Genomic DNA, 72,089 nt, shown 5'->3' with positions numbered 1-72,089 from the left:
GTCCTGAATACCCAATTTTCTGGCAATGGTTTCATAGGGGATCTTTGGTAGGCATACTTTACTGCAGAGCATCCAATCAATGGGGGTGCTTTGGATTGGTGCTGGTAGACAAGGACACACACACACACAAACACTCAAACTCCAAGTCTATCATCTCTGTTCAGCTGTACACTGTACTCCCTGTCTGATTACAACTCTGCCAGTCTGATGATACCAATTCACTTTGGCCTGTTGACATCTACTGTGTACAGCAGTGGTATGATAGCTGGCTGGCTCCATCTGGACACAGACACACCCTCACGGACGGTGTGTGGTATCACATGAAAATATAGAACTTGTGAAAGAAGGAGCCCCACGACGGGACAACATCCTGGACAGGATACTCCACAGTGTACACACACACACACACAGTCCGGCCACTGTGCCGACGCAGCTGTCTGGGACGTGCAGGCTCCATATGTCCCGGACAGTAGGGAAGCGATAGTCCTCCAAGGCCAGCTAATCAATCACAGAGCCCCCTGTCCTGCAGGGGTCAGCCCAGCACCACAGGCCACAGTGCCGAGCCCAGAGCAACGCGCCAAACACTGCCACCATTTCAGCTGAGGCCGGGAGAATTCTCCCACATCACACCTTCATAGGTCAAAGTAGAAGGATTGTGCTTGGCACTGGCTTTAGTTCATCAACTTTGCCTTTAAATCATACTGGACTTGTGATGTATCAAGTGTCATGTTGAATTGGTCTTTCTTGTAGAGGGGCTGTCTTTATGGTCTTTATCGTGTTCTCCGGACTCGAAGCATCCCAGGTGTTTTCACCTTAGATTACACACACACACACACACACACACACACAGTTATTTGCTGAGCATCCACCACTGTCATTGATCAGTACACTGTCCGCTCCCTGGCCTGGGTGGCGTAATAGGATCCTAATGTCCTCATTATGGGTCAAAGATGAGGGACGTGTCACCAGAGGGAGTCGTTGTCCCAAGACCCCCCCCCACCCCCCCCCTCCACCCACCCAGATCATACCGCTCTGCTCCTCTGGGGACCTGCGCACCCTGGGGGAGGGGACGTCAATACTGTCGATTGGGTTTTAAAGAGCAGTCCGTCAGGCTCGCTGTCACTATCTGGGGTCCGGGGTGGTCTGAACAGTCTGTATATGTATGTGTGTGTGGGTGTGAGAGCTGAAGGGGGCTTTGTTGCTGGGGTTCCACGGGGACTTTGTAACCCCTAGTGTGTATTAACCCCCCCCCCCCCCCCCCCCCCCCGCCCCCCACCTCCGAACCTTGGGGAGGTGTTCAGGGTGACAGGCCATCTCTCCCGATTATCGACAGGTCAGGTGACAAAGAGCCCTTCGCCGCACCTCCGTGACGTCCGCCCGCGGGGAAGACGGGAGAGATGCTGGAGCCTTGCCGCAGCAGACTGTCTGCTTCTCTCTCTCGCCCTCCACCTACGTCTTGCTCTCACTCCTTTTCGCTCTTCTTTTCTTCCTGCCTGTCCTCTCTCACGCTCTGTTTCGTTTTCCTCTCTCTAGCTTTCATAATCCTCTGGCTCTCTCCGCACACATCAGTGGACAGTACTGTATTGTCTCAGACATGACACGCAGTTCAATATTCTAGTTTGTATCTTGTACAGTCAACATACAGAATGTTTGTATGGTGAATGTTTTTTGTTGTTCTGTTTTTTTGTACTGATTTAGTATCCAAATTGGTGTAAAAAAATGTCCCATCCTCAGCCCTTTGTCTGTTCTCACCCCCCAAGGCTAAGCCATGCCCTCTGCTTGGGATGCCCGCTGCCACTATGCCTGGACGCCCCCTGCATGGACACCACCATCTGCTCCCTGGCTCTGCCCTCTGCTCTCCTGTAGGGCACTACCCATAGTGCTGACACCCTTGCACCATGATGCCCCCAAGCCGGGCAGGAAGCATGTACTCTAAACACACACACACACCAGTCTCCAGAATCCTGAGAGTAGTGGCATATTCAATTCATATTATATACCTAAGGATTGTGTTTTTTTTTGAGAAGTAAGGATCCCTACATTGTATGTGTGTGTGTGTATTAGTTACAATTCCTGTCACAGAGAACCCTGTGCAGCCAAGCATACAAAGGTTGTCAAGTGTATGTGTGTGTTCGTGTATGTCTCGGTGTGTGTACACGCGCAAGGACGTGTCCATGTGCATGTAAGTGCATCTGTGTCCAGAGGCGAGTGGCCACATGAAGGATAGAGCCGGGGCCAGTGAACTCATTTTCCCTTCTCCCACTCTTCCCCTGAACTCTGACCCCTAGGTCTCATTTAACCCCTCCTTCTCTCCCCCCCCCTCCCCATCATGCCCTGTGGGGGGAGGCAGGAGGAGGATGGGGGGAGGGTGGAGAGGAGGCTCTTTGGCTGAGGCCAAGGCTAGCTGGCCTCGGCTCGCTGCCGTCATTCACCTTGCTTTTGTTTTAACCTTTTTACCCATCATCTCAGAGTTTTATGGGGGTTTGTGGGTTAGAGGCGCTGGGGATACAAATCTCAGGCGCACCCCTAAAGCTGTCATCCCTGCCCTGGGACTGGGACGGTCTACGCAGTCACCTTGGATTGGGAGCAGCACAGCACGGGGACAATATGTATGCACACACAGACTCTTTCTCAGGGACACATTCGTGCTGCCAAAAATGGAAAAATATGTATATAATAAATTACAAACTACAGTTTCTGTCTGAACATGATTCCCTAGGCACCGGTTATGGCAACATAAGGTCCAGGGATATCTTTGTTAGGGTGAAAAAAAGATGTGAGGAGGAATGGTTATGTTTTTTTTTTCCCCTCTGTTTATTTCCTAACATTGGATCAAGATGACTGCCTTGCCACTAATGAACTGGATGCTTCCATGGTCTGTTAATGGTGGCCCGCTCACTGGGAGCACCCCTGTGAGGTGTCTTTAGTGCTGTGCTTGAGGGTGCAGGTTGGGGGTAGTGGACAGAGGGAGGGTTGGACCCCCTGCTCGCTGGCAGCTGTTTGTTGGTGATGCCCCCTTCATGGGCCTAGCAGTGTGTGTGTGTGTATGCATCTGTGTGTGTGGGTGTGTATGTGTGATCAAGGCAGCACTGAGTGCCATTGGAAAAAAATTACTACAGTGAAGGGCATTGTATCTCCTATACAGGAGAAGGTGAACGTATTTTCCTCACCTTAAAATAACAGACAGAAGGGTGTAAGTCAATATATGAAGTCTCCAATCCAGGCTGGGTGGTCATGCTCACACATGGTACTTCATGGCCAGGTCTTTGTCAGACACAATGCATTGCACTAAAGTCGCTGATGGAATATTGATTTGGTTCCCATTGTTGGCAACTTTGCTTCTCTTGACCTTGGAAGGAAATGCTTCTCTGCACACGTACAGTTGTTATTGTGTTGCTTTCAAGGGAGTGCCTGAGTGTAACTGTATCAGTCCGGTGGAGAGCTGAGGCCGAGAGCGCGGGTTTGTCTGGGAGGAATTCTCACCTTGTCCTTTCTCCCTCTTCCGCCCTGACCTCACTGCCTCTCTCTCTCGCTCGCGCTCTCACTCTCTCTCTCTACAGTCTCTGCCTCCCACTGTCTCTCTCTCTTGCTCGCTCGCGCTCTCACTCTCTCTCTCTACAGTCTCTGCCTCCCACTGTCTCTCTCTCTCCCTCTCTCTCCCACTCTCCTCCCCCTCATTGTTTTTCTGGTATCTCCCTCTGCCCTTTCTCTCCCTCACGCTGTGCTGGTCGGCGGGGGGGGGGGGGGGGGGCACGGGCTAGATGGCAGCAGTGGGCACTGTCTGTGCCAGCAGGTCAGAGGTAGAGCTGGCACGCTCCCTGGTGCCACGCTGCACGCCCTGTCCCAACCACATCACCGGGAGCGGGCGCTCAAAGCACCAGCCTGGAGCCCGTGCCAGCCTGGCGCCAACCGAATGCCACGTCGCTGCATCGTGCCACGCAGTGCCACGCCAGGCAACCACAGCGGCAAAAGTCACACCCACTCAGCCAAGGGCAGTGGAGGAGGGAGGAGGGGGAGTTGAAAGAGGGGGAGGAGGACAGGAGAGGGAGAGAGGGAGGGGGGGAGAGGGAAGGGGGGGGGGGGTGAGGGAGGGAGGTAGTGCTGCAATGCGTTTCTGCATACTTGTGAATACGCATGCACACATGGAAGTTAACATCCCAGCAGACACACACACACATATACACACACATACACACACACACACACACACTAGTATGCAGATCACTCAGGCATCAGCAAATAGAGATTGGCATACACCGGCACACACACAGACTGTTACTCTCTCACACATCCATCCACCGACAGACACCCACCCACAAATACACGTCTCCTCATGTCTTCCCTTTTTGGAAAACTTGGTGAGAATGTGTCAGGACAGTCCTAGCATTGTCACACAGCGTGTTTGTAAATGTGCATGTGTGTGCACATGCATTTGTGCAATCCTCGATGTCACAAAGCACTGTTGGATACTTGTCTTTCAGATGAACAATAATACACTATTCTTGTTCATGGTTTTTAAGCAGGCTTCCCAACAGAACAGCAACCGCAATTCATCCTTTGAAACAAATAGTATTTAGTGAATATGAAATGGAGCATATTTATTTTATGAAACATATTATGCCTATGACCCTATCTACAGGACTTGTTTCTATATACTATCCTATCATTCAAAAGCCTGTTTGATTCTGCAGATTCTTTATTTATTTTTTTTTACATGTCGACACATAGAGCACCACAGTCACAATTTGCGGCATGTCATTTAATTTCCAAATGCCTTGCACTAATCCACAGAGAGAGAGAGAAAGGGGGAGAGAAAGAGAAATCTGAGAAAAATTGAATGAGTCGTGGGTGAAGAGAGGAAGCAGGGTGAGGGGGGGCAGGGGGGGTGCTAAGAAGAAGGCAGGGGGGTGGAAGGGGGGAGGGGGGTGACGGGGTTCGAAATCTCTGTCTCAGCAAAAGTTTTCATTAAAATTTTGAGACAAATGATCTCTGTGTCCTTCTCCCATGTTGCCTGGGGCGTCGTGCTATTTCTATGCAAATAACAAACCTCACGCCTTCCTCTCTGTTATTTCTACTGGAGCTACTGCAACATGACCCGGGAGAGAGGAAGGGAAGGAGGGAGAGAGGAGGAGAAGGAGGCAGGGAGAGACAGATGAGGGGAGAGAAAAAGGGGAGTGACAGAGAGAGAGAGAGAGAGAGAGAGAGAGAGAGAGAGAGAGAGAGAGAGAGAGAGAGAGAGAGAGAGAGAGAGAGAGAGAGAGAGAGAGAGAGAAATAAAGACAGACAGACAGACAGATTGGGGGAAAGAGAGAGAAAAGTAAAATAAAGGAAATATGACAGCAAAAGAGGGTGGAGAAAGAACGAGAGGAACAAATGTAGAAAAGTAAAAAATACTCAGATGGCGGCGAACATGTTTCAGTAAGCTAGAGAGGGAAAGAGAGAGAGAGAGAGAGAGACAGAGAGAGAGAGAGAGGAGAGAGAGAGAGAGAGAGAGAGGGAGAGAGGAGAGAAATGACAAGAGAGTGTGTGTGGGGTGGGGTGTGCTCAGTGAGGTGTGAAAATATATAACGCGGAGTGTGTGTGAGACAGAGAGAGAGACGGAGGGAGAGAGAGAGAGAGAGAGAGAGAGAGAGAGAGAGAGAGAGAGAGAGAGAGAGAGAGAGAGAGAGAGAGAGAGAGAGAGAGAGAGAGAGAGAGAGAGAGAGGCAAGAACAACACAAAGACACCGCCATAATTTGTTTCTAGGCTGCCTCCCAGTTAATATATGACACCTCCTCCAGTCATGTGCTGGTTCACGGGCTGCTGCTGTTCAAGTCTATAGCACTTACAACCCCATCAAAGCCACAGCATCTCTTTCTGTTTCTCCCTCTCTTTCTCCCTCTCTCTCTCACACACAAACATACACACACAAACATATACACACCTTGAACAGTGTGTGTATTACAGGCGTGCAGGCCACTAGATTACTTTTCTGGAATCTATCTGTATGTTCTGTATATTCCCCCCTAAACAAGTGACATTTGTTGTGGGTTGTTGTCAGCTACCCAGCAGCACCATATTCAGACTGCAAATAGATATTTGAATATTCGTATTTGTATGCAAAATCTAGAGTAAACATTTAACCAAAACTCAAACACGCCACTATTTACCTAATATGTGTCGTCAAACACAGTCATACACTGAATATTAATAAATGGCACCACAGCAGTAAAACATAAAACTGTGACAAATAAAAGCCCCTGGTTCCAAATGTGATGGGGAGGGGGGGCTGCTTTGTGAAAATACATACCTCAACCTTTTCAAAGTAAACTGTTTTAATGTACATGTAAATGTAATGTGTGGGGTTGACCAGTAGACAAGGTGTGTGTGTCGTGGCATTTAGAAGCACGGGGAGTTTCTGGTTTGGAGTGGAAAGCATTTCTCTGTTCCCTGCAGAGAGATACCGAGTTGCTAGATGACTCCTCTAGCCCATAAACCATACAGAATTAATGCAACCGAGTACAACGCTGAAGAGAATCGCTTTTTATAGCTTTTCCCTCTCTTTCTCTCTCTTTCCCTCTCTCCCTACCCCTGTCTCTTTCACTCGCTCTATTTTCCTTTCTACAGTGCATCTCTGTCGTTCCCTTCGCTGTCTGTATTTCTCTCCCTCTTTCATTCCTTCGCTCTATCTTCACTTTCTTCTCTCTCTCTTCCCATCCCTGTCTCTCTCCCTCTCTCTCCCTCTCCCTCTCTCTGTCTCTCTCTTTCTCTCTCTGTCTCTTTCTCTCTTTTAGTATTCACCCACAGCAGCAGAGCTCTGAATGACAGCCACATATCCACTCAGTCAGCTGAACCGATCGATTTGCTCCTGTGTCGTTATCGGGCGAGCGAGGGGACAGGAGGCAGACTGTGTGGGTGTGTGTGCTTGCATGTGAGTGTCTGGGTCTATCAGTGTGTGTGTGTGTGTGTCTGTGTGTGCATGTGTGTGTGTCAGGGTCTGTTAGTGTGTGTGTGTGTGTGTGTGGAGCCTTTACCTCTCCACCTTCACAGAGCCCTGTGGACAGAACTCACCTGCTGCACAGAGGGGAAGGGAAGGAGGAAAGGGAGGGGGATAGCTTGAGGCAGCGGTGGCGCTTACCCAAACAGGTAGTGAACTGTACAACAACTGCAGTCAAAACACAGAGCCGATTAGTCGCTAATTGCATCTAGCACCATATGGTGGAGCCTGACCCTGAAACGCCAAAATATCTGTGTGTGTCTGTGGGCAGTGTGCGAATTTGGTGGTTGACTTGTCTTATGTGTGTGTGTCGCTGTGTGTGTGCACCTGGGTGTGTGACAGTGAGTCCAGAGTTGGCAAAACAAATCTGAGCCATACATGAGCGAAGATAAATCTCAGCCATTATTAACAGTGAAACAGGAGTCCGCTGAGACAACCTGCGAATTACTCTTCGCGCCTCTCCAGCCCTCCCAACCTCTCTCCCTCCATCTCCACCTCCCGAAGCACCAAACCCACAGCCTACCTCGTTCGGCGCAACGCAGTTGTACAGCTGCAGATGTGTACCCCCCACCCCCTCATCTCATCAGCCCAAACATTGCCCCTTCTGCCCCTTTTGCCCCCGTACACACAAGCGCACACACACACACACACACACACACCCTTTAAGATTCAGCCGGTGTGTGAGGGGAAGGAGAGGGACGAGGGAAGGCTCTCAATCCATCTGCTCCACATTGTCGTTTGCATTTCATGCCTCCCGGCTTTTTTTTGAAGTGGCAATACTTTGATGCAGTCAGTGGGACACATTATCATTATTTCAATTTCCATGCTAAGGTGTTGTGGAAGGAAAAGGGAGAGACGGAGAGGTAGAACGAGGGGGAGGGGTATAAAGATGTAGAGAGAGGGAGAGAGAGACACAGAGAGAGAGAGAGAAAAAGAGAGAAAAAGAGAGGAACAGAGACTCAATAGGTTTTGCCGGTTGGATATTCTGTGTGTTGCAGCCTGCTGTATTTGGAGGCAGAAACAGAAAAGAAGAGAGCAGAAGAGAAAGTTGAATTCAGAGAGCGGGGACGTAGAGGAGTAGGCCAGAGTGCAGATAAGAGCAAAACAGGATGAGGAAAGAGGAGAAGAAAGATGAAAATTCCGAATTCCGAGACAGGCGTCTATAAGCCTCTCCTACAGCTATATGCTTTGTGCTCCTTTAGAACCTTTCCTCCTTTCTGTCGCTCTCCCTTTCTCTCTTTCTCTCTCTCTCTCCCTTTCTCTCTATTCCTGAACAGTACCTCTGCCAAGCTAACACTGCAGTGACACGCCTCCGGCACAACATCCTATCCTACATCTCTCTTTTTCTCGCTATCTCTCTCTTTTGCTCTCTCTCTCTTCCCCCTCCCCAGGACTAAAAACCTTGTTAAACAGAGATATTAGACTCCTTGCTTTTAACACAGGAATCATGATCCGGTTTCATCCTCAGTGGCCGCCAGCCACAGAACTTCCAAAGCAGTGCAGAGAGACAGACTGAAATGTTCTATATTCATAGACGGTCATAATACATGCAGAACTCCCAGATTCAGTCCGAAGAGTTTGTTCAATTGGTTGATGTCTTGTTGAGTTGGTGGGCTGGCTGCCTGGCTGCCTGGCTGGCTGGCTGGCTGATTGTCTGGCTGGCTGATTGTCTGGTTGGTTGAATTGTTGGTTGGTTTAATTTATACGGTTGAATAGATGGTTGTTGTAATGTAAATGTTGGTTTATTTATTGGCTGTAGGATTAGACCACTTATCCAGTAAATGTCCACTATATTAAATTAATACGTTAGTAGTAATGTTTGTCAATGAATGACAATAGGTAACTAAAAGAAAAAGAAAACGAATACGTATAATCCCATTTCAATCCCATTTCAAAAGACAGAGGAGAGCTGGAGAATGAAGAACCAATAGAAAGACAGGAAAAGAATAGTAAAGCAGTCCAGCTAAAACTGCAGAAGAAGCAGGTCTCTGTTTAACACGACTCTCTATCTCACACACACACACACCCTTCTTCTTGGATTCATTATGGAGAGATGAGATCACCTCTGTTCTTTCCCAGTCCTGGTCACCCCCTCTCAGACAAGACAACGTTTGGGTGACACATGCACACGTGCGCACAGATACTTGAACTCACACATAATCACAATGTCACCATGTAATGTCACCATGTGCTAGCGCACATACTGTACACAGAAGTGTATAGCCACACACACAGACACACACAGACACACACAGACACACACAGACATACAGTACCCTGCCGGCCTTGTCTCTCGGCCTAATTTAAAATCTACCCAGTAGGGAGCCAGTGGAGAGAGGAGCAGCTGAGCAGAGATTCTCTCTCTCTCTCTCTCTCTCTCTCTCTCTCTCTCTCTCTCTCTCTCTCTCTCTCTCTCTCTGTCTCTCACACACATACCCTCACTATCTCTTTCTCACTCTTTTTCTTTTCGGTCTCTCTCAAACACATACACACTACCCACCACTGAGTGAGGATGCCCTTACTCATGTCCCAGTCTTTAATATAGACCCAAGAGGGAGTCGATCGAGCGAGCGAGAGAGACAGACAGAGAGACAGAGAGAGAACTCTTATCTGGATGGAGGAGTGGAGAAAAGAACGAGGAGTTGGAGAGTCAGTGAGATGAGTGGGCCCATGTGTGGGGTCTCTTTAGTCAGGTCAGTGTGCACCAGGGCCACACCAATGATGGAGTCACCATCCCCTTGATCCTGTGGACATGGCTTGGGCTATCTTCAAATCGGAATTGGCGAATATGCTGCAGTATTGTGAATAGGGTTTTACTCACTATGTGTATGATGAAGTGGATTCTGAAGAGGCCCTGGTTGAAGCAGCAGCACATTTGCTGTCTCTGAAATTTCAGTGTGCACATTTTCGATGATGCAGAGATGAAAATACCTTTTTTCATTTTTTGAGGGCTGAGCCGTAGCTTTAACATTGTGCAATATCTCCAGTAGGATCTACACCACAGCTTATCTTCATAGGACACGGTCTGAGCATTGCTCTCTCTCTCTCTCTCTCTCTCTTGCTCTATCTCACTCTTTCTCTCTTTTTCTCTTTGTCTCTTTTTCCTTTTGGGTCAGTGTCTAAAGTGAAGCAATAGTGTTACCTGTTGGTTTATATTCTATGCATTGACATGTTGTCAGGTTTTTGTAGTCCATTAAATACATGCAGAACTCTATTTCCTAAACAAATACCTGCAATCACAAGGTCACAAAGTCACAAGGACTCACACACTGTTCAGAATCAGAATCAGAATGGGATTTATTCGCCATGAAAGTTTGCACAGACAAGGAATTTGCTTTGGCAGGAAGGTGCATACAATAAACATATACCTAAAATTTAAATATGTGGACTATCTATACTAAGGGTACATAAACTAGCAGTACTAAGTGGGAATGTCTCATCACATAGTTAAGGTTGAGAACCAGTCTCACAACACACTTGACATTCAAACAGACCATCTACAGACAGACGCATTCAAGGTGGAATATAATACAGATTAATTTAGCCGACACTTTTATCTAAAGCAACGTACAGTACAAGGTGGATTAGAACTTGCAACCTCTTGATCTGTAGTCAAATGCTCTGCAACTGAACTATACCTATCCTACCATGTTTTAGTCAAAGCTGTATTACAACAGGACCCCCGTCAAATCTCAGAACATTGGTACGTCCCAGAGGAGCTGGCAAACGACAGCGTTGTTATTTACTGAAGGGTCCGATCCATTAAAGTGCTGGGATTAACCCGACCACACCTTCAACTCTCGCTTTCTGGGGGTTAATGTTAATGGCGGCCATAAAGCGCCACCGCGCTCAATTTTACATTACTTCTCCATGGGTCAGAGCCATCCATACGGAATACATTAGAATAACTATGTGTGTTGGCGCTAGGGGTGGACAGACAGAGGCCGGACAAGAGCAATCACCATCAGAGAGGGAAGGAGTGATAAAGTGTTTGTGTGTGTGTGTGTGGGGGGGGGGGGGTTTAAGAACCCCTCTCTTGTCGCACATCAACATACAGCTCAAGCTCCTTGCCTAAAAATATCAGCATTATACACCAACACTATAATACACCTGTGCAAGGAAACATTGGCAGCGGCAGCAATTTGCAGGGGAAATGAAAGGGACCCCCGCATCAGTGGGTAGATTGAAAGAAAAGCACCAGAGATTGGCCTCAAGCTAAGAGGTAGCTGCTGGCATGTTGTTGTTTGTGTGCAGATCAAACCCCCATCAAATCCTGTCTTCTGAAGAGCTATGGGATGGCGAGCTGTGGGCTACAGGGGCTTGCTTCAAGTTCAGAGGTAGCCACAAGGCCAGGCTCAGGTCTACAACAACGCAAGTTGTCAACATGCACATAGACATTCATACACACTCACACACAGACTTAGCTTGGCCATTCTCACCATGGCTCAAGTGAAGAGTTGCATTTCAAGGCAGCGTATCAGCCACCGGAGTCCGTCCAGGGATTCCTGAAGAAAAAGAGGGACACCTATTGGTGAGAGTAAAGTACTGCAGGGATAAATCATTTCTGTCAGGAAATGTTTTAGAATCGCCTCAGTTGAGCTGTGCTCACTGTCACAATAGGCCCGTTGGTACTGAAAAGAACCGAACATCAGAACACAGGGATGAAACTGTACTGCGCAGGGATAGACTCAAAACAAAAACTTATGTTTCTAAATGCTTACATTTATCCTTATAGTGGTTAAACTGAAGTCAATTTCAACTGCTAACCTGCGCTTAGTAGTCCAGCATGCTTTCATTCATAGGTTAGCCATGAGGTCTCCTGTAGGTCTAAGCCTTAGCAATGTTAGACATATTTCATTCAGGCCACCAATCCCGACACAGACACACACATACGCACACACACCATGCGTTACACTCAATGACCTGGAACACACACCTAAACAAGAATAAATGACAGTGTCTTTTCAAGCCCAAGATACGAGGGTTGCGTTTGTCCATTCAGCATGTCAAACTTGCCTCTGACGCTGGAAACAAAAGCTTCCCTGTCCATGTGTTTGTGTATGATAGTGTAGAGAACATCCTGCTCTAGCACAAGGGCCACACATACACACACACACATATGAATACACATACAGGGCAGACACACACACACAAAAACACATGCATGAACAGAAGGTGACATGGGCAACAACGATACTCTTCAGCTGTTCTGGCCCCAAACCTAACCCATCCATAACCTCTTCTCATAAGACAACAATGCCTAACCCATCCATAACCTCTTCTCATAAGACAACAATGCCTAACCCATCCATAACCTCTTCTCATAAGACAACAATGCCTAACCCATCCATAACCTCTTCTCATAAGACAACAATGCCAAGCACAAATCATTCAACCTCTTCCAAAAAATCTTTAACTGATAATGTCATCTTTAATGTCAACTAATGAGATGGTTCTCCTACCTCAGTAAGATAAGGAGTGAATATAAGGCATTTACAACTCATGTACAGTAGATCCTAATTGAGGGCTGTCTGGCAACTTCATACCAAAAAAAAAATCATTATTACTCTACAAGGCAAGTGGACAAATATGAAAATGAGAAGTTAATTTAAAGTTTTTTGTATTTAATACAGCAATTATTTTTTGTACTTATTGTATGAGCACTTTTCAGTTGATCCCAATCTTTCAAAACTTGTATTGTATCGCTTCATTAAGAAAGAGTACAGAAAAACAAATGCTAAATGTTTATTTCATAAACCACGCAAGGATTGTATTTTATTGTATTAATTCAACATTATTTTAGAGTAATTACAAAAACAATGCTTAATACAGTACAAACAAGCCTAACTATATTTATATGTAATTACGTTCAAACATTGCAGCAATTTAACTGAGCAATATAATCAAACCCTTATGCTCTCATTTCATTAAAAATTGAATCAACAAACCCCTGAGAGATTATAACGAACAGATGGAAAATAACTCTAAAATAGATTTAACAGCTTGACAGCTTTTGTAGTTTCCTTTAGTCAGTTGCAGATATTAGCTATCTCACTTTGAAGGGTGTACTATGCTTAGTGCCCTATTGAGGTGGGCTAAACCAACTGTGATTTACTGCGATACACTGGTTGTACATATTTCAAATATATATTTCACACTAGTCCCACAGTCAGTAGTGGTGTATTGGCACGTATTAATTACACACAATGAGTCAACCTGTTGTCCTGCAATGTTAACTGAAATACCCTTCACACAGAAGTACTCTTGGTGAAGAATGGACAAGAGCTACAAGAACAAGCTTAGTGGTAAAGCAGTCAAGATCCTTTTTGGCACTCTGACGCATAGGACAGCTTCAGTGTAATGAATTTTTGCATATGGTAAATTACTATGTTAGCTGAGGAGAGTTAGAGTAGCTAGAGCAAAGCCCAACCTAGCGCTTTTAAAGGAGCTCTTTTCCTCTCAATTGTGCTCTCAGACCAACTATTTTCCACTAACCTCTCTTTAGCCATGCCTGTATGACTAAAAAAGACGGCTATCAACTACTTGAGAGATAGGCAAGTTTATTGAGATAGAAAATGGCCGCCAGTTAGCGGCCTGTGCTAAGTAAATGATATAAAAGGCAATCACAGCCCCTTAATGGGTGCCATTCCTCTCTGAGAGGGTGAAAGTAATTATAAAGTTCATTACAGTAATGAGCCGGGCAGTCCTCACTGGGCAGGCTAAAACACAGTGCCACCGTAGATCATGGCATCAGGACAGCCGAGGAGAGGAGACATGGTGCTCAAACTACAGTTGGTTGAATATATCACAAATTCATGCTATTGGCTAAACAGGCAACCATGGTAAGGTAACATGATGTCATGGCGGAGGTGATGCCCCACTTCCTTTAAAAGTATTTTAAACTTCAGAATCGAAAACATAACTCCGCAAACAGAGGAAGGCTAACACAAGGCCATAGGAATGTGCTCATTTACAACTTTTGAATCATTGTCTGTATTCTCAAAAAAGAACTTACTGATATTCCACAATATCACAGTGTAAAAATCTGGATTTTCCCCCAAGCTCTGACACATTGCTGTGCCCACACTTTAACAATGTTTTCAGTCTCAGACCCAGCCATATGCTATCTCTTTGTCTGAAAAACCTGACGTGAGGTTTTATTTTCTGCTCCTCAGGAATACCAACTGCCATTCACTGCTCTGGAGTGTCCTTCTTCACGTCTCTTTCACTTGCGAGGCCGCAGCAAATGATGGTTCTGCATCGAGTTTCTTGAGTACTCTGGCCGTGGTGAGAGACCGGTCTATACAAACAAGCTGCTCACCTGTTATTCCAGCCAGACGCCTCCAGTGTGGGGAAGAGGGCAGGAGAATCGATCCACTGCCGTCTGACATGCAAAGCAGCTGTCTGAAGGAGACAGTAGATAGACAGTAGAGAGAACAAGAGAGAAGTGAGCGACTGAGTGCATAAGAAAGAAGGAACTCGAGTTTAAAGAACACATTCAAGATGCCAGGGAACACAAAAGCGGCACTGATATAAAAAGAAAATCCCTTATTCTATGCATTAAGTTCCCTTAAACATTCTAATACAGATGCTAATTAGGTCAAACACGCTAGAACCTTTTTTTTCTCTGCATTGCATCAAATCAGATGGGGAGAATATGAAATAAGGCCTGAGGACTTTCAGTCTTGTGTGCCCATGCAGTAGGCTCCTACTGAGCCATAATCTGAGCAGCGTTTTGAAAACAATCCCCCATAATGCCCTTGAATTAGCCTGACGAGGACTCCCGCTGGCCACAAAATTGTTGTGTGATCGTACCGAGGCCCTGGCCTAATGACTCAGCTAACTACCCGGCAAGGCTCGGAAATTGGGTGTCTAAAGGCTTACTTTGAGGTAATGGTAAATGTGAGGTAATTATACAAGTTGTACTTTACAGACTGTTAGTTGTCAAACACAGAACTGCATTCAACTTTCTGCTGAACTTCCCATGTCTGCGACATGTCTGTGGAAGAAATTGTGAAATTGCGAGAATGTTATGTGACAAGGCTCTTGATTTGGTTTTTCCTAAATACAGGCCTGGACCTGCATATTTTGAATGCCTTTCATGTCTGAGATGGAACACATCAAGGTTGATGCAAAGGCGTACTCAAAATGTTCTCAAAAGTGTTAAGTGTGTCCACCTGGTGCATAGTTGATGACAAAATTCGAAACTTAATTGATACATACTTTGAAAGTGCAGTGCAGGACCCAGTCTTCATCAGTCCTCAATCAATGTTCCATTTCATATACATGGAATAGATATATTTCACAATGCACAGTGTGTGAACTATTATTATCATAATTTGTATATGCTTACATCTGAACATACAATTGTCCAGAGGGAACTTCTGGATGTGTTTATAACTTAAGACAACAGTTAGCAATCAGACATCCATCTTGGGCCACCTGTTGGATGAATAAAACATTTGCAGTTGATGGCGCAATCAAAATCGAGACTTTGAGATCCTCACAACGTCAAAGGTCACTGTGGAATGGAAGACCTTTGACTGGATTCTGACCATGTTGGCACCCAATCAGCACACCGAAACAATAGTCATTTAGATTGATAGAACTAGAAATTGCTACTAGGGCTAAAATCATGTCGCTTATTACAGCAATGCCGCAATTGAGAAGACATATAAACACAATTCAATGACTATACAGGCACTTTTGGCACTGCAGCTAAAACGCTGTGATTTGGCAGAGCCCATAGTCACCGGTAGCTACACTGTAATTTTCATTACTTGAGGGCCGGCTGTAGTTTTTACACCATTGCACCCAGCAATTTGTTTCTGTTTCATCCAAGTGTGTGCTTGTGTGTTCGTTTATGTGTCTATGTGAAAAAGAATGAGTCTTTTTTTTGTTTGTTTTTCACACAGCAATGTGGACAACATAGATGTTTTAGCCAGTTCATTGTATGTGTGCTTGTGTGTATGACGAATAGGAATTTTACAATTTGTGTCTGCGCATACACTACTTTACTTTTTACAAATGTGTCTGTATGTCAGGCTCATTTGAACCTGCACTGGTGTACTATGTGCCACACAAACACACATGCACACACACATCCTTTCTCAGTTTGTCTGGAAAAGACAGACATGGCTCAAGTGATTCCCAATCCACTTTCCCCTTTTTGGTAGAAGCATAAGGGTGCCAGGAGCATTAAGACACAAAACAATACAAACTACACTGCAGGAGAAAACAAGGTGTGATTTAATAGGATTTCATTCATTTAGGGAGGAAGGCCGTACAGGCATGCAATTCACCTACAGGATGTGTGTGTGTTTAGAGGTTTACATTACCACCTAGAGCCAGACCGCTAATAAGATTGTGTACAATAAAGGCCCTGCCTTGTCTAATCCAGTGACAGCTGTTGGCACTAATACTGGTGTTTAAGAATGAGGCATGGGGCTTCACTCTCATATAGAGGAGATTCACTACTGGCTGGCTGATGGCGGTTAAAATCATATAGATAGAAATCACACATATACACGTCTTCTATCAATAATGTAAGCACATAGACACAGATGCAACACAAGGCCAAAATGACAAATCCATAATTTTTGACAAATACTATAGATTATGGAGTGTCATTCCATTCTAGTGCCTAAAGCCCAAATGTTTTTGTAAGGATGCTTACCTGCTTGTGTTTATTTGATGTGTGTTTGCCACACGGTGAAGGGCCTGTGCTTACTGTAACTTGTGTCTGAGAGAGAGAAATAGAGACAGGAATGGAGAATGAGAGGAGCTAGCAAGAGAGGATGAGTGAAAGCGAGGCCCTGATGCCCCTCTCCACTTCTCCATTCATAGTTCACAGTCGGACGGGGCCAATCAGCCTCTGAGTGTCAGATAATGAGGGTCGCTAGGGCGCCATCACTCCCACTGTTATCACCCAGCCGCCGAATCAGCCTGTGTGAAGCAGGGTTATTATGGTCTGGATTAGGTCATCCGTTACCTGCGCTACCTACCAACCTCCACTATACCCCACCGCTGACAACCTATTCAGCCATTCAGGCACTGAGAAAGATATGATCCTAATTTCCACAAAGGAACGACAACAGAACGTTGGGGGACACCTCATGAGACCTGGCATTTGAGCTCTCTCTCCTTCATGCCATGCGCTCCTCTCCTCGGCCCATCAGGCGTAGCAACGAGGACTTCAGCCCGGCGACGCGTCATTTTCTTCATTATCATATTTTACTTCCACCTTCCACTACCCCTGAGTGGCCTACTTTCTCTAGCCAAGTACACTTGAAGAGGAGTTTACAAGCAGAATCAGCACTGGACACAGACATCAAATAAAGCCTGGATGTCTAGTGTCGTCCAGACAATGCTCCCTGGACTAGTGAGGGGGGAAGTAAATCTTCTTTACTCGGCCTATAAATATACAACAGCGCAGACATAATCGCAATCAAAGTGCTCTACAGACAGATACAGTTCCTGGTGTATCGTAAACTCCAACACAGGCTCTTACAAGCGAAGGGGATTCAGAGTCAGAAGGCAGTTTTCTCTGAGATCACAGCATTTGAATAATGCGAGTTGAAGGCACCTTTCTCACCAGCGGAGGAGATTAAAAATTGTGAAACGTGTAAACGTCTTTAAGAAGCTGAGGCTGGGCGATAAAGTGTGATGTGTGCCTCAGGGGAGGGAGGGAGGCGGGCAAGGCGAGCACGAGGAAACACATGGACTTGGGCAAATGTGGTCTCTACAGGATGTTCAGGGCTGGGTTATACCTTCACTTTGACTGCTCGCCTTTTTTCATCGGCTGGTAAGCCTTCAATTAAATGACGGCTACCTTTTTCATGTCGATAATCCTCTTAGCTAAAAGCCCTACCCTTTGCCATGAGTAAAAACCAACGTCTGGCAAAGAAGAAGAATTCCCAGAACTGAGTGATTCCTCTCTTCTCCCTCCGTTTTACGTTGTGGTACCTTCAAAAGTTCATCATAAGGCTTGAAGTCACAGGCCAAGACAAAGTTGGTCTGTAAAATGTCCTTTCCAATGAGTGTGCTCCAACTTGAGTGTGGCTAAGCAAAGAGTACTCCTGTCATGCGTAATGCATCAGAGTCATACGGCACCAAGGACAATCATCTTAGCAGCTTAACACAATCAACTGATACACAGGAGACCCAGGTACAGAAAGTAAACATGCAAACCATGTCACAGTCTGATGTTCAGTACCGTGTTCAGGAATCATAGTGTTTCACAAGATAGAGATGGTAAAGATCAAAGATATAGGGTCAGGTTCAACTCTTCTATTTCTGCTGCCCTCGTCCTACCCAACACATCTTGGTTTTTTGTTCTGTACTTTCACCTAAAAAGCATTTCCAAAAAACATTGTAGTTTATATGTAACAATGCTGAGCAATTTTTGTCATTTATTTGTTCGCAAAGTGTAATGAATTTGCAAGTAGGGAATGGGCTCGGAAGACAAGATGGAACATTTAACAATGGTAATTTCCCAGTTTCCAAATTGGTTAAATTGCAGAGGGGTTGAAATTGTGGGGAGGCAATTTTAGGAGGAGGACAGAGTGCAGAGCAGAGCAGGTCTCAACCTCTCATCATCCAGACTAGCGCTTCTCTTATTATGCAGCTGGAGGGAATGGACCCGTCTTAGTGGACCAGAAATGGTGTGAGAGGGTGTGAGACACCTATCGGTCACTTTGGTCCGACCTGAGATCAATAAATTCAATGAAGTCCACCTGAAACTCTCTTTAAAATGACATGCAAAATGTCTTCTTTTCTCACAATGCATGGTCATTTTTGGATTAGGTTTTCTGTTTGGTTAGATTGCGCTGCACCTTAACTGAATTTCACCAAATCCATAATCTATGCAGTTGCACATAAAAAAGGACACCTACCACAGCATTAATACGTTCCAGACATGTTTACATTTTGAACTCCTAACCTACTTACATGCTGACTCATTGACTAGCCATATAGAGCTGCCTCTCAGAGTCGGTATTGATTGGAATTGTGTACAAAGCTCTTTAAGAGCCAGGGTGTCCCCTATATAATCAGACAACATTCAGTATTGATTGGCTTGTGGCAGGCAAGCAAATAGGGGAGGACACAGTCACAGAGTCATGGGCAATTAATGATAGTGGCTTTATAATACTGGCACGGTCTGTCTTTTCTCTTCTACACCTACATACACACACAGTTGCATACACACACATACACACACACACAAACACATTCATTTCTCTCAGGCAATTAAACCCTATTCAAACTGGCTTATTGACATGGTAAATATGTATCTACACTTTCAAAGCATGGAGGAGCATGCATATAAGCAAACGGACAATGCGAAGGACTGTTAGGATACAGCAAAGCAGTCCTAAACAAGCGTACCATAAACAGTAATGCATTCCCTGTTGTCGCTAACCAGTTGGCAAAATGAGACACACACACAGGCGTGCTGTGCGGTGACTTAGACACACCTGACCACACACACACTCACACACATACACACACATACAGTATACACTGCGTAAAATAAGATAACCCAAAGAAATCATGTCTAGCAGATCCAAACAAGACAATGAAAATAGGACGATAATGAAAATAAGGGCTCTGTAATGACCAATCATAGCATAGAGAAAAACCATTATCTGTCAATATTGCTGCACCCGTCTCAAAATAGCAAGCTTGGCTAGAACACAATGATTTGCTGTCCAATTTTCACCGGCTTCTGTATCCGTTTCAATCAAATCTCCAATATTAACACCAGCCAATAATTTCTTCTTCTGCTTTATATATAATGCAACCATCCTTTTCGATAAATCAAGCCACAAAAGCTAGAATAATTCACAGTGGAAATCAAGCATATTTTATACCGACAGAATTACAATCAGAATGAGTCATTACTTTAGGTTTATGTTCTTTCGTGCAAATCAACAGAAAGAGAAAGTGAGAGAGAGAGTTGTAAAGAGAGAGAAATGTCACCATGAGCCATCACTGTGCTCATAGAAGTTACATGTTGGTGTTCAGAAGTTAATCCACAAACTGCATAACTGCATAACAGTTAGGCTAATAAACAGTGCAGGACATAGTTACAGTAGTATACCTTTCTTTTCTGTTCTTACAATTATTAGTAAGAGACAACCTAGCCCAGTTGTATTCAGAGCACTATATTGGTGTTTCCATTTTAACACTTGATAAATGAGTACAATATTGATGATCACTCAATTAATTATGGGAAACCCTTAATTGAAAATATTTTTGTATTCTGAATGGCTTTTGTATGGCTTACATTAAGATTTTAGCCCTCTGTAAAATACACTGTATTTTGCACTTCTCCACCTCCTCCTCTCATTAAAAAAGAGAAACTGCATACACTCCAAAGCGCTGCTGTAACAATTAACAGCAATTAACACTGGCCCACAGTGCACCTGCGCATTGTGTTCAGCGCTAGCATCTGGGGCGTATTAGCGGGAGTGTGTGGCGCAACACCGAGTGGCCCCAGTGGGCCATGGCTAAGGTCCCAGGTGGTCCTCGTTTCAGTCTGTCTCTCTCTTGGGTTGGTGCCAAAAGAGAGTTAGGCCAATCCAAGCTTAGCTGAGAACTACAGTACTGAGGTTTTGAGATTGGAAGAAGAAAAACGTTTCCGACACAAGTCCAGCTGTCCATGGCTCAAACCCACCATCGCTTTCATAGTCTTTTCACATCTGCTGTACATAAAGTCATTCTCTTCTCAACGTCTTCCATCAAGCCCCAGTCGGTCACACGGCATTTCTTCAGACAGGGAGAAGCACAGGACCAAGGAAAAGGGCAGATGAAGGGTCTAGGAGGGAGAGCAGGAGGCGGGGAGTGGTGGGAACAGGGGGAGGGCTGGCACGACTCGATGAAAGAAACAGCTGTATACAAATGACAGACACCCCCCCCCCCCTCCCTGTCAACCCCCCCTCCCCTCCCCACCAACACCAACACCACCCACCTCCCCTGTCGTGAAGTGCCCCTGTGCGGTCATCGAGCAGCTTCAAAGAGGCAGGCGAGGCGAACGCCACCGAATCCTCAAAGAGCCAGGCACACTCCCCCCCCTCCCCCCCCCACACACACTCCTCCTCTTCTGCTGCATCCTCCACTGCTGCCTACTGCCCCGAACACGCGGCCGCAATCTCCCCCGCACACTCACACACACTCACACCCCTGCTGCATGTGGAGGGTTGGGGAAACGAGATGGAGGGAAAGAAGGAGAGAGATGGTGTGACTCCTGAAACTACTGTTGCCGTATGAGAAGGCCATATTCAAAGTCAAGGCCAGAAAAATGAACCGGATAGACTAGTGTGTGTGTGTGTGTCTGTGTGTGTGTGTGTGTGTGTGTGTACAGCTAGCTGGCTACTCATACATCATTTTTCTGCCATTCTAACCACACTCACACTTGCACACACATAATCACACACACACTAACTCCAGCCAAGTTGATCATGACTGGCAAGGTGAGAGCAAAGTCCCAATGTCTCGAGACAAGACCTGTCATCAATATTACTTTTCTTCTTCCAAAATATCAAGTGGACAAAAAACAAGGCCAGTCCGAAGCCAAACCAACCCTATTTTGGGAAACATTCTATCTACCCCCCAGCTCTCTCTCACTCCCCAAGCCACCTGCACCTCTTCTCTCTGGGTGCAAGCGGTGATATTTTGATTTGGGCAGTCATAATTGAGAAGTGAAGTTGGCTGAATATGGCTTGCCCCTCTCCCTCTCCCCCTATCACTTCTCCCCCCCCCCCCACCCCCCTCACCCGTCTGGGCTGGTAAATAAGGTCGGGTGTGTGAGAATCTCATTACCGCGACACAAAGCGGCATTTCCTCCGAGGATTGGCCAACGTGTGTGTGTGTGTGTCTGTGAGTGTGTGAGCGAGTTGTGTGTGTGCAGGTGCATATGTGTGTGTGTGTGCGACTATGTGAGCACATGAGGCTGAGTGTGTGTTAGAGTGTGTAAATGTATGTGTCTATATGAGCCCAGTAAGTGAGTAAGAGTGTCTGTGTATGTGGGAAAAGACGTGTGTGTGTGTGTGTGTGTTAGCCAGGTTCAATCACCAGTGCGCTGATGGGGAGGGAGAGGGAGGCAGCTGGGGCCTCCTGCCCAGCGCTTCAATTTCCCTCCCAGTCCAGCCACTCGAGTGTGTAATTACTATGGGTCTGGGTCTGAGGCTGGAGGTGTGATGCCTGAGCCTGGTAACACTTATCCCCCCCAACCCCCCTCCCTTAAGCCCCCTACCTTCTACTGCCCTCCTCCATTCTACACACACCCCACCAACACCACTGCCCCTACAGCCTACACCCACACACACACACCCACACACACACACACACACAGTCATCAGTCCCCGAAAGCACCCATCGTCCCTTCCCACCCGACACACACACACAGCCTGTCATCATTCCTCATCCCACCCCCTCAGTTCATCCTCTGTACCCCGTGTGCCCTAAGGGTGGGTGAGCATCCATGATCCACAACCGGGACTCCTGCTGTGAGGCTTCCTTCAGTCCTCGGCTCATGCACACACGGCACCACGAGCCTTCCCCTCTCCCCCCTCTCCCTGTGTTGGGTGTTCACAGTGCTCCACTGATACACTCCAGGCTGACTATGTAGTATTGTGCTTCCTGCTTCCACATTGGGCCTTGCAGGAACAGCAATTCCAGGATTTCATTGACACGGCTGTGACAGCGTGTTGGGGGGTCATAATTTGTGTTAAATGTTTCTTTGATTGCACACGTGTTTCTGTGTCTCTCCTTAATGCTAATTCAGGATGGTCAGGATGTGTCGCACATGTTTTTCTTTCTTCTGGTCTGAATGATTCTAAAGCTAGCAGGAGGGCTTTCATGTGGCTGCTTGATGTGATTGTGTTTATATGCATGTGAGTGCATGTTAGTTTGAGACCACTGACTGTGTGTTGTGTATATGTGTAAGAAGGTGTGAGAAAAAACCTCTGTGTGTGTGTGTGTGTGTGTGTGTGCGTGCTCGTACGACTGAGCATGTCCTGGCACAATCTCTGCTCAGCATGGTGCGACAACTTCCTCTCAGTGACCAGTGCGTGTGAGTGTGTGTGTGCACGAGAGAGGAAGACGATGTAGCCAAGCACAACGGTCCTGAGTCGCCCTTGTCCTCCTCAGCACAGCTTGAACACACACTCGCCGCTGAGCCCCAGGACAGCCACACAATTAAACACGTCAGCGTGGGGTAACCTCGCCAGACCTGCAGGGGGCGACAGCCGCACAGCTGGTGACATGAGGACAGGCGAGAACAGAAACACCTCCAACGGAAACACACCCTTTTTGTCAAGCACCTCTATACACACAGGTACACGCCACACACACATTTTCTGTCTCACACAAACATTTACAGTATATGCAGGCCCACACACAAACACACACACAATTGGGCATAATGATTGTTAAAGAGTTCTGCAATTCTGTTTACAAGTGTTCTTTTCTCTGAATTCAAGAACAAAAGCAGTCCATTGACATTATTGCATGTTAAATATTTTTATGAGAATCCTTCTATTTCTCTTTTACATTCTGAGGTACAGGTCAGTTGTAGCAGTATTGTACAAAATACTAAAGAAAACCAGTTTCTTGACAGTGGCTGAACTAAAGCAGCAGCTTGTCAGTGGGACTTGACTGAAGTCTGTCTGTGTTTGCGTGGCAACCAATCACCCAGGGAATGCTATTCTTGTTTGCTTTTGCGGCAGAGGCAGAATTACCTTGATTATGTACAAAAAAGTCAATTAAATTAACTGTGAAAGGCTATTTATTTTAACCCGGGGACATATTATTTTTTTTGTCTTCTTTCAGAGACATTAGAGAGAAAAAACCCTGGTACGAAAATTGGCAAGAGAACAAAGGAGGTGGCTGTAGTGGGGGTCAGAGTTGAGTCATACTGCCATCATGTGGTCAAATTAAAGAACTGCATGATTGCATGCACTTCAGTTCAGAATGCAGTTTATCCTTTCACTTAATACAAAAAATATAGCTTTTTCTTGAAATAAAATGCTATGTATTCCATGTTTAGTGTTGCATGAGGGTCTGATTAGCGTCATCACTTGGACACAAATTACAGATTAGAAAATAGGCTTTTTCAGTCTCAAGTTGCACTCACCTCAGTTACTGTTTCACTGAAAATATACTGTACATATTAAGCAGAACAATGGATCCATTGGTGAAATGTAAATACACATCGAAAACATAACATACTTCACACTAATTATTTAAATCGACAAACAAATGCTCACACACATACTGTATGCAAAACATACTCATAGGCAAACAAACATCACACAAACTAGGATCACTTATGTAAAACAGTGGTGTGTGTGTGTGTGTGACAACAGGAAAATGAATGAGTGTGACAGTGATACGACAAACGATGAATGAGATGGAAATAAACTGCAACGTTATTCTCTTTTATAGACCGTGGGACTCTTTCCGTCTCATTGGGTTTGAATAATTTTCTCACATCAAATGAAAAGTAATTACTACCCAGCACCTTATGTAGAATGGTTGTTTCCTGCAGGGATGATAATACATGTTCACTGAATATGCAGACACAAACAAGAATTTAGGGTACGGTACATTAGAACGTAATGACATGGATTGCCAGTATCAGTTTTGAGACCACAGAAAATTCAATCTTGCAGATTTTGACTTTGATAACTGAATTGCCATTCTCATAAAGTTTACCTATAACTTTTAAAGTAATTCTGTATCCAAAAATTGCTAAAACGCCTTGTCTTATGACTGAAAACTCCCTGTCTCCATTGATAGGTATGTGCATTCTCCAACACAGGTGATTCAGATGAGAGGAAGCAATGGCTTCAGCAAGGGGTCAGATGGCTGAGCGGTTAGGGAATCGGGCTATTAATCAGAAGGTTGCCGGTTCGATTCCAGGCCGTGCTAAATGACGTTGTGTCCTTGGGCAAGGCACTTCACCCTACTTGCCTCGGGGGAACGTCCCTGTACTTACTGTAAGTCGCTCTGGATAAGAGCGTCTGCTAAATGACTAAATGTAAATGTAAGCAAGGAATACTGGCATTCAATTGGTCCCTGAGCCAAGAGTCCTGTCTTGTACTGATCCAGGGAGTGATCGGAGGGCTGTGGGAATTGTAGTTTTTTTTTACATGTTTAAGAGAAGCAGCCATAAAAAATGACCAATCAGGTCTGTTTTTTTCAATGAGTGACACTGGGACACAAATGGTAAAACTACATCATGCCTCGTATTTGAGGCATGATGTTGTTAAACAATTACATGAATTAATCATATCAATTAGCAATAGAGATATTAGTTATGATTAACAGCACCTGCAGGAAATCAACACGTTGACAGCAATGTATTAGTATTTATTTAAAAAATCCAACTGAGATATCAATATAATCAATATTCATTGTCTCCAAGAGACAGACAGTGTGGCAACATGTACACAATGTATGTGAGGGAGCATCTAGGAAAATAACAACAGTCTTTGTATTTCCAAGTACATCACATATTTACAAAATGAACTAAGACTTGGGCAAAATGCCACTCTCTATAATGGTCTTCGTCAGGGCTATGGAAATGAGGTTTACTCCACTTCAAGCATGTTAATGCCACTAATCCCCAGATTACGGGCCCATTTTCAAGGTGCAATTACATCACAGAGTGTGGGGATCTCCATAATAATGGCGCCTCGGTGGCATTTCCGGCTAATCCTGTCGCATTCATTATCAAACCAGGTGGGATGCGGCCCTCGCGGCTGATCTGAAATGATGCGAGCATTAGGTGCTTTTGTCCTTGGTACAAAAGGATTGATCAAAGACTCTGCAGGAAGAGGGCTGCTTTTCCAGTCCCCCATCTACCTTAAAGGGGCACACAAGATGCTGACATGGAATAAAAAAGTAATATTATCATGATAAAAAACATGATATGGAGCGATAAACATCGTATCATGACCTGCCTGTGACATCGGTAGTTGGGTCTGATTCATACGGTGGGCAGGGTAGTAATGTTAACCTAAGTCCTTTATTCAGAAGTATGTAGACCCCTGCTCATTATATGGACACCTGCTTGTTGAACGTCTCATTCTAAAATGATGAACATTCATATCGAGTTGATCCCCACTTTGCTGCTCTCTAACGGCCTACTTTTCTGGGAAGGCTTTTCTACAGATCTTGGAACCTTGATGCTGCATGCATTTTAACAATATTTTCATTCAGCAAGTGCATTAGTGAGGTCAGGCCCTGATGTCAATTAGGGCAGGCTTGCAGATGGTTTTTGAATTTATTCAAAAAGGTGTTTGACAGGGTTAAGGTCAGGGCTTTGAGCAGTCCTTTTCAGTTATTTGAACAAACATGGGACATGGGATTTGTTATTTGATATATTATATTCACATCAAAAATATGATTCTAACATTCTGATATTGTTATTTTAAGAAGTTAAAATATTGTAGGCCTACCTGGTGTTATTTTTTATGGACTTTGGAAGTAATTTGGCATGAGCTACTGTTGTTTTGTGGAGCCTCCACTGAATATATTCAAATTAGCATTGAACTGAATAGAAGACAAAAGTATTCTAAATTAGATCAATCAATTATTGTTTGATGTTATCAGTCAAGTGCCACATTAGGCTATACTGAATTATTTTATACAATGCCACAATATTGTTAGGGGACCATATTTAATTTCATGATACATCATTCTATTTCCCAATGATGTATTTCTTCGAGCATCATTTTTCTTTGGTGGCTTTTAAGATTTCATGACTTCTGTAAATGTCATATTTCATATTATTGTCATATTTATTTGCATATTAACACGATCGATATGTAAATCACTGGAAGTGTGCAAGGTAGGTCATTGTTTAAAATCATTTAAAGGCAAAATGAGCCTCAGCGGAAGGTCTTTGCATAGTCCAGAAAAAGACTGTTAGGTTCTTTAACTCTTGTTTTTCCATTGCAATTCATTTTCAATGGCTCTGGTTTTAGTCTTGAGGTGTTGCTGGGCTGCGACTGGGTGACTGCCTCTCCTCCCTACCCTTATCTGTACATAATAGTGATTGGATACGTACACGTCACGTGACTGTGTGACACACCCCTGACATGGCGGGAATTTCAGACGTTAGCTAGCTAACACGCTACCCAGCTCTCTGTTTACATCTCTGACCTAAGTCAGTTGTCAGAAAGTGGAACGGGACCGCTACAAGGTGTGCTCAACTTTCAAGTTTATGAGGGTACCTAAGGTAATATTATGTAATCGTCCTTACGTAACATTAGTAGTTGAGTCAAAATTCGAGCATGACAAAATCTAGCTAACTAGCTTGTGAGAATAGCTAATTTGCGAGCTTGCTTTCAAGCCAGCAAGCTGACTACATCCTTCCTATAGATTCTATATTTTCTGGTCCACGACTAGAATATGCATTCACCGACATAGTTTATGAATGTGTTTGGCACATGTCATCATCAGGCCAGCCAGAGAGACCTAGCCAGCCATCGTTAAAGCCATAGTAATTTATCAGCGTGTTACCCAGGGTACATAAACAACCAATCAAAAGGTGCCCAACGTCGAATTGACCCCTCTCTTAAAATAACTTGTCAATTTACAAACGTGTACAGTACATTTAGACATTTAGCAGACGCTCTTATCCAGAGCGACTTACAGTAAGTACAGGGACATTCCCCCCGAGGCAAGTAGGGTGAAGTGCCTTGCCCAAGGACACAACGTAATTTTGCACAGCCGGGATTCGAACCGGTAACCTTCAGACGCCCGACTCCCTAACCGCTCAGCCACCTGACTCCTGAGTAGCTAACAAGCTACTTTACAACTTTCCTGCATTCTCTCTTGTCCTCACATAGTGGCTTCTTGACCGACAAGTTATTAAGCCAATATGCCTCCACCCACCGTGGAATACACCATAGGAGGGGTGAAGATACAATTTCCCTGCAAGGCTTATCCATCCCAACTGGCCATGATGAATTCAGTAAGTTATTTTGCATACAGTCACATATAGCAACGTTTACTAGAACATAGAGTGGACAGCATAATATCAAACAGTGAGGTACTGATTGTAATAAAGCACAAGTGTTAACAAGCAGTCAAATAGTGATTGTAAAACGTTTACATCAAGTTTAATGCTTAACAATCACCCATTGGTGATGTATTAATTCTTAGAAAAGAGCTTCCCTTTACTACACCTATGCAGCTTTATTGGTCTTTCAGTGGTGGCGGTGTCTGACAGCTGTTTGGTTGTTTCCACAGATCGTTCGAGGGTTGAACCACAGTCAGCACTGTCTTCTGGAGAGCCCTACTGGCAGTGGGAAGAGCCTGGCCCTGCTGTGTTCGGCCCTGGCCTGGCAGCAGGCACACCATGGTAGGACCGCTGAGTGGCATTTGTTGGCGACTCAAAGATATGCATTCGTTTTTTTCTTTCTTGTGAATCAAGCTGTGCAACTGCACTGTAAGCGTGTTTGATTGGGAGTGAAGCACTTCTTTTGATGGATGGTATTTCAACAAGGGATACATGTGTGGTTATCAATGATCAGAAGGTTAGCCAGACCACTCAAACATCCACAATAATAGTCAGACAGTAGTAATGACTGTCTGACGAGTCATTGTCTTCTCTAACATTGGGGATGAGGTAACATCAACATGTCATCTGTTTTCGGGCAGCTAAGCTTGAAGAAGGAGCCAACACACAGGAGGGGAAAAGCCAAGCTGAGGCCAAAAAAACAGACGTTAACACACCCTGCCAGTGTGCGTGCCATAGCAAGGCCACATGTGTCCCCACTGCGCCCAAGCCAGCCATGGTGGACCTGACTGTCACAGACACAAATATGGGGGGACTTAACACATCTCCTTCTGCAGACAAGGGTAAGACTTCTCATTAGAAACCAACAAATAGTTACTCACGTGTATTGTTATTCAAATCTGGCAAAGATACAACAAAATAAGCTAACAGCGATACTCTTAACTGCTTGACAGTGATCTTTTGTCACCTTAAATGTTAACACTAGCAGTGAGACTCCACTTTTCTGGAAACGGGTTGGTTGGTTTGCACTTGTATTCATTTCACTGTCAGTTGTTGTACCTGGTGTATATCGGTGTCTCCGCCAGAGTTCAAACCCAAGAGTCAGTCATTGGCCTCTCGTCTGTCTGAAAAGCTGCAAAGCTCCTCAGACAAGGACGACGACTTTCAGCCTGACAGAAAACGCATTCGCACCCCATTGGTCGACCAGAAGGTAGGCCTGCTAACTCCTCTTTCGCCTCACTATGCGTTGTGTCCTGTTTGTGACCTGGTCCCTGCTGTGTACGTTTTATCTGGCAAGATCCTCCCTGAACAGATAGATTCCAACTCTGTTGTCCTGTCAGGGTCGTAAGAGGAGATGTCTGGAGAAGGGGGTGGTCTTCATAGACGACGACTCAGAGGAGGAGAGGCCAGGCGTGTCTGGGAAGACCTGGTCCATGGAGCTGAGCGCCCAGGCCCAGAGCATGGACCTGCCCTCCGCCTGCTGTGTGAGTACGGTGCCCTAACACATTTCATCAGCCGTGGTGGCTCCAAGTTCAAATGTGCTTGGTCAAGGAGGCCTATTTTTAGGGTCAAAGCTCATCCTCCTGCATCAGAACCACCCGAATACCTGCAGCTATCTATCAAGATTCTCAGCTGTTGTGGAAAGGCACCCGACTACTTTTCTGTCCATGCTACATTGTTGCCATTAGGTGGCAGCATAGCCCACCGAATGACTACAGCAGGTGTGATGGCCCAGTGTATCGTTTCAGGAAAGGTGTCTTCATGAGCTGCTGTGTGCTAAATGAAACTGAAATATGACACATTTTTGACAGTTTAAATGTGACCATTGTGGTGACTGCTAGTCTGAGCTTTGTTTAATTGCTGAGTAACCCTTCACGTGAACCTCGGCATTGCACCAGTAGAGAGAGACTTATTTGGGTTACGATTAGACAGGATAGATTAAGGTGTATGGTCTAATATTCAAGGGCTTTCTTTGTGAGGACTCCAGAGATGTTTGTGCCTAACTTGTGCTTCTCATTGACTATTAACCAACTGGGGACCCAAACACTAAGCGTCAAAACACCCACTGTGTTAGGGAACGCTCTCTCACAAGCAGCCGCCATGTCCCGCAGGTCACCGATACCCAAACGAGGAAAGCTCTCACACTACCACTCTGAAGCTCTGGTGAACTCTCAGAACCGTGTCCAACGTTAGCACACAGGTGTGCGGGTCGCATCTGAGGGCTCGGCGGATGGCTGGAGGTGGAAAAAAGGATGGAGGCAGGGTGGAACCCCCCCCCCCCCCCCCCCCAAAGAGGAGAGTAAGTCTGGTCTCGGGTTTCCCTGCGGCCACCCGACCCCGGCGCTCCCGTCTGCGGAGCGCTGACTGACGTCCTGAATGGGGCCCTTTGAAGCGAGCTCCAGTTTTAATTAAGAGGTTTGGCCTCGCCTGGGCCACTGATCTGTGAAAGCCACTGGGATAAATATTGAATGGGGTTCACCCGCTGGTTACTGCGCCCTAGGGATAAACAGGTGCTTTTTGAGGGCGGATATTTGGGAGGCCCCAGTCTACCGATGCAGCGGCCTGCCGCAGTGGCGAGGAGGGGGCTGAGGTGTCTCGTGTCTCCAGAGGTATTGGGTATGGGAGCCCACCCTTATTGGAATGCATTCCAAGACCGTGAGGACTGAGGAATGAGGAGCAAATTGGCATTCAGGTAGCGGCGCCAGGGACACGGCCGGCCACTGTCTTCTCCACATGGCCTGTCAAGAGTGGGCCGTTCTCAGGCCTCGGGTGTTGGCAGAGCAGCGGTGACGTGGCGTGGTGGGCCAGGTTGGGGGGGACACTTTAGAAATAAACCTTGAACCTGTTGTGGGCACAGGATGTGTCAAAGAAGCACAGCTGCTTTTGTGGTGGGCAGTTAGTTTGAACAGGAAATTGGCTATGATTGGTATGCTAACGAAGTAATAACAAACGCGATCAACAGATCCATAAGTCTAGTATAATGCGCTGGGTGTCTGCGGCAGCCTCTGTGGAGCTTACCCCTAACACCCTGGTCCACCCAGGAGGCCGCAGCAACACTGGAATTGTCCTGCGTTGAGCTGAATGAGCCTGTGTGTGCGAGTCTGCGCTCCGACAGCGTGTCCCTGGCCTCCCCTGTTATCTGCATTCCATTCCAGGGGGTGTCTGCCCGCGGCTACGGGGCCAAGCCGAGCCTGAGACCGTGTCGGCCTCAGCATCTCGAGAGGCAGGCGCGTAAAGAGATACCCTTGTCAGCTGTTTCCTGCTGCTGCCTCCTAACAAGGGCCCCCATTCACCGGTGGGTGCCTTCAAGGGCCCCCCCGCCCCACCTCCCCCGGCCCTCCGTCCACCAACCTGCCGATGAATAAGTCGTTTTTGGCCATGTCCGGGCAGGATATTTGGATGGGCCTATTGAATGTGGCAGCAGCAGGTAAGACGATCGGGCCCTGAGAATCAGAGAGCCGAGCCGCCGAGCATAGCCGTCCCAATGAAGAGGAGGTGTAATCTGAGACGCTTTCAAGTGGAGGAGGGGGGTGCGCGGGGGTGTGCGCCTCTGTTTATTTCTCACATGGTCTCTCAGGGTCTCCTTATCCCTCTCAACTCTGAGGGACGGCTCACCGAGGCAGCTACCGGCCTCCGCTCCATCACCAGGCATATCAGAAGAGGAGGGGTTAACACGACATGGATGGCACAAGAGCACAGGCTTCCAGAGATGCCTCGGTCCCTGACACTGGGAATCAGTGCCTGTGCTGATTTAGACTGTAGTGATGAGGAGATGCAGGTGAATTGTGAGCACGGCCAATCCATGTCTCAAATAGAACATGTATAGGGGGCTCAGATGGCTGAGTGGTTAGGGAGTCGAGCTATTAATCAGAAGGTTGCCGGTTCGAATCCTGGCCGTGCGAAATGACGTGTCCTTGGGCAAGGCACCCTACTTGCCTCGGGGGGAATGTCCCTGTACTTACTGTAAGTCGCTCTGGATAAGAGTGTCTGCTAAATGACTAAAATGTTAAGAATGTATCCTCCATCCTGGTTTAAGATCCCTGGGAATGCTTACGTTGTGCCCAGCCGAGCATCAGTACACCTGATTGAATTGCTACAGAGCCAGGTGATTGTTGATGCAGTGGTCTTTAGCCAAAAATCATATTTGGCCATAAGTTCCAGCCTGATGGAGCTGGGCTCGGCGTCAATCAGTGTTGGTGAATGGGTGTATTGTGTTGCACTTTAAACAGCTCATCTCCTAATAGAGATCTGTTACATTGTTGCTGCCAGCTACACTTCACCTGTGTACAATAGAGTATAGGATGCCATATGTCTATGGCGGCGTGCCAGTGGCAGTCAGGTCCATTTTCTGGACTTCAACCTCATTGGCCTATCGGCTTTCAGAAAGGTCATCTCAAGTTGACAGGCAGCTGCCTTTCTGTATGGAGAGAACTCGACCCTTTTGTGAATCTATATGTTTACCAGAGCGGAGAGGCCCAATGGAAGTGAAACCTGGACTGCATCGACACTAAGTCTCGATGCAGATGTGTTTTCGTTTGTTGATGTTTCGAGGACGACCGTCTCGAAATGTACCGTGTGCTTCACCAATCTTTAGCAGTATGCGCTGTGCCAAGTTTGATCCAACCTCATGATGCAGTAAACCTTTCTCTTTCCGTCTCTCCTCTGTGTGTGACCTCAGTCTCCAGCGGCCTGCTCTCTCTGCCCATGTGCCTCGCCCAAAGGAGGGCTAACGGGCCCCGGCGGCAAGTCTTCAAAGGACAAAGAGAAAGATGGCAAAAAGAAGGTGCCGAAAATCTTCTTTGGCACGCGCACCCACAAGCAGATCACACAGATCTCCCACGAGCTCAAGCGCACCCTCTACTCCAGGGTGCCCATGACCATCCTGTCCAGCCGAGACCACACCTGCGTCCACCCAGAGGTGGTGCCGCACTCCAACCGCAACGAGCGCTGCAAGGAACTGCTCGAGTCCAAAAATGTGAGTAGACCCGCTCACACGCACAGCTACACTCTCATTATATCATAGTTTCAGATACAGTGGCCGGCCCAGCCTGCTGTTTCCTCACTGAAAATGTGGAGTGAAGGTCAGGACCTTTTGGAACATGTTCCACTTCTGGGCTCAGACCAGTTCAACTGCTCTAGTCGGGACGCCTGCTCACCACTCCATAACATTTGATGCCTTTTCTGGGTGGGGTGAATTGGTGTTTACTGAACTGGGATTGACCCCAGTGTAGCTGTGAAAACCAACACGTAGTCTGAAGCATACACACACCTCCAGTCAGTTTTCAGGATAAGGGGCGTCGCTAATCCCATGATCCGCACCCATGACATTGTAAAAAGTGTAAAGACTCTGGACTTTGTGGGAAGCCCGTAACACAAAGCCCACAGTTGAAAACCCGGGCCAGACGAGCCCTTTGGCGCCAATTACTGTCCACACTATCCCCGATGTCTCTGACGCGCTTGTCAAGATGCGATCCCACTCGGACTGCCTCTTCCGTAGCCCACGAGGGGCTCTCTCAGCCTTGTACTGTCCCTAACCCCCTATTCACTCTGAGGTGAGACGCCTTGTGTAATGACGACCCCCCCCCCCCACCAATTACGCTGTCATGGGAGGTGGCCTCCCTGTCACGCCGCGGCCCTCCGTCTGAATGGACGGCCCCGCCGCGACCTCAGCCGGGAGAATAGGCGTCCATCACGACACACCCATCGTCACTTCAAGCCCTGACTGCTACAGTCAGGGTCCGATTACAATACTTCACCCCCCCCCCCCCCCCCCCTACATTTTTTTTTTCTCCCAGCACTCACAAACACACAAACAGAGGCTTTACCTTACAGTAGCTCAATAGGTTAAGACTTCACTGCTTTCATTCCCCCACCCCCCCTCCCCAAAGTCAAGGTTCCCACCCCCCCTTCCTCAGCTTGACTCAGGGGCTAAGCTGTCATTGCCCCACCAAAGAGTGTCTGAGTGGAGACTAATCCTCCGCTCCCTCCCTCACACCAAACAGCTAGGGTGTCCTATAAGTGTGAGCTTAGTGCTAATACGTCTCAGAAAGAGGGACACCGGCCGATGCCACCGCCTGCGCTTTGATCGCCCGGCTCGCCTCCCGTCCCTGTCACCGAGGGCCACGCCGGGTGCCGTACAGTACAGAGGCACCTCTGTGTGTCTGTGGGCGGGCACCCATTCATGCGGGGTGTGGTGTGTGACAGTGGCGACCGGAGAAGGCACCTCTGTTGACAGGGTAATTGGGCCTTGTTACAGGGGTGTCTCACCTCCCGAGCTGTGTGTACAGTAGGCTGTCATGAGACGGTGAGGATTACTGTGGCGTCGACCAGCAGATGTAATTCACCGCCTGAAGGAAGGATCCCGAGACGGCATGGGAACACGCTGGAAGGCTTTTAGCATGAACTCCCCCCCCCCCACTAATATATACTATATGTCTGTTGTGCATGGTATTCAGAGGTCAAACGATAACATTTTTTTATTTTAGTTGGTATGTTTGGACATAACTGTGGGGATTGATGTCAGGGTTTTCCTCGTGCGTGTGTGTGTAGCACATACCTCAACACTTAAACCAACAGAGTCCCTCCCTCCCTCCCCTCCCCAGGGCTACTCGTGCCGCTACTACCACGGAGTGCACAAGATGCGTGAGCAGAGCACGCTGCAGGGGGTCCACGGGCTGCACCAGGCGTGGGACATCGAGGACCTGGTCCGCCTGGGCGGCCGCCTGCGCTCCTGCTCCTACTACGCCGCCCGCGAGCTCATGCAGGACGCCCTCATCATCTTCTGCCCCTACAACTACCTGCTGGACCCCCTCATCAGGGAGAGTGTGAGTGGGGGGGGGGGGGGGGGGGGGGATGAGATGGAGGTACACTGTGATTACTTCTGGCCACATTTCCGAACGAGTGGGTAAGGTGGTTTAGTAAAAGAATTGTACACTAAGTAACTATGACCTAAATCTCAAGCATACCCATGAGCTAGAGGTCAATTAAAGGCCCTACAGATTCCTGTTGCCACCCATAACCCTCTCTCCTCTGTCTCCCCTTTTCCTCCATACAGTTGGAGATCAACCTGAAGGGGCAGATCGTGGTGCTGGACGAGGCCCACAACATTGAGGACTGCGCCCGCGAGAGCGCCAGCTACACGCTCAGCGAGGCCCAGCTGCTGGTCGTCCGGGAGGAGCTGGACGGCATGGTCAACCACAACATCCGGCGCTCCCACCACGAGCCCCTGCGAGCGTTCTGCTGCAGCCTCATCAAGTGAGGGACCCCCTGGGTAGTGATGCGGCCTGTCTTCCACATGGAGGGAAGCCCCCAGTACCTGGACACCGCCTGCTCCAATCTCTCACACATCGTTTATGTTCATCATCAATATAATGGCTTTTATTTCCAAAAAATAAATTTTTGTTTGCGTGACCAGACCTATTTTTGCCTGTCTTATGGTATTTGGGGAAAAAAAGTCTTTAAGTATTTGAATTGTGCTGGTGTCTCTCCTCTGTGTAGCTGGATAAAGGAGAGCTGCAGTCTGCTGGCAGAGAGGGAGTATGAGATGTCATGCAAGGTGTGGCATGGGAAGGAGGTCCTGGGGATCTTCCATGCCATGGGCATCACCGCTGACACCTTTGACTTGCTGCAGGTAGACCTTATTCAGTTTGTTTTTGGTTTGTTTTTCCTCAACCTCCCATTCGCTCTGTCTTCTAATTGTACCCAAGTACACCTGATTGTTTCGATTCTCCTGTTCATCCGTGTCGCTTGTTTTCCCCCCAATCCCCCAGTATTGTAACTCCAACCAAAAAGGACTAATGCCCCCCCCCCCCCTGTGTAGAAGCACCTGGCGGCAGCGCTGGAGAAGGAGGAGCGTGTGGGCGTGGTGAACGGGAAGGAGGACGTGGTGGAGATCCCCACCATCAGCTCCGTGTCCTCCTCCATCCTCAAGAGCCTGTTCATGGTGCTGGACTACCTCTACAGGGGCAACAGCAGGTCAGAGCCTCGTCTCAGAGCCTCGTCTCAGAGCCTCGTCTCAGAGCCTCGTCTCAGAGCCTCGTCTCAGAGCCTCGTCTCAGAGCCTCGTCTCAGAGCCTCGTCTCAGAGCCTCGTCTCAGAGCCTCGTCTCAGAGCCTCGTCTCAGAGCCTCGTCTCAGAGCCCCGTCTCAGAGCCCCGTCTCAGAGCCCCGTCTCAGAGCCCCGTCTCAGAGCCCCGTCTCAGAGCCCCGTCTCAGAGCCTCGTCTCAGAGCCTCGTCTCAGAGCCTCGTCTCAGAGCCTCGTCTCAGAGCCTCGTCTCACTCCCCAGTGCACCCCCCCCCATAGGAGGTTCTCAGACACTTCTTGGTGTCGGTCACGGATGCTGCGTCCACACAGAACATTCTTCCAATGGCTTACCGCCCCTCCAGCAGTGATCCACATCTTCAGCCAGACCCCTCTATGTCCCCTCCAGGTTTGCGGAGGACTACCGCGTGGCCCTGCAGCAGACCTACGTGTGGACCACCCAGCCAGACGTCCCAGACGCCCAGGGCTTCTTCACCCGGCCCCAGCGCAGGGGCCGACGCCAAGGGGGGGCCCAGCGCACCAAGACCCTGGTCCACACGCTCAGCTTCTGGTGCCTCAACCCCGCCGTGGTGAGAGGGGGGGGGGTGCAGCGCTGGGAGGCTTTTTCATGCTCAAGGAACGGGGTTGGTTCGAGATTTGGACCGAAGTCATATCAGGATGATCCGTTTCTCTCTCTTTGCAGATTTGAAGTTTCAGTATGTGTAGGATTTTTTTTTCTTTAAGTATTCATGTATCTTTTGTAAATGTTTGAGAGCCTTGTGAGCCTTGCTGTAGACAATTCCTCAGCTTCGCTTTTGACAAATTCCGTATTCAGTCTACGTGTCGGTATTCAGTATGTCTGTGCGTGTCCCAGGGTTGAGCGATCCTCTGACGCTGTGCCCTGTGTGTGTGTAACAGGCCTTCTCAGACCTGAGTGAGTGTGTGCGCACCATCGTCCTGACCTCCGGCACGCTGTCGCCCATGGGCTCCTTCTCCTCCGAGCTGGGGGTCAAGTTCTCCATCCAGCTGGAGGCCAGCCACGTCATCAGCAAGTCCCAGGTCTGTAACAGCTGGGCTCTCAGCTGTGCCCGTCAGAGCAGGAAGCAAGGAAATAGACATTTACTGGTTTGCTGTATTTTTGGCCCACTATGCCTCATTTCCTTTCCCCAAATAAAGAGAGGTACTCAAACATGCTTATATTGTGTCGTGTCCCCCCCCCCCTCCTCTCTTCCAGGTGTGGGTGGGCACGATTGGCTCGGGGCCGCAGGGGCGCAAGCTGTGCGCCACCTTCCAACACGCGGAGACCTACGCCTTCCAGGACGAGGTGGGCGCCCTGCTGCTGCAGGTGTGCCAGGCTGTGGGCAGGGGCGTGCTCTGTTTCCTGCCCTCTTACAAGGTACGCTCAGCGCATGTCCCACGCTCAGCGCACGTCCCGCGCTCAGCACACGCCCCGCGCTCAGCACACGCCCCACACTCAGCACACGCCCCACACTCAGCACACGCCCCACGCTCAGCACACGCCCCACACTCAGCACACGCCCCACACTCAGCACACGCCCCACGCTCAGCACACGCCCCACACTCAGCACACGCCCCACGCTCAGCACACGCCCCACACTCAGCTCCCCTGTCCCAGGCAGAGGGAACAGAGGACTCCCTGAGGGGGCTTGGGAGGGACAGTAGCTGTTCTTTATTGACAGTTGCCATTTTTGGCCACCAGGAGGTGCTGTAGACCGTGAGTTGACGAGGGCTGGTGTTTTTCGCAAATGATTTTACCGAGCCACTTGACGCCAGCTCGATTGTGTCACCATACCAAGGAATACGTGGTGCAGTTTGACAGCTGTGATCTATTGGTGTTTAGGAAGTGCGTGACGTCTTGGGAATAATGGCTTACTTTGAGACTTGTATCGGCTTTCATGGAATGGGACTACTTTTAAGGGTCCATTGATAAATACATTGTCCTCCTTTGTTTGTGCAGAGTTTTTTGGTGATTAATAATTGATTTCCGTTCCAGCTCTGTTGTCACACCAGCTCACTTAGGGACCAGCTGGCATTCTCAAATGTCACTGTGTGTGCCACGTTCCTTCACTTGCGCATGATGGTGAGTGTTGGTCTACCTGCAGAAGCGGGTAGGCTTTAACTGTAGAGTGTGTGTGTGTGTGTGTGTGTGAGTGTGAGAGTGTCCATGTAAGCACATATTGGCAGGCAGACACTTCATTTCAGGGGAAAAAAAGAAAGAAATGGGTGCAAATTGATTCGGGATCTTTGGTTGCAACATAAATCAGAGTGACCTTTCCCCAAAGGCACATCAAACTTTGGAGGAAAGCTAAAACTCCTCTGTTGAGAGGCGCTCCTCTCGTCTTCCCCCTTCCTCTGTCAGCCGGCGACGCCAGCCATAGCATAATCCATGTACTCCGGGATATTTTTCATTATTGATGGCCGTGTTGGAGCTCTCTATGCTGATGCATTAATATTTAATCGTTCAGTCAGCTCTTAAAGATGAGGAGATGAGGGGATACGAGGGGTTGGGGTATTAATTGGAGCCTGTGGAGGCCAGTTGGTGCCAGACTGTCCCGTCTTTCCCCTCAATGCGCACGTGTGTGTGTGTGTGTAAGCGCCCTTCAAGTGTGCGTGTGCCTGACAAGAGGATGGGTCGTCTCCAGACGCCCTTCTTCGCTGTGTCTGGGCGATGCCTATCAGCCCCCCCCCCTCGCCTGAGACAGATGCAGCGCTGAGAGCAGGAGGCTGGGCCAGCAGGGTCGGAGAGAGAGAGGCGTCCCTCCAGGCCCTGTCTGCCGCCCCTCTGACAGCTCCGCACGCACACTCCTGTCACACGCACACTCCTGTCACACACACACTCCTGTCACACACACACTCCTGTCACACACACACTCCTGTCACACACACACTCCTGTCACACACACACAGCCGTGCCATACAGGCGGTACAGTCCAAGGGCACAGATGAGAAGACCCCAAAAAATCGTCCACACTCTTTAAAACGGAACATCTTCACCTGACGCTCGCGAGCCTGAAACACACAGGCGGGACTCGCGTTTGTAGGGTGTGCGAGCACACGTTTTCTCACTCCCGCACACACACACACACACAGACACTCGGGACACGCAATGTCCCAGAGAAACCCACCGTCTCTGTGGTTTTGTAGCACTTTAGCCTCAACAGCCCCCCAGTTAAAGCCCATAAAAGCCCACGGCGGCCCTCGCCGTCTGGTCCCACCGCAAGAGGACGGGACAAACCACCCCGCAGGGGAGGGGGGGCGGGGGAATGTTCTACTGAGAGAGAGAGAAGGGAAGGAAAAGAGAAAAAAAAAAAAAAAAAAAAAAGTGAAGGGTTATTGCCGAGGTGAAAAGATCTCAGGGAAAGGCAAGATGCTTTTAAAGCAGATGAAGATAAGGGCCATTAGGGGTGATGTCGCCTTGCTGTCTGCGTGAAGACGCGTCCACTCCGGCGCCTGGGGCTGTGGGGGGGGGGGGGGGGGGGGGGGGCTGAGGTACCCTTGGAGCGCGGGTCATATCCAAGTCTGAGTGGTCTGTGTATATGTGATGTTGGGGGTAGGGGGGGTGTAAATACACACGTCCTCAAGCCCCTGTCATGGATAGGACCACGTTTGTCATCTCTGGTGTGTGTGTGTGTGTGTGTGGGTCACCTCGCTTAGACAAGCGCATAACTGGCTTTGTTGGTGGCCACACAAGTGGCCCCTTGTCACACTGTGGTGTTCCACTGCTGAACCTGAGCTTTGACGGAGTCGATGACATTTACATTTACATTTACATTTATTCATTTAGCAGACGCTTTTATCCAAAGCGACTTCCAAGAGAGAGCTTTACAAAGTGCATAGGTCACTGATCATAACAACAAGATAGCCAAAAAACATCGCGAGTAGCCAAAACATGAAGCACACATTGTGAACAACCAAAGTAAGTGCCAAAGGGAAGAACCATAAGAGCATGTAGTTAAACAAGTCACAACCAAACAACATGAACAGCTATAAGTGCAAGTGTACCTGTGGGAAAAAGCAAGCAACAGTAATAAAACTATATATCACAGCGAGAACCAAAAATTTAAATCAGTTACCACTAACCACAAGAGCAACAAGTCTCTAAGCAAGAGTCATTGTGATCCTTGAGGAAACTAACATCGGGTCAAGCGAACCGTTCCTAAGTACCGTTGTACTCCCGGAACAAGTGCGTCTTGAGCCTTTTCTTGAAGGTGGAGAGACAGTCAGTGTCTCTGATGGAGGTGGGGAGTTGATTCCACCACTGGGGGGCCAGACAGGAGAAGAGCTTGTGTTGGGACCGGGCGGTCTTGAGCGGTGGGACCACCAGGCGGTTGTCTGGCGGATGACGCACTGTTCCCAAACTCACTAACAGGAGCTCTCAAGACCATCTTAGACTTTACGTGAATCCGTTGAGATTTCAACTACTCAACGCCATTAGTGTGCTCTCTGCTGTGTATGGTACTCACTAGTACGAAAACAATAGGGAGGAAAGATTGCCACCAGCCTGCCTGTGAGGATATAGGCCCCAGGCCACCTCACGTGTGCCTTGCTGTGACACCGGGTGGCACGCCCAGCCTCCCTCAGACGCAGGCTCCAGGGAGCGGGTGGCACGCCCAGCCTCCCTCAGACGCAGGCTCCAGGGAGCGGGTGGCACGCCCAGCCTCCCTCAGACGCAGGCTCCAGGGAGCGGGTGGCACGCCCAGCCTCCCTCAGACGCAGGCTCCAGGGAGCGGGTGGCACGCCCAGCCTCCCTCAGACGCAGGCTCCAGGGAGCGGGTGGCACGCCCAGCCTCCCTCAGACGCAGGCTCCAGGGAGCGGGTGGCACGCCCAGCCTCCCTCAGACGCAGGCTCCAGGGAGCGGGTGGCACGCCCAGCCTCCCTCAGACGCAGGCTCCAGGGAGCGGGTGGCACGCCCAGCCTCCCTCAGACGCAGGCTCCAGGGAGCGGGTGGCACGCCCAGCCTCCCTCAGACGCAGGCTCCAGGGAGCGGGTGGCACGCCCAGCCTCCCTCAGACGCAGGCTCCAGGGAGCGGGTGGCACGCCCAGCGTCCCTCAGACGCAGGCTCCAGGGAGCGGGTGGCACGCCCAGCCTCCCTCAGACGCAGGCTCCAGGGAGCGGGTGGCACGCCCAGCCTCCCTCAGACGCAGGCTCCAGGGAGCGGGTGGCACGCCCAGCCTCCCTCAGACGCAGGCTCCAGGGAGCGGGTGGCACGCCCAGCCTCCCTCAGACGCAGGCTCCAGGGAGCGGGTGGCACGCCCAGCCTCCCTCAGACGCAGGCTCCAGGGAGCGGGTGGCACGCCCAGCCTCCCTCAGACGCAGGCTCCAGGGAGCGGGTGGCACGCCCAGCCTCCCTCAGACGCAGGCTCCAGGGAGCGGGTGGCACGCCCAGCCTCCCTCAGACGCAGGCTCCAGGGAGCGGGTGGCACGCCCAGCCTCCCTCAGACGCAGGCTCCAGGGAGCGGGTGGCACGCCCAGCCTCCCTCAGACGCAGGCTCCAGGGAGCGGGTGGCACGCCCAGCCTCCCTCAGACGCAGGCTCCAGGGAGCGGGTGGCACGCCCAGCCTCCCTCAGACGCAGGCTCCAGGGAGCGGGTGGCACGCCCAGCCTCCCTCAGACGCAGGCTCCAGGGAGCGGGTGGCACGCCCAGCCTCCCTCAGACGCAGGCTCCAGGGAGCGGGTGGCACGCCCAGCCTCCCTCAGACGCAGGCTCCAGGGAGCGGGTGGCACGCCCAGCCGGGCTAGGTGAAGGCGCCGCTTGGCGCAGCTCTTGGCGTGATGCGCGCTGTGATATTCGCCGACTGAATAATTGAAGGAGGCGCGACACGTCTCCCCTCGCTGCTGCGGCCAATCGGGGGACGCCAGCATGTTTCATTAATGGCACCGCCGCGAGCCCCCCCCCCCCTCCATAATTCAACACTCGCAGGCAGAAGTGGGACGTGTCGCCTCACAGCCCGACAACACCAGGAACAGGAGGAGCTAGAAAAAGAGGTGGTGGAAGGGGGGGTGGGGGGGTGGGTTGAAAGATGATTGGTGGAGGGGGGGGGGGGGAGGAGAAAGGGATGAAGGGAGGAAAGGGTACAAGAAAAGAGGTCACAGTTGGGTGCTTCAGAATGGCGTTGGAGCCAGCAGATCGTCCCTCTCTCCTGTGTCCCAGGGAGAGGCTGAACAACACAGCTGCCCAGAAAGTGCCATTTATTATTTATCGTTTTGTTGTGCCCTTTTGCTAGTGTGCTAAACAGTTTGTAATCTATTACGTGGCACTAACAACTTTTGTGTGTCACTTGAGTGCGTTTCAAAACACCCCCGAAAATGTGGGATTTGCGTGAGGTTTATGGTTGTAGAATGTCACTGGTAAATACCTTTTCCTGGGGGGGAAACCTTTTTTTTTTATACATTATTGGGGGAGAGTTTATTTCAAAGAGGAGAAATAAAATACAAGTAGACCTAGCTGTTCGGTGGTTGTGATAACTGTGGGGGTTATGGGTTTGTTAGGGCTTGTGGGGAGTTGAGTTTTCCGGACGCCTTTCCTCTCACCTGGGACAGTCTTACGCCGTTGCTTTTGTTTTTACCTTCACAACACTGTACGTAATGTCTGCTTAGACCCAAGTAACTTGTGAGTTTTTGGCTCTGCCTGAACTGAAAACAAGTAAGCTCTATGAATAAGTCATGAGTCTGGGGTCCACACACTCACAAGGTGTGTGTTCCTGCATGCTCACACCATAAAAGCTGACACATGCATGCATTGTATAGGACTGTAGCTTTCATGGGAACTGTTTCTTGAATTTAATTAGACAATGGATGCCAGCACAAAAGTGTGTGTGGGTGTGGGTGGTGGTGGTGGTGCTGTGCCGCGCCGCTAGGTCGCTCCTGTCATGTTTGTGCACCTGAGCACCACTGGAGTGTGCAGATTGACATTTTCCACTGCGCTCGAGTGGGCCCTGTGGAAACACCAGCGCCCGTCACATAATGCCCCTAAATTAGTCATGAAGGCTGTGTGCTCATCCTAGCCCCTCTACACACACACATACACACTAAACCATGGGCACACACTCCCCCCTTCATAGCCAAGTGCATACATAGTATGTTTAGCTTGTAAGGACAGCACATGTTCCATTGTTTTATCTCTGAACAAAAGTTTTCTTTCCCAAGTATGGTCAAAGTAAGAAAAGCGCTCATGACTGAATGTCTCTGTGCATGTTTAGACTGTGTGGTCAGATTAGAGGTCAGCATGAACTGCCTGACCGAGGAAGGAAGGGCTTGATGAGAGTTTGGGAGGCAGGGTGTGGGCTGGTGGCCTTGCCGGGCTGTGGCTCTCCATCTTCCAGGCAGGCGGCTGAACTGGCCCGTCTCTCCGCCCGACCCGCAGCTTTGAACCGCACTCCACTGTCAAGATGAAGGATACGGAAAATGTGCACGTAATTAAATGGCTGCGCTGGGGGCAGACGCGGCCCGATGTTTACTCACAGTGTCTGAGAGATAAAAGCATTAGGGCCCATTACGCCGCTGCAAGCTGAGGGGGCTCCTGGAGTGGCACAGGATCGGGTTCCACCCCCCCTCCACCCCCCCCCCCCCCCCCCCACCACCACCACCACCACCACTACTGCTTTTTTAAGGCTTTACAAATTACAGCTCGGGTAATATAAACAACAAGCTTGGGCAAGGATTCTTTGTGCTTGCATGCATCCTGGTCTTATAAGGGCCTTGGTGTTTTATGAGTGGATTACGCTCAGGTTCTCATCAGGTTACCCACCGTTCTCCGGCTGACATGAAGAACGTCCGGCCTCTTGAGGAGCGTCCAAGTTGCTGACTAAAGGGACTTCAGGCCCATCAATTTCTCGAGGCAGGCTGAAGTGCTCCAGCAGTGTGTCAGCAACGATTTATTAATTTCTCTTTCTCTCTCCCTCTTGCTTCCCCCCTCACCCTTAAAGAATTGTCTTCCTCCCAAGTGCAGTCTGGCAGATAATGGCTATTTTGTTTAGCAGCAGATCTGCCGTAAGTATATAACATGAATAATTCACCCATCCAGTCAGTCGGATTGGAAAGCAATCGTGGGGACAAACAGTGAGTTGAGTCATTGGCGAGCGCAGGGGTGGGTGGTGGGGGGTGTGCGTCGATGTAACACTGCGCCTTTTGTAAAAGTGTCATGTTTTATTGATGGAAACTTCCACAGCCTGGTATTTCCAGGAGGCGCCAACCTGCTAAAATCCGTCTTTTGCTTCAGTTCACAATCATGGGCAGTTACCTCGGTGTGTCAGGAACCACCCACTCTTTTGTAGTGTTTCATTTCCCTATTGTTTTCCTCTGGGCTGCAACTACCCCTATCTGAGGTCATTTGTTTATAGGGGAATATACACACTCCCAAACTCATTAAAAAAAAAACATTTTTACAGTATTTGGAGTTTAGGCAAGTACGGTTGACACTTGAATAACGACGGGGTTCTTACGAGTTCACAGTCCGGGTTTTTGGCAGACCAAACTCCTGGCCCAGGCTCTCCAGGTTGACACACACTTCCCTGTTTTGAGAAGTTTCTTTCTGTCTACAAGAACTTCTACTTGACCCCTACAACACATTTCCGTGCCAGTGAAGATGCTCTTTGATTGTGAAGCCATGCCAAGTCAAGGGGATAATCTCCACGGTCGAGACATGAGTGGAGCTCTGCGAGGGAGTGGGCTTTTAGATCAATGTTCCTCCCCAGAGAGTTGCTGACTTTTGGCACAAACAATGGCACAGCAACAGTTTTTTTTGTTGTTCTTTTTTTTTTTTTTACTAGGGGTTAGTTTTAAGTTATTTAATCTTTTTCTCCAAGTGACCAAAAAAAGATTTCATGACCGCAGAAGGCGAAGGAGCGTCCATGTTTGCTTCTTCATCCGGGTTGTTCCGTCTCAGCCTTATTAGGACTGTTGCTTTTAACTGTCCGTAGAACGGTATTAGCACTACATAGCCAAAAGAATCAACAGTCACTACAAAGGATTGAGAATTGATACCCGAGCCACATGGATAATTCCTTTATTTTGTTCATTGTCATTCTTCTTGCCCTCTTGTGATGTTTGGGTTTGTTTTTCTAGATGCTGGACAAGCTGCGTGATCGCTGGACCAACACAGGCCTCTGGGACAAGCTGCAGGAGAGGAAGACTGTGATCACAGAGCCTCGCGGGGGGGCCAAGGGAGACTTTGACCAGCTGCTGCAGACCTACTATGACGCCATCAAGTGCTGTGGGGAGAGAGGTGGGGTTGGGACCGGGACTCAGACCTGGACCTTTTGGTGTTTGATTCTAGCTCACCTGCAGGGCCCACAAAAGTGTGGTGTCACAGTGTTGCCACATTTAAAAGCACATTCAGTGACGTGGTGTGTGGGCATGGCGACAGACCCACAGCTTTTTGAAAATGTGAAATGAATGATGGTGGTGGTGAGATGACGTTGGTGCTGGTGGTATACGTAGTGTTGCGTCAGTGATTGTCTTTTGCTTCCCCCAGATGGAGCACTGCTCCTGGCCGTGTGCAGGGGCAAGGTGAGCGAAGGGCTTGACTTCACGGACGACAACGCCAGGGCTGTGGTCACCATTGGTATTCCCTTCCCAAACATCAAAGACCTGCAGGTAGGATTTAACTATTTCCCCCCCCCCCTCTCTCTCTTCTGTTCTGTTGAACAGCTTGGTTTGGAACATCACACAAACACAACCATGCAGGTTCAACTAAATGAACAACCCCCTTTTTTTGTGATAAAAAAAAAAAAAAAAAAAAAAAAGCAATCCCAAAGTGTTTGTGTTTGTTCTGTCCTTAGCAGGTCAATGTGACCTTTAAGTCCCCCCACCATACCTTCCTTTCAGGGCACGTTCAAACCTTTCCTAACTGCGTGTGTCACCATAGGGATACGTGCCGATGACTGACTCTTTCCGGACCCCTTCAGTTTAGGGTGTGTGGGTGTGTGGGTGAGGTGCTTGATTTAGATTTCATTTAGCATGTCAGCTCCTCGGGTGACTCCGTGGCTCCCACGTGTTCTGAAGGCATGTGTCCATGCCACAGCGTCAGGGGCCTGCTCCCTCCCTCCCTCCCTCCCTCCCTCCCTCCCTCCCTCCCTCCCTCCCTCCCTCCCTCCCTCCAGTAGAAGAAGAGCAGGTTGGCTGCTGGGTAAGCGTGTTCTAGGATAGAGGGATGGGTGGACGGATTCCATGTCAGACTGTCAATGTCCCAAATCTCAAACTCTTTTGCTCATCTGTTCACATTTACCCTAGTCTTCTCCCTCACCCACACCTCTCTTCATATCACATCTTCTTTGTCTGTCTTTTCTGGAGAGAGAGAGGCAGTAAGGTCAGGTATTTGCTGCCCTCAGCCCCTGGAGGAGCCCTGGGGGGTGGCTGTGAGCAGACCCCACTAGCCCTCCAGAGGGACAGGGACACTGATGACTGAGGTGACTTGTCCTGGCCCGGCGTTGACGGCAGGCTAACACAGTCCGGTGGGGTGTCCACAGGTACAGCAGGGTCACACCTGGCTGTCACTAACCTTTCTAGTCACTTAGCGGCACACACCTGCAGGCTTCACGCAGGTCGTGTCCAGGGCTCCAAATCAATGGTGTCCCGTCATCTCGGGATGATAAACCTGCATACGCCCATGACCACAGCCACTGCCAATATGATAAGACCTGTAGACATTCACATCAATTCATACATCAAAGTAATGACATACCGAGCTAGCTTGCTGACCAAATGGGGACCCCTATCGACCGGCTAGCTCTTCAGACATTGATTTGAGCCCCACGACTGTATGGATTGCTTAAATAGAATATAATATATAGTTGCAAAAAACCCTAGACCCATGTCAGAATGTCACAATGCAAAAACACAAGAATGTACATTTTGGCACAGGTCAAGTTCAGTTTGGGATGGTTAATTCTGCACTTCAGTGGTTTTGACCTGATTGCACATCTCCACGCAGGGCTAAATCCTGCCATCGTGCCTCACTACCTTCCCTAACGCGCCAACTCTCATCACACTCAACGCTTTAGAACACATGAGCACCGAGACACCCCTCCTCTTCTTAACCCCCCCCCGTGCTTCTGATGCGGCGCTAGCATATCATCCTCTCCCTGCTTGGATCAGGGCGCTAGCATATCATCCTCTCCCTGCTTGGATCAGGGCGCTAGCATATCATCCTCTCCCTGCTTGGATCAGGGCGCTAGCATATCATCCTCTCCCTGCTTGGATCAGGGCGCTAGCATATCATCCTCTCCCTGCTTGGATCAGGGCGCTAGCATATCATCCTCTCCCTGCTTGGATCAGGGCGCTAGCATATCATCCTCTCCCTGCTTGGATCAGGGCGCTAGCATATCATCCTCTCCCTGCTTGGATCAGGGCGCTAGCATATCATCCTCTCCCTGCTTGGATCAGGGCGCTAGCATATCATCCTCTCCCTGCTTGGATCAGGGCGCTAGCATATCATCCTCTCCCTGCTTGGATCAGGGCGCTAGCATATCATCCTCTCCCTGCTTGGATCAGGGCGCTAGCATATCATCCTCTCCCTGCTTGGATCAGGGCGCTAGCATATCATCCTCTCCCTGCTTGGATCAGGGCGCTAGCATATCATCCTCTCCCTGCTTGGATCAGGGCGCTAGCATATCATCCTCTCCCTGCTTGGATCAGGGCGCTAGCATATCATCCTCTCCCTGCTTGGATCAGGGCGCTAGCATATCATCCTCTCCCTGCTTGGATCAGGGCGCTAGCATATCATCCTCTCCCTGCTTGGATCAGGGCGCTAGCATATCATCCTCTCCCTGCTTGGATCAGGGCGCTAGCATATCATCCTCTCCCTGCTTGGATCAGGGCGCTAGCATATCATCCTCTCCCTGCTTGGATCAGGGCGCTAGCATATCATCCTCTCCCTGCTTGGATCAGGGCGCTAGCATATCATCCTCTCCCTGCTTGGATCAGGGCGCTAGCATATCATCCTCTCCCTGCTTGGATCAGGGCGCCATTAGTGTGGACGCCTGGCCGGGCCTCTTCTCCCAGACAGGCGAACCTCTTAAAACCTCCCCCCCCCCCCCCCCCCCCCCCCCCCCAAGCACAGAGCCCGTCGGTTACTGGCCTGTAATCGTGACTCGAGATCAAAGGTTGAACTTTACACAGTCCTCCACAGCGAAAAGCATTGCTAAGCTGGCATCGCACGACCATGTCGACTTTTCTAGGAAAGGCAGGTTTTACAGTAAGCAGCCGTGTCCTGCGTGAGGTAGCGAAACAATCAAGAGGCTTTAACGGGCAGTAAAAGGACACTTACAGCTGATACGGCATCTCTGTTGGCTTAATGAGGGCCACAGCAGACCTTTTAAGACACCGAATAGACCCTTTTATAGTGAGCGTGTGTCTGTGCAGGGCTGCTTTATGGAGGTGTACGAGAGGGTTTATTTCTCGTGTTGTTGCCTGCGTGGAAGGCCGATGCTTGGGCTATGTGATTCCATGTCTGGAGACGGATTATGAGATGCAGTAGCTTGGAGAAGCAGTTTGTTTTACTGTACTTTGAACCGTCCCAGACTTCCTCCTACATACCGAACTGATGTTGCACTGTTCAATGACACAGCTGGTGTATCTATGCGTACCTATCTGAGCATATATTTGCTCAGGAGACAAGAAAATGAATAGTGCCGTAAAAGCACAGCCTTTAATACTGTACATTATAGACGGTAGACTCAAGTCTCCACTTGCTTTGGGATAAGTTGGTGTCCTGGGTCCCGACAGTATTTGGAATGTGCTAGTTATGTCCTCACGTGAGATTGTGTGTGTGGGTGTACACACATATGGACACACACTAAGAAGAAGGCGCTCAGCTGTCAGCCACATGAGGCAGACAAGCTGCTCTGCAATCTTAGTGACAGGCACAAGATGGCCAGGGCTGCTAGGGGCTCCCACAAACACACACCGTCTCACACACTGTCATGCACACTCAAACATACACACACACCTCAAACAGAAGCAAACATTTGACCACAAAGCATGCCTGGTGGTCAAATGTAACTCAAATGTTTTTAAGGATGAACAGGTAGTGGTAGATGCCCAGGCCAGAGCGAGCGAGCGATCTCTTGACATTTTAACTAATCCCTTCTAGCTTGTGGTTTTCTTGCACATTTACAAGATTTGCTAGCAGCGAGAATTGGCTTTTTCACATATGCAACCTGTCATGTCGGATTGAGTGTTGACCTCGCACGATGACGCAAAGGGTGGGATGCTGAAACAGACTCTGATGGGATTCAGATGACAACGCTGGCTCGGGGCTACTGGCCTTTACGCTCAGGACGTCTCACCAGCAGATGCTTTAACCCCTCTGGTGTCTCATAGGCAAGGAAGGAAACCCACCACCAGCCCCAGAGCTCTCCTGAAATGAATAGATGTTTATTTGGCCTCCAAACTAAATGTCAATGCCTCTTGTCCATTTTGACAGAATTTCGATATTTTGCCAAAAATAATCAACTCATGTTCTTTTCAAAGAAAGATTTGTTTTGTAAATCTCAGCAGGTCACGTAGGATTTGTATGTGTTCAGACATAAGGACTGTGTGTGTATGTACTGTTGTGGCAATACGTGACACTGAACGACTCATACGGCAGAAAGCGGAAGGGGACAGTCTGTACCTGCCCCTCCCCATGGGTTAGGGCGCTCTGGGCAAACACACGGTACCTGTCAGAAGAAGTTACAGGCCAACTCACCAACCTGTCCTGCATGGCAGGCCATCAGACGCCAGCTGAACTTTTCACTTGTCAATTCCAAAAGGTTAGCGCTAAAATCGGCAGCGATGGAAGCAAATGGTTGGTTGCCTTCATGCCATCTTTGTGTGTGTGTGTGTGTGTGTGGTGCTATGTCTCGTGTTGACTAGACCCCCCTCGCTCCCTGTGCTTTAACCCTCCCCCACACTAACCTGCTGCCTTTTTGGAGCAGGTTTGTCATCGAGGGCAGGCAATGACAAACCACTTTGCTCCCCTCCGCACGCCTCCGCACGCCTCCGCACGCCTCCGCACCTTCTCACCTCAGAGCCCCTGATTTAATCCAATTAGTTATTTCTCGATAGTCATGCGTGAACACTCCCAACCCCATCTGGGCTAAATCAGATGTTATAATGTCAGGTACTTTAAGCGATGTGGTGGATTTAAAGTTGGCAACATAACTACCACGTCCTCTTGAGACGCTTTTATCAGAATTAAGAAAGTTACATTACATGGTAATGTAAGAACAATTGAAAGAACTCTTGTTAACCGTTCGTGGATGTGTAAATGGTGCGTCTAAAAATGCTGTTCTGTTTTTTGTTTACTTCCTGGTTGCAATTGTCAACCGTCAGAACATTCTTTTTTATGTTCCGTTGTTGATGTAGGTGGAGCTGAAAATGAAGTATAATGATCAGCACTGCAAAGCCAGGGGGCTTCTACCTGGCAGTCGCTGGTATGAGATCCAGGCGTACCGAGCACTGAACCAGGCTCTGGGGAGGTGAGGCTACTTGTGGATCCCACTGCCCTTTAGCCAGGGACAAACACACTATCTTCACCATAACAAGCTGGCATGTACCTTGCGTGGTGCTATGTTGTCTGGCCTTACATTCTAGATGTGAAGCTCCTATTCTTTAGCCATTGTTCTTTCACAGGTGTATCCGGCACAAGAATGACTGGGGTGCCCTGATTTTGGTGGATGACCGTTTCCGGAACAACCCTAACAAGTACATTACAGGTATTTATGCATGTAAAAGACATTGGATGAGACTTAATCAAGTTGTGTCTATTTTTGTCACTAGATGGCGATGCTAGTCCATCACAAAAAAAGGATTTAAGGGATTGTGTCCCTTTGTGTAAGATAGTGTATTTGTATAAAGTGTATTATATTTTAGGTACAAAAAGCACTTACTCGACAGGTGCAATGACAAAGCTTTTCTCTGTATTGCAGGTCTGTCCAAGTGGGTGCGTCAGCTGGTGAAGCACCACGACACCTTTAACGGGGCCATGCAGTCTCTCACCAACTTCTCCCAGTGCCAGCAGGAGGCAGTGGAGGGCCACTCAGGAAGCCCAAGCCTGAATGGCCCAGTCTCATCACCTGCAAGCCTATGTTTAGTGACTCTGGAACAGCCGCAATCTGACAGCATGGTGGGCTCTCTCCTCGGAGCCCCAGTACCTCAGGCATGCCCAGAGGGGCTTAAAGTGTGCCATCAGACCAACAGCTCCAGGGTTCTCTCAGAAGTTTCCGAGCCCCCGGTTGTCCCCGGGTGTAGTGATGATGCAGGTGAGCCCCATCTTTGGGACACTTAAACAAGAACATTGAAATCGGTTACAATTCAAAGTTCTCCATTTTTTTATTTTTTTTTATCCTATTTTTTTTTCCCAAGACAAATATCATGCATGTTTCTTAAAAAGATTGTAAAGCAGGCCTCTCAGTCCATCCCAACATGTGTTCCTTCATTTTATTTTATTAATTTAGGGATGATATTTCGACAGTCTTGGCCTCGTAAATGGACAAGGCCCCAGGGAACGGCAAAAGGCCAATCTGTGGCATTTCATTTATTCATCAGAGATCTGTTCCAAAAAGCATTGAAAGCTGTGTGGCTTGTCCCAGAGGACACCTGCTGTCTCCACCCTGCAGGGCCTCCTCTTCTGGATGCACTGCTTTTCACCATCTTATTCTCCAGCATTGATAGTATCTGCTGAATATCACCATGATCAGGTGTCATCAAACTGGCCCATTGAGTCCGACCCCACTCTTCTTAGCTGTCAGTCTGTACCTGGTGACAAGGCTGTTTGCTCAATTGGGTTTTTGCGGGGTGGATGGGAGTGGGCAGTGGATGGAGCTGAGGTGGGGGAAGCGTGCGTGCGTGCAGGGGTGAAGGGATGTGGAGGTGGGGGTCGATGGGGGGGTGGTGCGAGCCAAGCGAGCTGTCTCATTATAACAGGGCGCTCAGCTCGCTTGAGTGGTGCTTGAGCGAGCCGATGAACAGATGTCGGACTGTTGCTTTTAATTATATCCCCATGACCATTGTTTGTGTTTTATTGAGCGTGATTTTGTCGTCTCGCTATGTCTACTTTGAATAGTGAATGAAATTTTGATATTGGACCTTTAATTAACTTGTCTAGTAGTACAAGCTATACTGAGGTATTCTTTAAAAGTAAATAATTATGACACAAACTATGAAGTGAAATCCGTATGCACTCAAAATATAATCTGTGCATGTCCGTTTGATGGTAAATTATCAAATGGGAAACTTCTAAATATAATTTTGGCATTATTGTAATTTATCATACATTTGTTTTGGTCCAGATGGCAGAGCAGCAGAGCCGAGTCCAGCGATGCCCTTCACCCCTCAGAGCAGTTATGCCAAGACACCAACTCGACCCTTGTATGACCTCTTCACATCCACCCCAACTAGAAACCGCTTCAAGAAACCAATCTTTCAGGCAAGAGACTCTGGCAGGTGTGCCAATCAGTTTGCAAAATCAACCTTAACAGAAAACAAGGAGAACCAGCAGGATGTTACCTGTCAGATCGAAGAAAGGCAACAACCTTCCCAGGGACAAGGTGTTTGCGAAGAGACTAATAGGACAGAGGCCCTGCAATCCTGTCAAGGGTTGGAGCTCTCCCCTCTGCAGGTTCCTCTGAGCTGTGAACCAAGACAGACTGCTGTGGATGAAGACCCTTTCCTGCAAGAGGGGGAGAAAGACGAGGAAGACGAGACTATCTTTTTCACTCCAGAGCTTTTTGAGGATGATGAGGATGAAGGTAGCCCTCAGAAAGAGAGAGGGCCCTTGTCTCTTCCCAAGACAGGTTGTGGGGCAGGTCTGGAAGGCATGGTTGTGGACAACCATCCTATCTTTAACCGGACAGACCAGGTGTCTGAAAACATTTTAGCCCTAGGACATGGACAAAACTTGAATACCCTCATTGAATGTGATACTCAGAGTGGCAGTTGTCCCTCAGACAGTACAACGTTGGACCCTGCTATGTGGCAGGACAGATGTAGAACAGGAAGTGACGATCAAGCTAAACTGCAAGTACAGGAACAAATTCAAGGGTCAGTGAAAGTTCAGGGACAAGAGCAGAAGAATCAGGGGCAGAACAGGCAGGGAAACAGCAGGACACGCAAACTGTCCAGGTCCAGACAGAAAGATCCCTCCACCTTATGCTCAGGTAAACTGACTGATTATATCATTGTTGCCCCTAAGGCTAGTATTAACCCCCAGGTTATAATCATTGACGATTAGGCTGTAGAATATCTCTTAAGCAAAGGTTGGTGTCAGAAGAGTCAGTTATCTAGTCTGACAGTGTGGCTGCACTTGCCTTGTTTGGTTGTCGCTATGGGCTATAAAGGGTGTAAATAATGAATGTTGCTCAAATTGCAACAGTGATCTAATTTATTTTATTTTCTCCAAATCATTGAAATGCAAGAAACAAATAGGTCTATATCTTTCCTCAAAAAGCGACGATGCGTCGTTCGTTACTGAGATTTAATGAGCTCTGTGAGAATCGGGAGTACTTTGGACATGCATGGGTTCACTCGACAAAAATATATCTGGCCTTTTTCACCGCTACTACATATCCTTTCTAAAATGTTAATTATATAGTGCTATATAAATAAAAATTGAGATTCATTTTTCGTGCCCGGATGCAAGTTTAACCTTGCCATTGTGCACATAACTAGCACCATTAATTTAGGTTTTACCAGGAGCTTTCTTTTAAGTGCAGTTTGAAACTAAAACTATAATTATGCAATTTTATCTAGGATATCATTGCAATTGTATGTAAAACATTAGGTTAGTGTGTAGTGGTGTGTGTAAAGCTTATTATGTGGAAAGGAGGAGCTGACTTTTATTGGAGCTCAAAAAGTCTCATGATGTGAAGAAACTCTGTGGTATCCTCTTTCACGTGTCTCGCTGCAGAGGGGGATGTAAATGAGGTCTACTGGACTTGGTGTAATCCGTTTTTGTTCCGTGAAATCAGAAAGGGATTTCGGCTATATAGTGTAAAAATAATTTGCTTCAATTTCAAGCATTGTGGAGAAAATATATTCTGAACTGATGGAATGAAAATGGAATTAACCCTGACCCCAGTGACATCTGTACTTTTCATGCTAATAATGAAGGTCAAAATCTTTTTCTACTGTAATATACAAGTGCCTACTTTATTTAAAAAAAGTTGTGTAAAAATGCACTATTGAGTTTTGCACCAGTAAACATTGGAATAAGAACTCTTCATTGCTTTTGTATTTTACCTCATTATTGGAGTCTATATTCTGTTCTTGGTCTGTTCCATTAATTAAAAAGACACATGTCAATTTCACCTCCTGAAGCGAGGAAAGCGGCTTAGCGTAGAATGTGTGATTATATTTTTTGGGGTCCTATCATTTATAAGGAGTCCCCAGTTACCCAATCATGCTGAACCATGATGGGGGAACAGGGAAATTAACCAACATTAGCTTGACAGGATTTCTCTCATTAGGTCGAAAAGCTCACTGTTGGTAATTGTGCAGAGAAGCCAAATGGACTTTTCAATTATAGCATGACCCTGCTCGACAGCTCCATCTCAAGGACTTTATTTTTGGAATTGCATGGCTTAATGTGGTCTTTTAATATCAGTAACAATGAGCATGGATTAGTATGAGGCAAATCAATGTCCTAAATGCATAGTAGTGAAAAGTACTGCGCTGTTCCTAGAATGTCCACTAGCTGTGAGTGTCCTATCTTATTAGCCCCTGCTTTTGGCCCTTCAAATATAGTAGCAAAACTATTGCGTGCTTAAGTGATTCAAGTTGCAATAATTCGTATTTGGTTGTTTGCCTGAGTTAGTTAGCTAGTCTACATATTGTAGTATGAATATTTAAGTATGACAGAACTTACTTTATTTCTTTGCTTAAATCAGCAGAAAATTGTGCGAAATCTTGTGGGGATGGACAGTTTCAATCTGGGAAACATACTCTAACAAAGACTCAGGCCCAGGCCTGGTGCCACCAGCGTGGAAAAGCCAGGGTCAGAATAGGGCTGCTCACCTCTCCCTCTCGGGTTGTTCCAGCTCAGACCACAAATAAGGTGACCGACGTCGGAACAACCAAGGAGCGGTCTGCTAATGTGACCTGTCTGCAGACTGAGGAGGCAGGAGGAGAGAAGACTGTGTCATCAGCAAACAACCTGATATCTCCATTGCTAGGTGGTATGGGTCAGGACAGTAGCTGCAAGACTGGAGTATTCTGTAAACAGTACCAGCTAGCTCTCAGACCAACGTGGAGACGTACAGTAAAGAAGGAACAAAGCGATTTGGGCACTACTGAGAATATTAACAGAGTGCAGTTTGACATTGTCACACCGGAGCAGGAAGGTAGCGTACAACTATTCTCATAGTCCTGATTTGACATTTTAGAGAGTATGCTAATAGTTTGTAATAGTAAACAAGATATTATTTGTCTCAAACTTGAAATATACTCTTTAATCAACTAATTTCCAAGGTAATTTTGTCTTCTCTTGTCAACTCTTTGAGTAAGGTATAAATATACAGAGGTCATGTAAGCGGAAGCGGAAAAGAGCTAATATGGCATCTGAAAGAAGAAAGGTGAGTTGGTTTTGTGTGCATTGCTTCCACTTCCACTAAAATCCACTGTTGTGGATTTTACTGGTTCCAATTGACAGAATGGTGATTTAAGTCCTGCTTTTGCCACTTCAGAGAGCTTATGACAAGACACCTTGTACTACAGGACTCTTCTGTACAAAGTGTAGCCTGGAGCTACTGCCAGTGGCAGAGGGTAATTATCTAAAAGACTGAACTCAACCTACTGTGTATAGCACATCCTTATCCTTGTACAGCAGCTTTTATTGCAACATGGTTTATCAGATCACCGCAGCTAAATCTTAGATGATGGGAATAAAGACGTTTGCATATTACTTTACAATGGAAGACACTTTTCCGTGACGGTTTAAAAAAGGGTTCGGTTTGGTGTTAGGTTGTTGTGATTCACGTTGCTCTTCAGGTGTGCTGCGCAGTGCCAAATGTGAGCTTGAACGCTTGCCCATTCTGGGGGACCACATATCCTGCAACGTCGATGCCAAAGTTCGGTGTCGGTGCACACCACCCAGTCCCACACAACCGTGTGACTCGGCTGCCCTGCTCATGGTTCAGGACCTCCAAGCCTTGCAGAGCTTAAGGAACTCTCTCCAGCCCTATTGTGAAAACTCAACAGGTGAGCTTAAGTGACATTGTGTTATGGCAGGAAGATGCAACAGTCAGCAGTCACGTTGTATAGAGGAAGGTGTGCACGTATTGAATTAGAGGGTGAACGGACTACCATGTTTGTCAATTTCAAAGGCGCTCTGGCCTATCTCCAAGTCAAAGATGCCCACATTTAGTGTGGACAAAAGGAGGAACGACCAATTACTTTCTCCTTTGATCCCCTTGTTAAATTGTGCAAATCAAACCCTTACCATGCTGAGTTCACATTGAATGCATTTACCAGATAAATGATACATGTTGTCACTGTCTAGTTGTGAAGGCAGTTCATAGATCAAGGTGCTTTGCCTCGTTTATTTGGTGACAGGCTCAATATGGGAGCAAAAAAAGCTTGTTGGGTTTTGACAATATCTTGTGATTACTATGTGTATGGGTAAACGTAGGTTTACTTATTCAGTGTTGTCTTCCCCTCTGCATTCCCTGACTTGCATATCAAATGTTCTCTTTATTACACAGCATACAACGCCATCTGGGACCCTGCTGAATGCTCAGTTACCAGGCTCCTGCACTGCATAGGCTGTGTATCTCAAGACCCCTCATCTGCAAGTGTAATGGCATTTGAAATCCATCACCCACGGGATCCAGCACTGGACCAGGTAAGCTTCCCCTCTTAGAGAGACACTGTAGCTGGATGTACAGTTCTGCATTTAGTCCATCTTATTAATGAAGGATGGCTAGATAAAGGCCTGAAGTTAGTAGTGTGGCGGTTTTGGGATTCATTTGCCCAATAATCTTAATAAACCAGAGACAGTGTCTCACCACAAGAAGTTCCCTGTGCAAATCCATCCTTTTACAAGCACTCAAAAACCCAACTATTTTGTCTGTCTGCCTGGTATACTATACCATTTCCCAGATTTGTATCTAACTCGGTGTCCCCAGTGAAGGTGAGTGGAGGTTTAGCTGTGGATCCACAAGCTCCCAGCAGAGGCACTATAGGCAGCATTTTACATGATTACATTTTGTAATCAATAATACAATTTATTGTAGTCTTTAACACGATTAAACTTGTTTTCTTAAAGTTGTTATATACATATCAGTTTGATTAATATGCGCACACAATTAAAAATGTTATTTTATTCATCAAACTAGCGTTTTGTAAATGTTTGAATGAAAGTAATGCAATATTGCATTGTGATACATTCATTATGCCATAATGAATCATAATAATTCAAGATATATTATAAAGCTAAATAGGAAAGACTAATAGATTCATTTTCAACATATGTGGACATGTTCCTCTGGCAATTGTAATATTTTACACACAGAAATGGAGAGAATATAATGAAACACAACAGCAAACATTTTTTATTATTTTATTTCTTTAAGAGCCAAATATTTAGCCAATATTAAAGTTATGTGGCACAGACATATGTGCACAAACATTAAGATGTAAGTTATATAACAAAGCAAATGTTATATATATTTTTATACAATAGATTTTCTTTTGGTTTTCAGTTGATGGTTATCACACATTACCCCCCCCCCATGTCCTGCAGTGTCCTTATGCTGTGGCTGTTCCCGGGGGCCAAGCGTAGGTAGTGGCGAGACACTTTGGGAAATAAATCAATGAAAGGGTACTATAAGGGTTAATATTTATTAATCTGTCTGACAGAAGTGATTGGGTCCAATTTACACAATGTAAGTCTATTGATTTCTAAGTCCTAAGCTGCTTGTACATCTTGACTACTACTTGCTGGAACAAGTAGTCTTCCAAAACAATATGTAAAAAAACGTGATGTAAGGGGAATTGTATCTTAAATAGCAACGACACCTCAGAGTAGTTTTGAATGGTTACATGTTTTTTTTGTTTCTGTTTTCTCCAAAAGCTTAACCGGAGTTGACCATTTAATCAGTTCATCAAGATAATCTTTTGCATAGAATGTAAGTGACTAATGTAGGTTGAGACGATTGATTGTCCTTTAACAGTGGAAAGTTGAAAACGCGTAACCAAACATCTCATTGTTTTGAATGAAATATATGGTCTATTCGCTGTCTTGGTGTGAATTCATCTTCAATTATTACACTACTGCAACTATGTAATGCAATTCTCATTGCAAGTTCTTTTAGTAAGAAATGGGTTGTGCTGGTGAGTCAGACATTAGGAATACATAACAATGATGTATGGAAGTTCGAAGCTACTTAATTATACAATGTTCAGTATTGTGCATACTAACTAAGGAAAACTATATTTTTGACTTTTTTATGTGGATGGGTGTGAGGACAAATCTATTAAATCCATTTTGAATTAAGGTACAATTCATTACTATATTTTAGCATTATATAATTTTATGAATTTTGTTTGTAAATGCAACATTTGCATATAGAGTCTTGTAGACTTTCTATAGGCGCAACAATTTTTTGATTTTGCATGATTTTACGTTTTGTTTTACTTTAAAATCATGGATAGCCAGGTATAACTGTAATGTGACACCGTACTGCAACCGTTATCAACCACTGTCAATTACCAACGTACATCTTTCGGCTGTGTTTCTTAGGTTTATCTAAACCAATGTTATCATCTTCAGTTGATGCACGTCATAAAGCCGCCTTAACCCTAACTCCCCTCTACCCCAGCCACACCCTTGATTCCAAAAGGGCAGCGTTGGGGGATAGCTGTTTGTAAATTACTCATGTCCAGATAATAAGAAGGCGTGCAGACGCCATGTGTGTTTTTAATGTGCTTTGTTACAGCAGAGGAGAGATTTGCAGCCTGTAAATCCAATTCAGGATAATGTATGTGTATAAAAGGTCTCCCTCATGCACTAGTGGATATTAAATTAGATCATTTTCATCTGAACCCTTTCTTGTGTTGTACAATAGAAGATGTCCATCTGAATGCGTTTATATGGGGTGACAAACTTTAGGACTGTATGTGATGAGTAGGTATTTCATTTTTGTATTTAATGGTACCATTATTTTACTTAATCACTTAATATACTTTATTATCCACTAGGGTGAGTTATTCATCATAAGGCTTGTCATTAGATTACAGTCAAATAACTTTACATAACATTTGCTGTTATAACCTTATACATACAATACATTATACAATCATAAATGTGAATTCACAAACAAATCAGTGACAATTGTCACTCAGACATAGACATGAGCATTTGGTTTTCTTGGGTAAGTAACCATGTCAGATGTCTTTGTTGGGGTTAAGAGACGCAGTCTGGTTTCCCTTTAGAGACCTTTGTACTCCTGCACCAACCAGGGTTAAAAGGTGCACATATAATTATGGAGGCAGACATCCCAACCGGCAGAGACTCATTTCCGGGAGGTGGCTTCTCTTCTAACCCTAACCCCCCCCCCCCCCCCCCCCCCCCCGGGACGCAATCCGCACGCATGATGTATTTACAAAAAACTGAACAATAATCATTTAGTAAGTCTTTTCTCTAATAGAACAGTTTCCTAATTTAAGCATGTGTTGCCTAATCAGGATGGCATTATGTGATTGTCTGTAAGTTGTAGAGGGCCTTTTTCATTCTGTCTGCTTAGACAGCTGCTAGATCTTGGCTTGAGTCATAGATTTGGAGCTCCATGGCCATTAAACCCAGATTTCTTTTGGAGGTTAAATGGAATTAGACACCTAATCTGCCTATGTGATTTCATAAGTAGACTGATCTTGCTATAGACATCCTCTGTTTCGGCTCATCATTGAGTGTTTGTGCTCTTAGCTGGCTAATACGATATGGCGATTATGTTGACCATTTGTCACGGGAGAGGGGAGCTAAAGCCTGGATAGGACTTTGGGTGTTTTAACCAAGACTGGGTCTCAGCAGGATAGCAGTAAGCACTGGCAGGTTGCCACTTCTACCCAGGGCCAGGTTAAGATCATCTGGGGCCCAGGGCAGAAGCCTCCCTGAGCCCCCCCCCCCCCTGAGCCCCCCCCCCCCCCTGAGCCCCCCCCCCCCCCCCCCCCCCCTGAGCCCCCCCTTGTCTTTCAACTACAGTTACAAAATCCGCGATGGGACTGAGCTTGAATAGCTTCGGTGACTTTTTGGAGTACAAAATTACTGTCAATCAAAAGGAGATGCAGTCTTTCGACAGACCCTCCAATCATCACGCGGAAGCCCAGCGTCCAGGCCAGCCCACTCCTCCATTCACCCCCAGAGACGCTGAGCGTCCGAGGCGGGACATAATCTCAGCATTCATCCAATGACCATATAGTTTCGAAGCACTTAAAAAAAAACTGTTAAAAACAGCCCCATTGAAGTCCATGGAAGCTGAGCTTCAACAGGGAAATGCACTGTGATGCTACGGGAATGTATGAGAAGTAAATCAGTCAGTCGACCTGCTAATATATGTAGCATTTAACACAATAGTAAATATTTGACCATTATTTTTTTTTAATTTTAGGGGACGCTGAGCTTCCCTTGCAGTCTTTAAGAAATCGCCACTGATTTTAATACATTGTAATGATACACGCACCCCTAGCCAGCCACTATGTCAAATAAATTGGAACATGCAGTCTAGCGTGCACACACACAGCCCAGCGAACACATATATACAAACAACTCAATTGAACAATTTAATTATCAGGCTGTGGCCGCCTACTGAAAAGAACATAGGCTAGATAATCAGTGTGGGACTAGTTTAAGTCCACTCGTCTACTTTTTCGAAGGGAAAGTCACGAATCAAATCGTTGAAGTCAATTTGGCGAAGCAGGTCAAACTCGTTTGACATCACCTTCATGCGAAGCCATTGTTGTCTTGTATGCTTTGATACCGGCAACGACACGTGACAATAAGAGAACGTGGACTTCACTAGAGCTGGGTAAATGCATCAAAAATATGTATTATTTATTTATCTCCCATGCCGGGGCCCCCTAGTGGCTGGGGTCCGGGGCAGCAGCCCCTCCTGCCCATTGCACAAACGCGGCCCTGCGTTCTACCACCTCCCACCGTATGGTAGGGGCACTCAGACAAGACTGGGATCCAATAAACAGCTTAACTGCAAGACTGTCAGTTGTACTGAGATTTTTTTTTCAAAGTGAGGATTTTGCATAGCTTCACTTAGTAGGTTCTACTATTGTTCTAATTCTATATTCCATTTTGCTATTCAAATTGTTATGATATTCAAATTTTGGGAAACATTTAGATTTCATGAAAATTGTTAATGTAACATCTATATAAATATGATCACCTAGAGTTAGAATTTGGGAAATGACTCAATGAATAATATATTTATATTCAAATGGAAATACATGAATAAACTGCTTTTTCCATTATCCATAACTGGTCTTTCAATGCAATTAAACTGCTCCTAGTTGAGAAAGTCATTTTAAGGTAGATTTAGCTCAATTCACTCAACCGTGAAATCTTTCTTGAAAGGTTTTGATTTTTAGATATGTTAAATATATACTGTACATTATATCACCTGCACTTTATGACTTGCATGCTTTCCAATTCTGTGAGGAGTCTTAATATCCCATGTAATTAAGGTTTTAAGGCAACGTTTGCTTTTCTTTAAATAGATCAGAGTTTGGCTTCAGTGAGAAGTCTGGACATTTATGTCCTTCATAGCTACTCTGGTTTCATCCTAGTACCAGGTAAATTGGGCAGGGCCCGCTTTAACATCAGAATGGAGTGTCTGTTTCTAGGATCCACAGAAAGCAGCAACAATCCCAGACTAAGCCTTAACTGACTCCTGTTAGAGGGAGGAGGGGGAGGGGGGGATCAAGCATGTTACTTTGATGGCTTCCCCTCCCTGCTCTGAGGTGGTAAGTTATTGGGAGCCAGATGGTGTGGCTTTGTGTGAAGATGGCGAGAGTCCCGGCAGGTATCACAAGAGAATGTATGTTCTCGCTTCCAGGAGATCCCACAACTGAGCATGTCTGTAAATCAGACGAGTACGTACCAGGCTCTTGGGACAGTGAAACATTTTTGTTGATTTGCTGATACCTAACTGCTGTGGACGGTTAAGCAGGAGTTGTGTTTCAGTGCTCTGGCCCCCACCATAACATCACCTGCAGTGCATGCACTGTGCACACTTTATATCCTCTTTGCTTATTCCTAAGTGTTTAAAATGTTAAACTCATCACAACTGGGGCTGGGATCTAAATGTATCATTGGTTGACAATGCTGAGGTGATATGGGTTGTGATTAGTTGACTGTTGCAATGAATGTACCTTTCTTGGGCCAAACCTAATTAGTGTCTGTTCTGCAATAAATACATATGTCCTTCGTGGTATATGAGGTTTGGACTTACTGGATTATCGAATCTATACCTAATGTGAAGCACCCATATAGGTGATGCCGGGCTGTCAGTAGGCACTTAAAGGTCACATGTTTAAATTGGCTTTGGATGAAAGCTTTTTCTAAATGAATATATTATTAAATCAGTCATGTGTCACAACTTTGTGGAATCAGTTCTGGATGTCATAATCATGCTAATCATTAAATCTCAGCAATAATTTAAAGCTTAGCTATACGTAAGGCGAACTGGAAGTGGGATGAGGGAAGGCGCTGTTGGTGGTCTTGGATTGTGTAAATATTGGAAGTGCCAAATTGCAGTGTGTCAAAACACTCCACAGCTTCAAGAGGTCAGTGAGTAATGTCCACATGTGAAGTGCCCACAGGTGTTTGTTTAAAGGGGAAATGAAGTTGAGAAATACGATGGATTCTGTGGGTTTTTTAAAGTTATATTTTAGGATACAATAATACTCAATGATAACTACAGCTAAATCATGTTACTTTGCAACATATTCATGAGGATAGAAAACAAAATGATAGCAATTTTCCACTTGCTCATGGGTCTAGGCTAAGTTAGCCTTTATAAAGTAAGAGCTATTTAGACTTGACTCATTATGGTAAAAAAAAAAATGTTTTGAAGTTGGAGATTACTGACACACAGTGGAGCCTGCACACAAACAGTACAAACCCTCTCATAAGAGGTGGTGTACTGTATAAGAACTCACACTCCTACATTCTTCTCACACTCCCACAAAGCACTTTTTCTGCGAATCTCTCTCAAGCACACATTTCATAGCTCAGAGGGAAACTGGGCAGAGTGATGATTAGGGGGGAACTCTTTTGTTCCAGCCTCTTAGAACGAGCCCTGAGCGCTGACAGACAGACCGTAGTTAAGACCTGGTGATGAGAAAATTAAACATTGACGCTCACACACACAGACCTACACCATAGTATATATGGAGAGCCTGCCCTGACTCATCAGAGCCTCAAAGTAGGTGGACACGCCTCATCATGAAGAAGACCGTTCACCCATGACTGTTTGAACAGGTTGATTCTGCTGGGGTTGTGTCTCCCATTGTGTAGTCAGCAGCTTTCTCTTTTCATAATGAATATTGGCATCACTTGCTGGCCCAAACTTCAAAGAGGGATTCTAAGTCATACGATACTATACAGTAAAATTATTTTACAAATGTCTATGCCATAACACTCGACTTAATGTGTGAGAATTGAGATATGTGATGTGATTTTACTTACAGTATTAGTTGAATGTAGGCGTGTCAGCAAATAAGCACTCAGATGAGTTGTCCTAGGCTTTCGGGCGCTTCACAAGCTCACAGTAGATGTGGATGGACAGGCCTGTCTGGTTCTTTGTCGCTGTGTGGAACTCTTATTATTTTTGCATGTGTTGACTCAAAGATGATGATGTGGACGTGTGATAAACATACGTCCCATCATACCATCTGCTGGTGGTAGTATCTGTGTCTAGAAGGGAGAGCATTGGGTAATGTGGGGAAACCTACATGTATAGAACATGAGCAATTTACAGAAATCAGACGTAGAGAGGAATCTGTGCGGTCTCCTCCTGTGGTGATTCTCCACCCGCATCCTGTGATACGTCTTGTAGATCCTCAGATATAACGTGCTTGTAGATGTAGGTGGTTTGTAGGCTCAGGACAGTTGAGGGCATGCATGAAAAGTGATGCAAAAATGTCTCGGTCAAACCCCTTGTTTCCGATGCCACACAAGGGAACCTTAGAACGGGGCCGCAGTTGGATGCTAGGTAGGTGGTACTGCAATAGCATCCTTTACGGCTCACCATCCAAAATCCTCAATAAACTCCAGCACATCCAGAACTCCGCCGCACGTCTGCTCACTCACACCCGCTCCCGTGACCACATCACCCCCGTCCTCCAGAACCTCCACTGGCTCCCCGTCCCACAACGCATTCACTTTAAAATCCTTCTTCTCACTCATAAAGCCCTTCACAACTAGGCCCCCCGCTACCTCACCGACCTGCTCCACCACCACACTCCCTCCCGCTCCCTCAGTTCCTCTGATGCCAACCTCCTGTCCACCCCACTCAGGACCAAGCACCGAACCTGGGGTGACAGAGCTTTCTCCATCGCCGCTCCCTCCCTCTGGATCAGAGACTGCACCAACCATTTTAACCATGTACCATTTTAACCATGTACAGCGACTTTGAGAACTTTGAAAAGCGCTATATAAATAAAATGTATTATTATTATTATTAGGTGTGTGTATTGACAGTGCTGGTGTCATTCTTAAGAAAACCTCACCCCATGGCAACTGCCCAACAGAGATTTCTACTCACGCATCGGTGTGTTCTCCCTCCCTCTCTCCCTCCCCGTTTCGTGTCAGTAGACAATAACCCAGGGCGTCCCCACCATGTACAGCCGCTGTAGCGACCGGGAGAACACCTCCAAAGCAAACATTGCCACCCGCTCTTGACAAAAGCAGCAGAAGGATTCGCCTTTGTCCTTCCACTTCCCTCCATTCCTTGTCTTGTCCTGCACCCAGGCGCTGCACAAAGACTTGTGCTCTGCGGTAGGTGTCACATCAAGGTGCTCGTCAGATCCATTGTTGTCCTCCGTTCCGTGCCCAGCTTCCTATTTGCATTCTCTGCAGCCGTTGTGTTTTTAATGTGACCAGAGAAACGGGGCCCTTGGACTTTGTGTGACACGATGAACGCAAGGCCCACAATCGCACACACGCACGCGCGTGTGTGTGTTCCTGTTTTACGTACTATAGTGGCAACTGTCGAGGATTTTGATGTGTATGAAAACACTTGCAAACTTGAGTGATTTGAATATATCCCTGTCAAGTGATATTGTTTTACATTCTTAAACAATTTCATTTGTCAAATAGAGTGTTGATCCAGTTAGATTACACAATATTATGAAAACAAAGAGGATAGGTTTTAATTAGTAACACACCTAAGAGTTTGCGTTTGTATTTTTGGGCTCAAGTTTGGGAAGTTGCTTTAGATGTTGGCCAGTAGAGGTCAGTCTATCCCTGTAGTTGTCGTTCCATTTCACAACGACTTTTTTCTGACAATGAATACAAATGTTATATTGCACTCTTGCATTGTATTTCTTTTTGGTTTTCCGCTAATTTTATTGCTTCCTTAACAACTCTGTCAATGTGTATTGCATACCTAATCCCTAGTTAAGTCTCTCCTTCTGGATTTTTATCCCTGTCTTTGTTGGCCTGCTCAGTTGCTACTGAAGACCTGAATGTTATTTTATAGGGTGAGGAGAAAATGACTACGGGCTATGGCTTTTGCCTTTTGCCGGATATAGAGAGCTTAGGCCTAGGCTTCATTTTGGAGCGTGATGGAGACCCTTGTCTTTTCACACCTTCTTTCTCCTCGTCACACACAGTCCCGTCTGGCTTGTCAGTTTCTCTGCCCGCCCGCCCATCTTTTGATGTAAATGCGTGCGAATAAAGCTCTCTGTCCTTTAGACATTTATTGCCTCTCCATCCGCTCAATTAGTCGTCGGCACGTATCAGATTAAACTGTTATGCTTTTTATATGCGCCCAATTGTCAGAATGCATTCTAAGCAGAGAAGCTGTCATGAAAACTGTAACCTCCCCACCCCATGACATCCAAAGTGTGAGGTGTAGTGTAGATTATGGTGTTCTTTTAGTCTTAGAAGTGAGGTGGTGGGGGCAAGGGGCAATGGCCAAAATGGGCAGTGCAGACTTGGGCCTGTAGCATATATAGCCCTCCATCCCCCATTCCACACACTTTCTGTTTTCTCTTTGTCAATCTTTGCTTTAGCGCGGTTAAACTTTGAAAAAAAAAAGAGGGCCGAGGAAAAGAGTGTCCACAAGAACAGAGAACATGTCGGTAACTGCTGCCGGCACTGATCCGTGAGCGCCAGAGGAGTCATTCATCAGCTGCTAGTGTGAGCCGTGGCAGTGGAGTAGTACAGGGCCGGCAGCAGTTAAAGCCGGGCGCTAATGAGAAGGTAAACATGATTATTGACAGCAACACAAAGACTGGTTTAAGGGAGTCTCGCACGGGATATATATTGTGTAGACGTATAAAACACACGCAGAACCATGGAGGCTTCCCAGCAGTGCTTTTGGACGGGTCTCTATCTTCACTTTGCACAAATACTGGGAACCTGTTGTCACTTGGACCGCGTACGCCTCAACCCTACCAGGTCTTTTTCCTGTGAAACACCTGATGTGAAACTGCCTTCCAATGCCTCAGTATCATAAATGATTATTTAAAACATTTCTCTCTCAAACAAACGGGTGGCTCAAAATTGCAATGTAGAACTGTTTTGGGGGCATGTACGCCTACTGTTTGCACTTGTTTTGACTTGAATAAAGTACAATACAATTACACTATCCGTGTTTACTGGACAGTTTTAGGGTCATTGTTGTCTTGTCCCATTGGCTTTCAGTCGTGACCTAGATATTGGGCTGCCAAAGCCCCACAAAGCCCTGCTGTGCTCCTAACAGTTATTTGTCCAATTAGCAGCTCAGACCAGAGGGTCGCGGCTGCTTGTTTTTGTGCAAGTGTGTGCCTGAGTGTATATGGGCCTATGCATGCGCTGATTAGGAGTCAGCCTAATTATTGTCCTTCTACAAGGCTACGGTGTCACAGACACATCTTTAGCAGCACGGTGCGCTTCGCTGCGTCTCATTAACCTAGTTCGGCAGTTTGTTACCACATCCGACGTTGTCCCTCCCCTTCACGGACAGTGTAGGGCGCTCTTGCCTCACATTCTGCACCTCCGTCCTCATACTATGATACTCTCCAGTCTTTCTCCACCCACGACGTCTCACAATGTGAGTGTTTGAACAGGGCTATCTTCCTCCATGACAATGAAGAGACAGCTGTTTCTTTTCTAACTTCACTTCAACAAAGCTGCTCAAATTGAAGAGCCGCTTACGCTTTTACAGAGATTTGAGAGGCAAACATGGACTGAACCATTCTTCTTTTTATTAAATGTTGTATTTTACTAGCTTATTTGCCCTGCATCCTCTGAATCTGAATGGGGATGAATTTGCTAGTCTTGAAGTGGTTGGAGACTGTTGAAACAGGCTAATAAGATGGCCAGAACGTTGAGTCTCTAAGTGTAAATAGTTAACATGGACATAGGGGGGCACTGGAGTCTCGAAGAGGTCCAGAAACAACCTGGGGGAGGAAAAAAACAACATAGGGGAACACAAACTCCTCCTCAAAGTGTGCTGATTCATGGGCAAACGCAGCTCTGGCTAAGTCTAATGTTGCCTCTCACCAGTAACTATCAAGGCTGCAAAGTTTTCCCGTCAGGAAAAAACATGTTCTGAGGGATGGAGGCCAGATTAGCCAGGTTTGCTCAGGGTGCCACCCGAGTGACAAGCAGCCATGAGAGTTTATTTTGATAAGTGCCAGTGGTGACATCGGTAGCGCTGTGTCTCCCTTAACACTCTAAGTGGTGTTTGCTCGGCTTTGATTTCTATCATCTGGTCCTCGTTCCTGTTTGCTTAAGTGACAAAAGAGAATTCCTAATGATAGGTTGTCACGCTAGGAGTGAGTCATAAAGGCACCTCCTCCTGGGTGTGTCAGTACTGCTGGTTGGTCTAACTTTGACTAAACCAATCAGGGAACCACATTTTGTATTGGTCCTCAGAGGTGTTTAAATTTGTAAATATTTATAATTGTTTTTTATTATTTATTCATATCCCGGTATCACATAGCAGTAGTTACAGAGATGTCATATAAGGGTCTTATTTGCCGAAGTGCTTTAACTGAAATGACGTTTTTTTTTTTTTTTATGTTTAACTTTTCTATTATGGGTCTCAACCCCTGAAGCATGCATGGAGAGAAAGGACAGGGATTCCCCCAGAATACACAGGCTGTCACTCCAACAAAGGAGAGCTGCACTCTTACACCCATTTGGCATACATTCTCACACAAATAGTGGTGAAACAAACATGGACTGCGGCAGAGAATAATCTGCAGAGCAAACATGGGAGGGGAGAGGCAGGTTGTCGAGGCCGCAGCCTCTGTACACGCAGCTCATGGAGAGCTTTTTCTCCCTCTCCAGAGATCTGCCCACCCACCGTCCCTCCAGCCCCATGTGTCAAGCCGTGTCTCTGCGGCTTGCGTTTGTGATGGATACATGGTTAATGTGTGCTCTGTTGACCTGGTCGTCAGGTGCCTTTCATCTAACCCCATCCCAGGTTCTTTCAACAACCACTTAAATGTAAATGGGAAAATAAGCATAGTAAGGTGTGGCTATTGCTTTACACGTTAAAAAAACACGTTCATTAAGGACTAGCCCTTCTGTAATAAGAAGTGTACGCTCATGCTTCACTGTCCCAATACATTCTGTCAGTTTGATTTAGGTGCAACACACATTTATGTGTATCCACTGTAAAATATTGATGCATTTTGTGCTGGCTGGAAATTGGATTCCTTTGAATGTACACCATAAGAGCCGTGTTTCACTTGGAGATTTCGGACCATACAGACACACGTTTCAGCAAACAACTTTTTGCCTTTATTTAGATTTGGATGTTTAGATTTGAATGTTTACGTATGTGTCCTGTCTGACTCCTTTTGTTATCTGCTGTGCCATCTCCTCACCCAGGCAGACAGCTATCAGTGCACTTGAAGAGGCGGCTTGGAGGCTGGCACCTCCGGGCACCACCATGAAATTGGTCTGTCCGCCCCCAATCTCATTCTGGTCAACTCGCACACAAAAACGTACAAAAACACAACACACATTATACATCATGAGCACCAGTCCACCTACTTGTCCGCCCACTTACTGCAACAGGCATGCTGTCTTAATTTCCCGAATCCATAATGATATTCGGAAGTTGTTTGTGCCATCAGAGATTTGCAGTCATTGTCTGGTTCGTGTGAGATGAGTGGTTGTGATACGGACATCTGGCTGCGTAGGAGCGCTATCTCGGCAATCAAAGATTAGAGCCTTGCTACCGTATCCTCACAGACACACTCACAAAGATGTACACCCTTACATTTGCATGCACTCCAAAGAAGATCCTCAATGTCTTACACAAACATTTATATTTGTTAATGAGAAATATATATTTTTGCAATACACCCATTCCTTTTCACTGTTTTACTTAAACATAAAGCTGTTGTTAACTTGAGCCTTAAGGTAAGATAAGGGTTTTTAGTGCCATGGTTGTTGCTGCTGGTCTGTAAGTGTGATGCCACTGCTGGCAACCGGATGTTTTCCTAAAGCTAGAAGGAAGCCTGAGATGCTATCCCACCCATTAGCTGTAATTGTGCAAATTAGAGCCAATATTTTGGGAGGAGTGGGGCCTGTAGGGAATAGGTAGAGGAAGGGGAGGTGTCATCTTTTCACATCAGACACGAGTGTATCATGGTAGGTTCAGAATACAGGGGCAGGATTCACATTATTGAGATGCAAACTGCCCACCCTTCCAGGGCTTGGTTAATTGTAATCACCCATTTTATTTGGCTTTTGCTCAAGAAACCCATGGTTAAATGCACTTCAGCTGGAGGATCAGACAGCGGGGACTGTTTCTCATGTACTCAAGAGGTCACTCGGGTTTAGGACAGACCATCAGCACATATTGAGATCTGAAAGAACCCACCTGTCCACTTATTACTTGCACTAGTAATACGTGTACTTACACTGGTAATACGTGACAGACATGCATACTCAATCATTCACATGGACACTAGCGCACGTGCACTGGGCTTCTACCCTGTCCGCATTCAGCACATTCCTCACAACGCCTGGTAGTGGAGATAAGACGTCTGATCACTTGATCGCCACTGCACAAGGTGCCGCTTTGGTTCATGTGAGCACCATGTGAATGCTCTTGAAAGTGTCATCTGTACCACTCCTTCCTGAGGCATGAAGCAGGGACTCTTATCTGCAACTACGCTCCATCTTTCAACACATACCACGTGTAGGTGGCAAGTATAACACATACACACATGGATAGCATCTTATCTGCTTGTTTTAGACCCAAGGCAAGGATAAGGTTGCCCGGTAACTCATGAAATGTTAGATCAGTCGGTTTTTGACAGATACAAGTAACTATTACCACCTCTGCATGCTGTTTATTGAGATGGCCTGGCCAGGCAAAGTTAAACACACAACCAGATTTTACGTGATGGGTCATCAGGGGGTTATTGCAGGACTTTACAGCCTGAGCCACAAAGGGATGAGCTGCAAATCACCTGATAAGACTCTTTGAAGCCTGAGCTGACGACCTAAATCCGCAAGTTTGCCTTCCTACCTGGACTTAGAGCACTCATTGTGAGGTAGCTTGGCAGAGTTACTCACAGACTTAGTTCTTGGAAAAGCCACCCACTCATTCTTGTCACATCTGTTTCAAGGACGCCACTTTTTATTAATTGGGACTTGATTGTTATAACAACTTTGTGGTTCATGTAATGGTCTGGAGAATGTTCCACTGTGTGGTGCAAGCGACCTGTAGACCAGTGTGCATTCAGGTTTTAATTTCATATCAGTTATTATGTTAGTAACAACATTGTGGTTCCAAACTGTATAGGCAGCAGTTCCTATGTAGTTGTATGTGATTATAGTTTAGCTGTGTATGTTGCACACCAGTGGAATTAAGCACAAGGGAGAGGTGGCTGTCCAGGTGTGAGGGATTTTTAGACAAAATAAATATTGGGATATTGAAGTAGTATATATCCACCTATTTCTAGAGATGTTGCCAGAGGTACGACCCACAGTTTATTTGCTACGTTGAAAATGTATTTTAGCAATGACCTGAAAAGACCTGTTCGAATGTGACCTCACTATCCCTTTAGTCAGTAACGCAATTCTTCCAGAACATAAGCTGTTGTTGCGTGAGTAGGTACAAAGAACTTGTGAGTTACCACGTACCCTAACAAGTAGATGTGGTTGTTGCAAAGCTTATCCTCTCTACCTTTGTCTTACTTCGATTTGTTCTAATTGGCATTATGGGCTGTGTACGACTTACGCGTGCATAATAACAAACACTGTTGCAATGTGAGCCTCTCCTTGCCTTTCTTTAGGCACATAATCACCTCTGGGAGGATTGTGTCTCCTTGAGCTGACCTGTCAATCACAGGTAGACGATCCCCCTGCTTAAGCCGTATTTGTCGAACTAAACACTTGATCTGGACGGGGGCACCGCACCGGCCGGAGGTGAAGCTCTAAGGAGCCAGCTCAGGAGGCTCATTCAGACTTAAAAGAGGACAAACATCTTAGCAGGAGATTTGCAAACGCTTCCCTGGAGGTAATCCCATAGATATTTCCTTAAGTCCAAGATGTCCCGCTAGGCCGAAAACTTGGGCATACTGTACTGTAGCCAACATGGCTTTAGGGGTGTCCTTGCTGCTGACATGACCAGACAGATATTTGACCTGCTGGGGCCTAACCCTGAGCTGGATGTGAAGGGCAACTCTAGAAGGATCGCTTCATTTCTGGAATCTGGTTTCCATGTTCCAAGCTGTGGAAATTCCCTCTTTTACATTGAAGTAATACTAAAGGGTTTGGATATTAATAATCCAGATCAGATAAGTGTTCTGTACACCAGGTCTTTGTCAGCAGAGGGGATATGAAAGGTGATTGGTGTCTAAACAAGACACAGCTGT

At 47.0% G+C, this 72,089-nt stretch overlaps 1 protein-coding gene across 1 annotated transcript; it reads left to right on the top strand.

Annotated features, from left to right (window-relative positions):
- The first annotated feature begins 27,837 nt into the window (after positions 1-27,837).
- Positions 27,838-54,266, top strand: brip1 (BRCA1 interacting helicase 1). Its single transcript, XM_067246434.1, has 19 exons — positions 27,838-27,962; positions 28,241-28,352; positions 28,652-28,852; positions 29,096-29,220; positions 29,351-29,494; positions 32,689-32,985; positions 34,613-34,834; positions 35,065-35,264; positions 35,508-35,640; positions 35,830-35,984; positions 36,440-36,620; positions 36,949-37,089; positions 37,265-37,426; positions 45,117-45,276; positions 45,526-45,647; positions 50,400-50,512; positions 50,667-50,749; positions 50,963-51,295; positions 52,325-54,266. Exons 1-19 carry the CDS (start codon positions 27,870-27,872, stop codon positions 53,263-53,265), a joined length of 3,918 nt encoding a protein of 1,305 aa, XP_067102535.1. The 5' UTR covers positions 27,838-27,869; the 3' UTR covers positions 53,266-54,266.
- The last annotated feature ends 17,823 nt before the right edge of the window (positions 54,267-72,089 follow it).

This window comes from Osmerus mordax, chromosome 11 (genome assembly GCF_038355195.1).
Source record: "Osmerus mordax isolate fOsmMor3 chromosome 11, fOsmMor3.pri, whole genome shotgun sequence".
Lineage (NCBI taxonomy): Eukaryota > Metazoa > Chordata > Actinopteri > Osmeriformes > Osmeridae > Osmerus > Osmerus mordax.
The sequence above is the reverse complement of the archived record's forward strand: the minus strand, read 5'-3'. Positions and strand labels throughout refer to the sequence as shown.

Excerpts from the sequence above, each read along its gene's own strand:
- brip1 (XM_067246434.1), top strand. The coding sequence starts at position 27,870 with ATGCCTCCACCCACCGTGGAATACACCATAGGAGGGGTGAAGATACAA. Across the intron at positions 35,985-36,439 it reads CTCTACAGGGGCAACAGCAG|GTTTGCGGAGGACTACCGCG; the intron begins GTCAGAGCCTCG and ends TGTCCCCTCCAG. Across the intron at positions 50,513-50,666 it reads CTGAACCAGGCTCTGGGGAG|GTGTATCCGGCACAAGAATG; the intron begins GTGAGGCTACTT and ends GTTCTTTCACAG.